The sequence below is a fragment of the Ailuropoda melanoleuca genome, chromosome 1 (assembly GCF_002007445.2).
Source record: "Ailuropoda melanoleuca isolate Jingjing chromosome 1, ASM200744v2, whole genome shotgun sequence".
In the NCBI taxonomy this organism is placed as follows: Eukaryota; Metazoa; Chordata; class Mammalia; order Carnivora; family Ursidae; genus Ailuropoda; species Ailuropoda melanoleuca.
The window spans coordinates 11562094-11633815 of NC_048218.1; the positions used below are offsets into that span (position 1 = coordinate 11562094).

General features: G+C 40.6%; 2 protein-coding genes, 1 long non-coding RNA gene and 1 pseudogene across 5 annotated transcripts in view; 3 read left to right on the forward strand and 1 right to left on the reverse strand.

Moving 5' to 3' along the window:
- Positions 1-3541: 3541 nt before the first annotated feature.
- LOC109489692 lies at positions 3542-5134 on the forward strand (annotated as a pseudogene).
- Positions 5135-12482: 7348 nt separating this feature from the next.
- C1H21orf62 (chromosome 1 C21orf62 homolog) lies at positions 12483-34828 on the forward strand. Of its 3 annotated transcripts, XR_002142760.2 has the most exons (3): positions 12483-12707; positions 27470-28588; positions 34733-34828. XR_002142760.2 is itself a non-coding variant. In XM_019800040.2 (2 exons), exon 2 carries the CDS (start codon positions 27535-27537, stop codon positions 28180-28182), a length of 648 nt encoding a protein of 215 aa, XP_019655599.1. In that variant the 5' UTR covers positions 12483-12707; positions 27470-27534; the 3' UTR covers positions 28183-30696. The 3 variants fall into 3 exon arrangements, 2 of the variants coding, with proteins under 2 accessions (XP_019655599.1, XP_019655600.1); XM_019800040.2 differs by lacking the exon at positions 34733-34828 and having other exon boundaries at positions 27470-30696; XM_019800041.2 differs by lacking the exons at positions 12483-12707; positions 34733-34828 and adding an exon at positions 27033-27172 and having other exon boundaries at positions 27470-30696.
- LOC117801491 lies at positions 17207-26452 on the reverse strand. Its single transcript, XR_004624066.1, has 4 exons — positions 25964-26452; positions 25084-25125; positions 19490-19610; positions 17207-17855 (listed from the first exon to the last, which is right to left on the reverse strand). It is a non-coding gene; the product is annotated as an uncharacterized LOC117801491 (long non-coding RNA).
- Positions 34829-46205: 11377 nt separating the features above from the next.
- Positions 46206-71722, forward strand: part of PAXBP1 (PAX3 and PAX7 binding protein 1) — a 32755-nt gene continuing 7238 nt past the window's right edge. The window contains exons 1-15 of the mRNA XM_002919580.4: positions 46206-46696; positions 48168-48296; positions 53116-53292; positions 54429-54650; positions 55420-55523; positions 56568-56785; positions 57326-57515; positions 61113-61236; positions 64595-64694; positions 64782-64897; positions 66681-66880; positions 67921-68065; positions 68758-68879; positions 70057-70133; positions 70517-70583. Of these exons, the coding sequence (XP_002919626.1) occupies positions 46351-46696; positions 48168-48296; positions 53116-53292; positions 54429-54650; positions 55420-55523; positions 56568-56785; positions 57326-57515; positions 61113-61236; positions 64595-64694; positions 64782-64897; positions 66681-66880; positions 67921-68065; positions 68758-68879; positions 70057-70133; positions 70517-70583 (2337 nt within the window). The 5' untranslated portion in view covers positions 46206-46350. The remainder of the gene's footprint in view (positions 46697-48167; positions 48297-53115; positions 53293-54428; positions 54651-55419; positions 55524-56567; positions 56786-57325; positions 57516-61112; positions 61237-64594; positions 64695-64781; positions 64898-66680; positions 66881-67920; positions 68066-68757; positions 68880-70056; positions 70134-70516; positions 70584-71722) is intronic.

A 71722-nucleotide genomic window follows, 5' to 3' on the forward strand; every position in this document is an offset into this window, starting at 1 on the left:
TGATCCAGTAATTCCACTTCTTAGGGATTTATCCAAAGAAAATGAAAACACCAACATGAGAAGATATCTGCACCCCCATGTTCATTTCAGCATTATTCACAATAGCCAAGATACGGAAACAACCTAAGTGTCCATTGATGGATGAATGGATAGAGAAGTCACAATATGTACTTCCAATGGAATACCATTCAGCCAGAGAAAAGAATAAAATCTTGCTACTTGCAATGACATGGATGGACCTTGAAGGCATTATGCTAAGTGAAATAAATCAGACGGAGAAAGACAAATATCATATGATCTCCCACTTAAGTGTGAGATCTAAAAAAGCAAAAACAGAACTGAGCTCATAGGTAGAACAAATTGGTAGTTGACTGAGGTGGGGAGTGCGGATGGGTGAAAGTGGTAAGGGGGATCAAAAGGTACAAACTTTTAGTTATAAAATAAATAAGTCACAGGGATGTAATGCACACCATGTGACTATAGTTCATAATACTGTTTTGCACATTTTAAAGTTTGTAAGAGTAAATCTTAAAAATTCTCATCATAAGAAAAAAAATTTGTTTGTATGGTCACGGATATTAACTACACTTATTGTGGAGATCATTTTGCAATATATACAAATATTGAATCATTATGTTGTGCACCTGAGACTAATATAACATTATATGTCTATTATACATCAATTTTAAAAAATGGATATTTATATTATATCACGCTGAAAATTAATGATAGATATATTAAAAACTCAAATGTGGAAAGCAAAACTTCACCAGCGGCAAAGAACTTGGACAAGTCACTTGCTGTTCTCTAGTTTCCACATCTGAAAAATCAGAATAATAATAGAAGAATTTGATGAAATCTTTTTCAGAACTCTCCCCCATTTTGTTTGTGGGTTTCTTTACCAGCAAAGAAGGAATCCAAACCAATCCAGTGGACAAGATGGAGAACTTGTCCACATTTGATTATAATCCCATGTGTTGCAACTCCTCCCCTGAAAGTTAAAAAAGTTAAAAACTGATCTAATGCAGAATGTTCCACCATGCACATCAGCCACCAGGGCTGATCCTGAGTTCAAAAGACAGCAGCAGCAAGGGGGCTGTAACCTTAGCAGTCACCATCTTGCCAAATATAGCCAATAGAATTTAAGTCACATGAAGTTCAGTTCAAAATAAATGTGTTTCTAATCTAAGTGTGTTTTCATAGATCCTCACTGATGCTGACATTCTTGGCTTGGGAGGCCACTTGGAGTTTTCTCTCTAAAGAAGGCAAGCCCTGAATAGGATTGAGGAGGCAGGTTGCCATAGAATTCTATGAACCAAGCTGCCACAGAGATTTAACTACTTTTGACAATCCTCTCTAAAAGAGAAAGTAGAGAATAGGAGTAGGAAGTTTAGAACATCTGTGTACAAACACAGCATTTTTTTAAAGAGTAATAACAGAACCTACCTCAAAGGGTGGAGAGGATTAATGTGTAATATGCATAAAGCATTTAAAAACACACCTGACACTTATTAAGTGCTTTATAGGTTTTTGTTGTTGTTATTGGTTGCTGTTGTTGAAGTAGCTACACCTGGTTACCAGAGACAAGTGCTCTCAATTTGGCAAATCTATGTCTAACAAAGTCCAGAAATTTTAGTAACTAAAGGGAAGGACAAAGCTATTCAATCCTGGAGGGTAACAAGAAAAAATAACAGAAAAACATAACAATGAAAGGACAAGAGTTCACGATCTACTCATCAAAAAACAAACAAATATAAATGAGTTGAATTGCTCTACCAACCATTTCATTTAATCATTTGTTCTGTGTATGTCCCCCCCTACCCATCACCAAACTGCCTCCACCAAACATAAGCTGCCTGGGTTGTGTTTTGCCTTCTTTCTCCCTGCTATGCTTCCACATTCTGAAATGCGCGTGCATCATGGGTGTCCAATAAAAATCAGTTGATCAAGGGACAGAATCTGCAACCTTGAAGCTGCAAATATGGCCCAGATGATGTGTTCTTTCTCTATTTGGAGGCACATTTTCTGGTCAAATGCCACAGAAATCAGAAACAGTGAAACAAAGATTCCTCAAAGGTCCAGCAGACTTTGCAGTAAGACTTTCTTTTACGCTCATCTTTTACAAGTATTTATGACTTCTTAGTTTTTAAAAAGTAGTTCTTTAATTCCAGAGTACTTTTACATTATTTACATTTTCCAAACATTGACAAACTGCAATGCACAGGATTACCATTCCCTTGCTAAAACCAGTAACATTATGTAGATACAACATTTTAACGTTTTTGACACAGTAAGGGTGTGGTTTTCTGTGCCAACTTTACTATTATGTCACCCTTTTCATTCTAACTGTATCAGCCAGTTGAAGACATTGGGAACATTGCCTGCTTTCGCAAGGTAGTATTTAAAATAACGAAGAATGGATTTTTTTAAAAATCCTGTGACTCCTGACCCTAAATTTCATTTCTGACTGTCCAACCAGCAACCCTGCCTTGTCATCTAAAATTAGTAGGATTCCAGGAGTTTGTAAAACCATTCTTTTGGACAAGTCACCCAAGTAGGAGTTTTTCTTTTTAAATTTTTTATACAAGTGGGAGTTTAATGACCTGCAATGTTCTGGGTTTGCTTTTTCCTCCCCAATAAACTTTAAGGGTTTGTAACAGGCAACCAAATCACAGATTTGAAAGCTACAAGTTAGGCAATGAGTCAGAATTAGGACAAGATTGAAGAAGGAGTGCATATAGCCTTTCTTGCCACTCTCTTGACTAGTTGGGCTTGCCTCCTACCAAGATGAGAAGTTGGGTCTTGTTTCTGCTTTCCTCGTATCAATGTCTGGTTTATAAATGAATTAATCTCTTATGGCTTCATGGATAGTGCCTCTAACAGACATTAGTTTTTTTTTTTAAAGATTTTATTTATTTATTTGACAGAGATAGAGACAGCCAGCGAGAGAGGGAACACAAGCAGGGGGAGTGGGAGAGGAAGAAGCAGGCTCATAGCGGAGGAGCCTGATGTGGGGCTCGATCCCATAACGCCGGGATCACGCCCTGAGCCAAAGGTAAACGCTTAACCGCTATGCCACCCAGGCGCCCCAAACAGACATTAATTTTTTTGTCAGTAGTTTGAAACTTCCAGTAGTAATAGGAGAAAGAAGTGTGAGCCACCCTCTAAAATAACAAAGAGAGTCTTTCAAGGTGTTAGTCAAGTACCTGGACTGCTGGGTTTAAGGTCTCAGTTTATGAGAATCAAGTGTCACCAGTAGGTGGAGTACTTGGCCAGAAATTCAGGGTGGGGAGGGGTGGCGGTGGTGTAGGTGGGGGGGAGGGGGAGGTTGGAGACGGAGAAGGTTGCCAGCTTGGCTATTAAGTGGTCCAAGCAGGTCACAGGATGCTTATGGTCCAGATAGTTTAGCAGATATCAGGAAAGTGGGTATTCAACCAGATGAGACACAAAACTAACTAGAAATGTGGGACATAGTGAAGGATGCCCCACTAAGCTGGGGCAGCCCTCCACAGTGAGTTCCATAGGCACCCTCTCTTAGACAATGGAGCTCCCATCTTTATCGCACACCCTCATAGCCTTCTGGGCCAGGGCCATCTCCATCTGGCTGGCTGACACCCCAGAACACACCATGGTGTGGAACTCTGGATTCCAGCCACCTGCCCTGCAGCAGGCAGCCAGCAGAGGCCCAGCTCAACTGAACACACAGGTTTGGTGAGGATTCAGGAAGTGGAGACCAGTGAGTCCTCTGATCACTGGTTCTCCATCTGGTACATAAACCTATGCATTCTGTTACATTGGTTGTTCATTTTTTAATTTTTTTAAAAGATTATTTATTTATTTATTTATTTGAGAGAGAGAGAGACAGCCAGCCAGTGAAAGAGGGAGCACAAGCAGGGGGAGTGGGAGAGGAAGCAGCAGGCTCCCAGCAGAGGAGCCTGATGTGGGGCTCCATCCCAGGACTCTGGGATCAGGCCCTGAGCCGAAGGCAGACGCTTAATGACTGAGCCACCCAGGCGCCTCAACATTGGTTGTTTAAATACCTGGGTCAGTTTGTCTCCCAAATAGCCTAAGAGGCCCCTCCCTCTTGGACATGTGTTTTGCCAGGTGGGCTCTTTGCACAAAAGTTAACAAGCTATGCATTTCCTTTTCCCTTCTTCCTGCTGCCACACATTAGTTGTACCCCACCCCACCAGCTTTATATACCAGTCCCCTAAGTCTTTGGGTAGCATGAGCCCGTTCCTCACAGCATGATCAGGTCCAAGTTCACTGAAAAAAAAATTGAGTTTCTGGTGCCTCAATGTTAGATTAGATCCTGAATGATGATGACCTTCTAAACGGCCAGTTACCCACTTCTGTGGCATCTCTAAATTATGCCTCTATAGCAACACCATAAAAGATGCCATTCCATTTTTATATTCCAATTCTGAGTCTGATTCCAGTAAGAGGAGGTGATACTGGCTTGGATGAATGAGCCTCTGCAGTTGGCCCTGACAAAGATTGGACAATTGTGCTTGGAGGCTGCTTATTGTCCATTTGTGAATGTGCTCTTCCCTAGTTATATTGCTTAGAAGAAATTAATTTCCAAGATAAGCTGGAACATGAATATACCCAGAATTTTAAAACATGACAAGTAGGTTTTAAGAGAATGAAGGTTGACAAAATAATTTTTGTGGACAAATCATTGAAAGGAAAGTCTCAAGTCTTCTCAAATTTGCCCAGTGGCTCACAAAATTTTTGATGCAAAGTGTAATGGCAAAGATCGTGACCCTACTGTGTTTGCTAGGCAAGGTCAAGGTATGGCAGGAGCGCCTTCCCTTGTTGCTACAGTTCTGAATAAACCAACCATGCAGCTCCTCAGAAGTCCATTTAGAATCATGGAACTCTTAATACAGGTTCTGGCTTGGAGGGAAAGAATCTTGGCTTACGTAATGGAAACGACAAAGCAGCCACATCAATGCAACATGTCAGTGTATTGAAACCACTGACAAGTTGGAAAAGCAAAGGAGTTCTACTTGAAAAACTAATGAACTGGATAGCTATCAAATCTCTCAAGCCCCAAAAATCAACCTGCAGACTGACAGAACAAACTTCACAACTAAAAGGAAGGAGTATAGCATCTCTGTACCACAGATGAAGCTTTGTGATTCCTAACGGAGGGGACCCATGGGAAGAACCCACATGATATAAACAGCCCAGGCCAGCAAAGTGGTAACAGCTGAATTCTTCACTCCAAATTCTGTGCTTAATTGCGAAATGCTTTGTGTTATTCTTAGAAGACATGCTGGTTTGTTTCCATCAGCAAAATGCACACTTAAAGTGCCCTTTGCAGAAATTTCATTTCTTCTCCAACAAGTTTGAGTTGGGATCATTATTCCTTACCTACAGTATTAACATCTAATGGGTTCCCCTTGGAAATGAGGAGGCTCATCTTGGGAACTCACCAGGGGGTTGCTGGTACACTGGTTTCGAGACAAGGTGTGTTACGGAGGACACTGAGGTGAAGACCCCATAAGGAAATGTAAAGACTTGATTCACTGAATTGAAGTAAGTTTCTGTGAAATACGATTACAGAACATTTTAATGAGGGTTACCATCAGTGATAAGGGGGGAAAAAAGGAAAGAAAGAAATCCAGACAGAATTTTTACTTTATTTGATCTCCCTGCCCTGTGTGAATAGCGTATATACTGATAGCTCATTCGAGAAAGGATTTAGGATAAGATTCGTATTTTTGGAATGTAGAAGGTTGATACTTTCCTTGCTGACTTCAATTCTTCTTTTAACAGTTTTATTGATATAACTCATATACTTTCTAAGAAACCCATTTAAAGTGAGAAATTCAATGTTTTTAGTACATCCATGGAGTTGTACAACCAGCCCCACTATCAATTTTAGAACTTTTTTATCACTCCCAAAAGGAACCCACACCCATTAGCAATCACCCCCAATTTCACTCAAGCCCCAGCCCTATGCAATCACTAATCTACTTTCCATCTGAATGGATTTGCCTGTTCTGGATAGTTCATATCAAGGCAATCATACCATATGCAGTTCTTTCAGACTGACTTCTTCCCCTGACATGTTTTCAAAGTTTATCCATGTTGCAACTTGTATTGGTACCTCATTCCTTTTTATTGCCAAATAATATTCTGCTGCAACAATATGCCACATTTCACTTATCCATTCATCCACTGATGGCCATAGGTTGTCTTCCCTTCTTGGGTCTTATGAATAATGCTGCTATGAACACTCGTGTACAAGTTTTCGTGTGAACACGTTTTCATTTCTCTCAGACATATATCTAGCAGTGTAGGCCAGCTCTGCATTTAACATTTCAAGGAACTGCCAGACTCTTTTCCAAAGTGGCTGCGTCATCAATACTTATCTTAAAAGTTTCTCAGTGTTCAGAGATTTAATCACTATTCAAGTAATTGTCCTATTTTTCTATGGCTTTATTTTTTAAATCCATTAATCCCACATGGACTTCACCCAGTTCATAGTGACAACTAAATTTGGATTTTCCTCTAAATTCTCAGCCAGGGATTCCAGAATCATTGCTATGTAATCTTTAATTTCCTCACGGATACTTATTTTCTTCTTTTACATGTCACACTTTTGTATTTAATAAGCTATAATTCTGCATTGTTTATGATGACCCATTGATCAATCTGTATATGTCCAAGTTAGTACCACACCATTTTTAGAACTCTAAATTTGTTTTAATAACTCATAAGGCTAATCTCTCCTTATCGCTTTTCATTTTTGGAATATTTTTTATTATCTCAGTTGAATCTTCAGAATACTTGCACTGACTCTTTTGAAAAAAATACATTGGGGATTTTAATCATTGTTGCATTATCTTTATAAATTAATTTGAGATGAGTTATTATTTTTAGAATATTTCATTCTCTTACCTTGAAATATGCTATTTCTGCAGAAGAAATTTCAAGACTTGCAGTACTTGGTGACTTGTTTGTTGTATGGACCAGATGAGATTGGGCGCGTTCAGGGTGGTATGGCCGTTGTTTTATGGACCAAAGGGGAGGGAGAATCAAAAATGCTTCTGGGGTTTGAGGTCTGAGGGACTAAGAAGGGATTAGTATGAGACACCCGAGTATGACTAAGGACTATAAAAAAGAAGAGGAAAGATTTTTTTTTCAATGCTGCTTTGGAGGACAGAAAAACAGTCAATGTCTCAACTTTACCAGGAGACAGATTTAGCCATATATCACAAACCACCTTACACAAAAGAGCTCTCCAGAAATGGAAAAAGCTGCTGTGTAAAGAGAGGTAAGACCTTCATTTCTGGAGGCATTCTGGCTGAGGATGGATTGCCAAGTATTAAAAAGATGGCCCTCCTGTGCTGAGTTGAGTTATGCGGTGTTGAGTTTGTTCTCCAAGTGGGGGTAACCCCAGGATAATTGAAACAAGGGATTGGAACTCATAAAGAAGAAATGTAAAAGAAGACCAGAAAGAAGGAATGAGCTTTAGGTACTGCTGAAAGGAAAGAGAAAGAAGAGCTATAGGGAGAGAAAGAGAGGGCGTAATTAATAAGTAAACGCCTGAGAAAAATCGCAGAATCACGGATGACAGCAGAGGATCAAGGAAGGGTTGGCCAATAGTCAAGAACCATGCAGAGTTAAAGCAGATTAAGGCTAGAAAGGTACTTCATAAAACCATTTAAGGGTCTCAAGACATCGCTTTGGTGTTTCAGGTATTCTATTTTATGGAGACAATTACATACAAGACAGGTCCTCAAAAAAGTGGGTTTTTTGAAACTCTCAGGATACATCCCTTAAAACTATCAAGATTTTACTTACTGCAGGAGGTGAGGATATCATTATAGAAGAAAACCCTCTCAGGAAAGGGCAAGGGCTGGTCTTTAGCTCAGAGGGGGAAGAATATTTTAGGATCTGGAAAGAAGAACAAAGGATGCATCTTAGCCTGATTTCCCCAGAGAGAAGAACATGAGAAAACTATGCATCTGCAAATATTTTGCTGGGGAATGAGGATCCCAAGAAGCAGCAGTGAAGGAGAGTGAAGCACTGGGAAGTTCTCTTACTGCGTTAATTGACCCCACAAGGCACCTGAGAGGCCACGGGACACACGTCTCACAACACACTGTGAGAAAGCAGGCAAGGTGTTCTATCGGCTTGCGTCCTCCCTTGGTCAGAGAATACTCTATGAGCCGTTCACTCCCCAGCACTTCCAGGTTGCATATATGAGGATGCCAAAGGTTGTCTGCCTTGTCCCAAGCCATAATGTAAGCAGAGAAGCCTTAGCCTAGAAGGCAAGAGGTGCTTTGCAGGTCGCCTTCATGTGCAGCGGGTTGGACACATGACAGCACTGCTTATTATCGTGGTGACCGGAGCAGAAAACAAGTATGGCTGAAAGAACGTAAAGTGGTCCATAACAGGTGCCTGCTCCGAGACGTTTGCAGCTGAAGACGACGTGTGTTTCTGTGAGCAGGGTGATGAGAAAATGCAGACCAGGTGCCTGTCTCCTCTCAAGAAAATAAGATGCAAGGACCCCTTACAAGAACGAGGGTGCTGAGGTCGGAATGGGTATTCGGTATAAGTAGAGGAGAGTCATCAAAGAAAGCCATTGGGCAAGAGCAGAGGGGAAGGAATGGCCAAATCGTGGCAGGGGTCCATTCGAAGTGAGCATTATGAACTTCTGGCTCTTTGCATTTTCTCCACAAGTGCTTGCACCCTACGAGCAGGAGCTGAGAAGGCAGACTGTGGGGGCAATCCAGGGCTGGGCTGGTATGGCGCATACAGCAAGGGCTGGGTGGGGAGTCATCAGCATAGTGGGGAGAGCAGTACAGAAGCAGTTGATCACAGAGTCAAGAGTGGGTGGAACAGATGAAGTGAAGCCCAGGCACTGCCCACACAGACGTTTCCAGGCGGGTGAAGCAGAGCAGGAGTGGGGGAGAGAAAAAACACAAAGGAAACAGTGACAACTTGAAGGTGGAACAGAGCCACATGCTGATGACAAGGGCAAAAGAACAATCAGAGCTACCAGGTGAGGACAAGAGCCTTGGTATCCTGCAGTGAACCGAGGAATGTTCGGGTTGGCACAGAAGGAGCTGGTATGGAAAGGGAAGACCCGAGATGCATCTTGAAGTTGCCCAGGATGGTGTAAATGCTAATAGAAGATACTGGTAATGATTTGGAGGCGGTTTGCAAGTGGTAATAGGGACTTCAGAAGATGATACTGGAGAAAGGCTGTTGGAAAGAGTGGCGTTTGAGGCTTTGCTTTAAAAGAGTTTAGGGAACCAACATGTTAATTAACAATCTAAGCAGTTGCTAAAGTTTGAAGACAAAACAAGATTTGCCTCAATGCAGACTTAAAACTGGCATTATTTCTGCAGGATAACTTGGAAAGGTGTGTAGAATTTCATTCTTAATGCAGTGAATATTATTTGAATGTGCTATTGGGAGCCTGCCTTGGTCTTGTAGAAAAGAAAAGAAAAGAAAAGAAAAGAAAAGAAAAGAAAAGAAAAGAAAAAAGAAAGAAAGAAAGAAAGAAAGAAAGAAAGAAAGAAAGAAAGAAAGAGGAAGGAGGGAGGGAGGGAGGGAAGGAAGGAAGGAAGGAAGGAAGGAAGGAAGGAAGGAAGGAAGAAAGGGAGAGAGAGGAAGGAAAGAAAGAAGGAAGGAAGGATGGGAGGGAGGGAGGAAAGAAAGGGAGAAAGAGAGGGAGGGAGGAAGAGAGAAAGAGGAAGAAGGGAAGGAAAGAAGGAAGCAAGGAAGGAAGGGAGGGAGGGAAGGTGGGAGGGGACAGGACAAAATTAAATTCAAGCCCACAGTGAACAAACACTTGTCCACGACCCTTGACTCCATGGCTGGACAAAGCAGGGAGCCTAAGGTGGGGTTTGGTTAGTCTTCCCAACACTCATTTTTGCTAATTCCCCTTAAATGGTGTGACCCAGGTAACACCATGAGCAAATGTTTTAGAAGTGAAGGTTTTAGAAAGACAGATATAAACCCTGTGGTAAATGTTTAACATGCTCCACACACAGACCCAATCATATTCATCAGCAGCTGTTTGCTTGACCTTCGGGTTTCCAGGGAGGAACCCCCCTCCCCATGCTCTGTGTCTTTGTGACGGTGTCCCCCACTCAGCAAGAGATCCTGGAAGGCATCGGTGTCCTCACAAAGAGTGATACTGACCACAGTCACCATTACCCATGGCTCCTTTGTGCACAGCTGATGCTCAATGCTTCATGTAGTTTCTCTTAGTCATAAAATACCTGTGAGCAGGTGATGGCATCTTTCTCCTGCAGACGGGGCAGTTCAGAGCTGCCGTGGGGATTCAGCAATGTCCTCAAGGCACCAGGCTGCTCCACGTTCCTGTGATCTCTGTGCTCATGCAGGAAGAAGCAGCAGGGGAGGCAGTATCAGCAAACCGCCCCTCACCTGGTATTGGCCAGAACTTGTCCCTGGTGTGTCATTCAGGGTTCAGGTTGGCTACAGACGCCAGAGGCCACTCTAGCAAGGAGTTTCTGAAGACATACAGACAGTTCTTGAGTCATGGGGAGGGCTGAACAGACTCTAGGCTGAACTCAGAAAGTCCCCTAGGGAATTGGGCTATGGAGAGAGCTGCTGCCTCTTCCACAGCCAGGAAGTTGCTGAAGTAAGAGGCCGCCTTCTCCAACCGGAAGCCAGGCCCGCAGACCTCAGCTCCAAGCCATGACACATCTACCAGGACCAGAGAGCAATTCACTCAGAAAGCCGCCCCCACAGCGCTAGCTCCCAGATGAGGCCAGTTCTGCTAAGGCCAGTGCCAGCAAGAGAGAAGCCCAGAACTCTCTTCTCATTCCCCACTGAACTCAATTCCTAAGCAAAGTCCCATGGTCCTCTTCTCCATGTGACTTAGTTCCAGATCAAGGAGAAGTGATCAATCAAACTCAAATCCTGTCTGGAGCCATAGCTGCCATGGTAGTTGAAGACTCTGGAAGTTGAGTATTTTAGCAGAGGCAGGCAAGAGAGAAAGGCACTGGAATAGAAAGTTCAGTGTGTGTAACTCCTGTATGAGCCACAGTTGCTCTGGAAAGCTGGGACAGCTGGTGTAGGCTTGGTCGGCTTTACTTCCTCCATCCTCAGGGTCCTGTCCAAATATATCATCTCACTGAATCCCTACCTAAACCTTTCAATAAAGTATCGCTATCCCATTTATAGGTTAGGAAACTGAGGCACATGAATTTTGAACAATAATGTTCAAGAAGGTAGTGGAATCAAGATTTGAACCAAAGTCCATGTTCTGCTATTCTTATATGGTAGAATGTATATGTTTGCTTTGCTAAACCTAAATGCTGGGAATAGTGGACTCTCTTTATTCGCAATTCCCTTGCTTCTGACTATGAGTCACTGGCTTTCAAAGAGCTGAATGGGCTTCGTACTCTCCCATCTCCAAACCTTTGCTCTAGCAACATTCTTAATTGCTTGAGTTGCTTGGTCCCATGGACCATCTAAGACACCAGATGACCTTGGTGTCAGGACTGAATGGGGTGAGAAAGGAGGAAGGCTTCATCCATCAGCTCACATCCTCCGTTGGCCAAAGACTCCATCCATGAGGGATTATTGCCCTTTTCCCTTTTATCTGACCACTCAAATCCTAGCCCAGATCCTTGAAGGATCTAGCCATCCTTGAAGGCCCAGATCAAATGCTACCCTCTACAAAGACATCTCCCATCTCTCTGCCAACATGTAGCTCCACCTTCCCTGTAACCCCCGTGTATTTTCTTTTACTTCCCTTCAAACATTTCTCATGATCAACTGATATAACCACCCCTTCCATATTATAGCTTCCTTGAAGACTAGAACTATGACATTTATGCCCGTTGTCCCTTAAAGCTCTTGGCACAGCACACGCATGTGGTAAGGGTTCACTAGATGAATAATAAATAAATGAATGAATTTTCCAATGAGGGACTCTCTTCTTTAAAATATTGGATAATCTAGATACAGGTAATTAGAAATCAACTGCTTTAGTTTCCCTTGTGTTTTTAATTAGTGATATGTTCCTCCATCACCACCAACCATCTGATTTCTCCAGTATTTACTGGCCCCTCATCATTTAAAGTATACAGAATGTTTTTTACATATATATTTGCTTTGTGGCTCTAGACATTTTAAAAAGTGAACAGGAAAAAAAAAAAGAGAGAGAGAGAGAGAACAGACATCTTTAGAGTTGAAATGAGTTCATTTTCTCAACCACAAGAGGCCAGTTTTTACCCTAGCTCAGGCATTTGCATACATAACAATCCATCAGGCCCAAAAGAATGGAAGAAATCACGAGGGCAAAAGCATCTAGGAATCTGCACGTTCTACCCTTAGCCCATTTGATTTCCCACTAAAGTAGAACTTCTTCCCTTACTGTCGGCCCTTCAGGGTCAGCATACAGCAGCACCCTGCCTGGTTTCTTCTGGAGACTTTCCACTGTTGAACCCCTGAAGAGTGGCCAGAGCTCACCCAGGCAGGTTCTGTCCTGCTGTGTGGTTAATGAAGCCGGTGGGCCGGCAGCTTCCTCCTGGTTGCCATGGGAACGACCGGAGCCACTGGCCCTCTGAAAATGGAAAAGAACAGCCAAGTGCAAGACCACGCATTCCATCCTGCCTTGCAGATTAAACCAGCTGTCAAGCCAGAGTGAAGAATCGGACAGAGATCTGCGGCGTGGAAAAGAGAGCCTCACGGAGGAACTCTAAGACGTAAGTACTTTCTCTGTTCTTTTTTGAAAAGCATGTCTAGCAGGACAGTTTTTCTTAGCTTCAGAATTTCTGCTGGCTGGCAGGCGAGTTCGGTGACCATGTGAAGAGCCGCGGTGGGCGCCTTTTCTTCTCGCAGAATTTACATTTCCTGAACATAATGTACACTTAACAGGTAGTGTTCACCATGAAACTATATATATATATATATATATGTGTGTGTATATGTATATATATATATATTATTTTTTAAGGCTTCCAGGCACATGAATTGCTCTGTACTGAGACTCTGCCTTTAAAAGGAAATGTTTTCAGTGCCTTCAGCAAAGAATGAAATGGTCTTCTCATTTAGTCTCTAAGCAGATAAACTCACATAGGCTAATATTATATAACACACATCTCTGTGGAACCTGGGCTTCTCGTTTCTATTTGAAATATTTGGCTCTACGTCCCTGTCCGTTGTCAATGCGAAGTCATAATCACATACAAGAGATGACCTCTTTGCCTTATCGTGATCCCAAACAGAGAAAACTGGGAACTCTCAAAACATCAGCTGATACTGTTCCTCTGCTCTGTTTTTATCTAACAGCATTACATTTATTGCTTTTTTACACACTGCTCAGTGGAAAACATGGAAAGATAAGAAGAAAGTATGTTTAGATGAGCGTTAACATGTGGCTTGGTTAACTTCTTTAAAAATGTGTCCTTTTATTTAAAAGTGAAAAAAATCTGATAAATACTGTAGTCAAGGGCAAGAGGATGGGGATTTCTTAGTTAAAACCGGTAGTCCTTACACAGTTCTGCATTACTTTTATTGTTTAATAAGCATGTTTTTGGACAGTTTTTTTTTTAAGCAGTAAGTGCATTGGTGTGAACTAGGGAGAGGAAATGTTTCAGAAGAGTTGTGCATAATATTCTGTCTTTAAAAACTACCAAAAATATCCAGCTTCATTTGTTTGAAAAATTTTTTAATGAAAACAGTGATCTTTGGGAAGTTTTTAACTTTTGTTTTTGGACCGAATAATGCAATATGTTTGACAGAAAAAAAATATTCTCATTAAAAATTTTTTTACAGAAATTGGGCATTTTCTGAAAATAACCAGTTCAATAAAGTATTTATGGAAAAGAGTGCTTTTCCACAGCTGACTTGGATTTCCCAATTTTCTCTTCCCTACTAATATTTGTATTGCTTAAAGCTGGTATCCAATCAACTTTTAAAATCCAGTATCCAGTAGATCGTGTCTCTGTGTCTGTGGGAGGAACAGACAAGACACATGGCTCCATGGGTGTACGATCAAGGGCACAGACATGGGTGAATGTGCCACACTGGGAGGTCTGAACACCAATGATCTGATTAGCTGAGCATAGACCAAGTCATTCAAGGGAAAGCTTGCGGGGCTTGACGTCATTGGTTAACTAATTCTTGCAAGGCCGAGTGTCAAGGAGAGAGGTGCAGTAGCTACGTATTTCAGTTAAATCTTCCCATTGGCCCGCTCTCTGAGATAGTCTGTGTTCCACATGCAGAAGCAGCTTTCAATTGATGTCCTTATTTTAAAATCTAATTTCTAAATGTTCTTTTTTTTAAGATTTTATTTATTTAACACACAGGGAGCATGCACGAGTGCATAAGCAGGGACCTCAGCAGTGGGACAGGGAGAAGCAGACTCCCCGCTGAGTAGGAAGACTGACAGGCGGCTCTGGGATCATGACCTGAGCTGAAGGCAGACACTTAACCGACTGAACCACCCAGGCGCACCTAAATGCTCATTTTATTTTTTTTTAATTTTATTTATTTATTTATGAGAGACAGAGAGAAAGGGGGGATGGCAGAGGGAGAGCAGCACCCCCCCCCAAGCAGAGCAGGGAGCCTGACACGGGGCTTGATCTCACGACCCTGGGATCATGACCTGAGCCAAATGCAGACGCTTAACCGACCAAGCCACCCAGAAGCCCCTAAATGTTCATTTTAAAAAGTGTTTCTGAAATATTTGTGTCTCCTGGAACTCGTTTCATTCATCTCGTTTCCTGTTTCTCTAGCATGAGGCTCCTATACACCCTTTATGTTAAAGAACACAGGGTCTAGTGATAGAATATGAGGCATTTGAGTAGAAACATGAGCCTGGACTGGAAAATAATACTGTAATTCCCACCATGACTCCCTAGATATTTGGCTGCCCGAGTTCAAATCTTAGCTGTGTCTTATAGGCTCTGTGGCCTTGGGCAAGCTATTTAACCTCTGTGTGTCTCCATCTTCTGATACTAAAAACGGGGTCATAATATTTACCTTTACTATGATTGCAAAGGTTAAATGATATAAAACATGTTAAAGTACTTTGAAGAGTACCTGGCACAAAATTAATCAATAAAACATAGGCATAGTTCCTAATTCCAGTCAACTTTCAACACCATGTATCTCCCACACTTCTTATTTGGAAGTACATTGTCTGTTATCAGTGTTTCTATATTTAGCTAGTTTACATCTGGGAACACAGGGCCGGGGAGCAGTAAGTGTCGATGAAATAAAATGTTGATACAATAACATGTCTTCTCTACCCAGCAGTCTGAACTCTCCTGGGAATCAAGAGTTGTGTATTTGGCAAATAGGTTTGAGGTGTCTTGGATATTCTATCAAGTTGAGCTATCAAGTAAGATGCTGGATATAGGAGCGTGAAGCTCAGGGAAGAGTTTGGGAGCTGGTTTGTCATCAGCATATAGACAACATTGAAGTTCATAGGTTGGCATGCCATCAGCAAAGGAGTGGGTGTCCACAGAGAAGAGAGCCAGGCACTGAGCCAGGGGCTGCCAACGATGACAAGGAAGAAGAGGGGACATGAGCCAAAGAGACAGAGAAAGAGTGGCCACTGAGGTCGCAAGGAAAAACTGGAGAATGTGGTGTCAGGGAAGAACAGAAAGTTTTTTGCTCAAGAAGGAGAACGTAGGCCACCAAGTCGCAGGCTGGTGAGAAGTCAAGCAAAATGAGACCAGCACATTAACCACTGGATTTGGGCGTGCTGGAGGGTGGGAGTCACTGGAAAGCTGATGAGAATGGTTTTCATGGGGTGATCCTAACAGAAGTCTGACTGGAATGGCTTACAGATCTAACACAGACATGTATGGGCTCTCTGCTTAGAATTCCTTGCTTTTCATCTCTTTTACGGTAGACTGGTGTAGCCCGGTAAGAGAAACAGGTTTGAGGTGGGCAGGAACGACCATCCACGCCCCTTGCTACTAAAGTTTCATGAAAGAGGTGGGATCTAAAGATGGTTTAAGAGATGAGGCCAGTTTCTCAGCAGCCAAGAAATAGAAAACACTCCTAGACATAGGGAGCAATGTAAGCCACGTAGGGGAGGTCTCTCTCTCTCTCTCTCTCTCACACACACACACACACACACACACACACACACACACACACACAAGCCTTTTCAGGACTTCTCCTAACAATATTTCCTGATGCCTCTCCCTTACAGTTTTAATTCATTTTCCATAAAAGTATCACTTTCCGTTTGCATCTCTAAGTTGCCTTCCCTCCAAGGCCATTAAGAAAGCCAGAATCTTCTTGTGGCCAGAAGGGCTAAAGAATTCATTTGGAGTCACACCTAGACACCGTATCATGGGTACGCAGTTTGGCCCAGATGATGTGATGCCCAGATGATCTGCTGGAGCTCTGCTGTTGCCACAAAAATAATCTTCAAGGAGTCAATGAGATCAGGAGCCATGGTTTAAACAACAACAACACTTATTTCAGGATAGCTTTAGTCTTAGAAAAATTGTGCAGATAGCACAGAGACTCCCACATGCCCCACACCCTGTCTCCCCTATTGTTACGTCTCACGTTAGTATGCTGAATACACTTGTTACAATTAATGAACTAATATCAGTACATTATTATCATTAACTAATGTCCACATTTTATTTGGTTTCCTTAGAATGTCCCATTTCTGTTCCAGGATCCCACATTACCCTTAGTCCTTGTTCCCAGGAGGCATTTAGAGACCCTTACAAATCTTTCAAGAAGACAGTAAGGTTTGGGGCACCTGTGTGGCTCAGTCAGTTGAGTGGCCGACTCTTGGTTTCTACTCTAGTTGTGATGTCAGGATTGTGGGATCAAGCCTCGAGTCCAGCTCTGCACTTGGCTCAGAGTCTGCTTGGGATTCTCTCTCCACTAAAATAAACCTTAAAAAAAAAAAAGAAAAAGAAAAGAAAAGAAAAGAAAAGAAAGAAAGAAAGCATCAAGGTTTAAATTGCTTTTGGGCCCAATATTTGTAACTAAAACCACTAAAGGAAAATTGAATGCTTACTTTTCTAACATAGAAACATTGGAATAGTTGAATACAGGTGAAAGGAAAAAGTTTAAGGCTTACATCGCAGGGAAATAGTTCAAGGTACTTTATGGGACTGTAATAACGTACAACACAAGCGGAAGATCTTACTCCTTTTTTATTGTTCTGGAAGCAGGTAATTAAAATATTAAAGGTTTGCAAGCTTTTTTTTTTTTTCTCTCTCATCTCTTAGCAAAGGGATTACTCTGACTCATTTTCCTTGGCAACCTCACACTCATGTAATACAGGCCCAGTAATTTGAGCAAAGCTGTTCCGGGCTAGTTTTACAAAACCGGACATTTAAATGTTCGGTTGTAGGGTAGTCTGCAGTGGGGGCTGTTCTAATCCCTCAACCGAGAGCAATTAGGGCAATGGCTTCTAATGCTCTCAAATATCTGTGAGATCAATATTTCCTAACTCTGCTCACTCTTCCTGGAAGGCCTGGGTGGGTGTGTGCAGAGAGGTGGAAGGACAGGGATCTGGGGTCCTGACTTGGGGCTCCTGGTCCCCTTTCCAGGTGAGCATGCTTTGCTTTGTGTCCCCACGAGAGTTACAGGGAAGTTCCAAGGCAACTGCAGACCTAGACGGCGCTCATTGGCAAAGCCACAGAGGTCGGGGGATGCCTCATGGGATTTTTGCCAGATGTCACTCAATGGCTTCCACGGGAATCCACAGGCAGAGCTTAGGATGTCGAGTTCATATTTCCCATCCTCTCACCCATACACAAAGTCTCAATACGTTTCCTTTGTCGTGGCTGGGCCAAACACCGAAATTCCTTCTAAAGAAGATGAATTTTGCTTGCCGATTTGGTGACATGATACACTCCACAATTCTAGGAGGTGAGAAGTAAAAGAGGAAGAGAAGGATCATGAATATGCATCTTTGACTTAGCTAATGTAGGGATTCACCTGGATAATATCAATATTTATGGAATGCCTCAAGCGCTGTGCTAAGGACTGGGGAAAACACAGTCAACAAAAAGACCAGGGTTTTGTCGCATCAGAAACCTGACTTAGCCAGTGTACCACCAGCAAGGGGTCCAGCATCCAGTTAGCAAATTAGTGGGTGAAATTAGTACCCAGTGGAGCTCAATGCTTTCTAAACACAAAAATGTCTGCTTTTCATTTGGTTCTAGTTGGTCCTTTGTCATCTTAGTCTAGAAGCTTCTGAGCACATTAGCTCATTTCCATTCTTAAATACATTTACTCTCAAAGCAGTCATCCATTTGTCATTGAAGAAATCCTGGCTTCACCAGCCAGTGGGCACAAATAAGGTTAAGTGAACATTAACGTCTTGTATTTTGCTGGTTTGTGCTTCCACCTACCTGATACAGGTCCTTGCCTCTTTCCTACCACAGTTTCTACATAATAGAGTCCCCAGGAATGTCTTACCTGTGCTCGGAAATTATCCTTTCACTCGATTGTCTCCAACCACCACTGAATGTTGGCTGTCCCTTGCCTTAGCCATGGGGCTCCCGTTGATTCACTGCCTAGAGAGCAGTGACCAGGGGCATCACCAGTCTGTCCTCCTGGAAGGGCCAAATGGGTCTCCCTGCCCCTCCTCCCTCATTGTACCAGAGCTGCCTGCGCTCAGTGCAGAAGTGGGGAGAATGACTCTGTCCCCAGCTCAGTGTCACACTTTGTCAGCCAGAGAGGGGCCACTTGTGCCCCACCTCTCAGAGTTCTTGAGAGCAGTCCAAGCAGCCTCTGCCTACAGCTCCCGAGGCATTAATTAGTCTGGGCTGAGAAGAGACAGGTGCCATCCTGTCCCTCCACTCATCCCTGCCCCAGGCCTTCACACATCTTCTTCACGCTTCCTTCTTTTTTCCTTGACAGTTCCACACATGCAAATAACCACTGGTTACAGGGCCCCCTCTGAATTCATGAGATGTGTCTAGATCCATCTGTTTAGGCTGGGCTGGGTCCAGTACAGCATGACTACTCCGGACAGTTTTGAGCTCTGGAGTTCAGAACACGAGTAATGGAGTTGAGGATCTAGTTACCCCAAGAGTTTATTTATGACCCAGGCTAGTGAGGGGAGTAAGACACAGCTAGCAAATACTGCAGGGCTGTGAACAGAGTCGCTAGTGCGTCTGGTCCAAAGGGTGGTTGGATGTGGGTGTCCTGTTGCTTCCTTCTAACCTCTTAGTTTCCTATCACTGCACAACACATTTCTACAAACGCGGTGGCTTAGAACAAAAGAAATCCATTCTCTTCCATTTCTGGAGGTCAGAGTCCAAGGGCAGGCTGACTGTGCTGAGGTCAAGGTGTTGACACAGCTTGTTCCTTCTGGAGGCCCCAGGGGGCAATCCGTTTCTTGTCTCTTCCTGCGCCTAGAGGCGGCCGGCATTCCTCAGCCTGTAGCCCTTTCGCTCTGATCCCTGCTTCTGTTGCCACATTGCCTTTTTCTTCTCTGTCTCCTCCTGCTTTCCTCTTAGAAAGACCCTTGCGATTACACGGGACTCACCCAGATAAGCCAGGATCTCCCCTTCTCAAGATCCTTAACATCATCGCATCTGCAGAGACCCTCTTGGTCTATAAGACAACATTTACAGGTTCTAGGGATTAGGACACGCACCTCCAGGCATCTAGCAGGGAAAAGAAGAGACCAGAAAGAAAGTGTTTTGATGATAGTCCATACCCTGATGCTCCTTTAAACATTTTACACATATTTCAATTAGAATGTGTAGAATTAGTAGAAATGGGAACTGGACACTTATTTCCATTTACCAGATTTGCTCACTAATAATATCAAGGCTTCCCGTTCCCCAGAATTACAGAAGAACACTTGCAAATCAGAGTTGTTTGTTACTGGAAAAATGGTGCAAAGAGGCATCTTTGTTTCAAATTCTGACATTCCAAAATATCACAGCTAATAAACAGTACTATAATACTATGTACATCACAGTATACTTACTAGTAGTAAAGTACTCATGAACAGCACAAATAGATTATATAGATTTCCACAAGCATCCTGTTGTACTCATTTTATATCCTAGTGTGGTAGGAATTATCATCCCCGTGCCATATTGAGAGAAATGGCTCAGAAAGTCATTTCTGAGTAGCCCACAATGTACAGTGAGTTGAACATGAACCATTCCAGAAATACTTTAAATTTCTAGATGTTCTCTTGAGACACGAATTGGAGGCTTGATGCTAATTTTGCCTAAATGTCATCTCATGGAGACATGAACTTTGGTTTCTTCATTTTCTGGATGAGGAAATAAATCGGATGATAGCAAACAGCTTAGCCCCTACTATATAAATCCAGCAAGATCCTGATCGCCTCAGAATCACAGCGAATTCCACTTTGTGCCTCTCACAGCGCACCGTGTCAAGCTCAATGACAGGGAAGTCATTGAGTCATCAACAGAGAGTGCACAAGGCGGTGTCTCCAGAGGCAGACACTCGGGAGGGCATGTGAAAATTCTGTGGCTCACACCAGGGATGGGGGTGTGCCATTGAGGAATGTGAAGAAGAGAGAAAAGACAACACTTATCACAGTTAAGTAAACATTGAGGAGAGACCCAAATCAACGTAACTTTCAACATTGTAAGCTTTGAAATATTAAACAACAAAGCTATCCCTCCTCTTTTAAATATCATCTTTCATAGTGTTTTATCTGTAACCTGACTCCCGCGGTGTGTTTGCGGGACAGAGCCAAAGAAAAGAAAAATGCCCAAGATCCTTCTTCTCAAAGAGCTTCTCAAGGTCCTTTGCCTAAAGGGTCCCTGTGAGCATCTCATCCACATAATGCAGGGTAGCTGGCACTTCCTCCTTGGCCTGCCTAGCAAGGGTGATGGCACAGCCACGGACGAGTGGGCACTGGACCTGCGAACAGGAGATCTCTCAGTTCTGGGGTCCTCGAGAGGAGTCCCCATCCCACACTTCTCCCCTACTTCTTATTTAATCCTCGCCTTCTCTCTAACAAGGGACACATAGGCATAAGGCTTAAAGTACAAATACCCTTGGGCAAGAATGGGTTTATTTAAATCCATTTGAAGGCTCACCCAAGTGCCATTAGAGCCCTATATGAGAGTGGGCTTTTAGCACCAGGCATCTGGATGAGCCCTGACCAAGGAATTAAGACGAAGGCACAGCAAGGGAACCCTGGGGACGGAAAAGCTACTGTACCTACTTCATAATCTTGCCTATCACTTGTCTTGAAAGCAGCTGGTCTCGCCACCAGCCTAATGAAACCACCAAGGGCCTCTTGACTTGGACAATGATCTCTGCCTTTCTGAGGGCAGTCAGGGACAGAGTGGGCGTCTTCAGGAGTGGAGTCCCAGGCAAGCCATGGTGGGATAAGAACAAAACCAAGTGCTTTTCCAGTGCTGCCCACTCGGGATCTCTTGCTTCCTACACCACCTGTTCCTCCCCAGGAGTTCAGGCAGGTGTCCTCATCCCTGTCTCCCAGATCCTCCTCTCTTGGTCCACTCCACCCACGCCCAGATTCCAGATACTGAAACAGCTTTATCTGGAGAGCCTGGAGCATGGAGGAGTCAGGAAATGGAGAGAGGTAAGCCTTCAAAGAAAATACAAAAGAAAAATTCCCTCCTACTTAGAACTCATGGTGCTCTCTCTGTCTCTACTTCAATTTCGTATCTGCCCAGTGCCTAACTGACCTTCCTGACACCCGGAACTAAACAGGTCTGCCCGGCTTACAAACCTTCCGTGCCTCCTTTTTGCCTTTTTCAGGGGTCTCCTAAGGAGTGTTTGCATCCAAGAGTGTGCACAAGCCAGGCCAGTGGGCAAGTGCTGAAGGTCCTCTGACTTTCATCCATCTCAAATTTTAAAAATTCTAGTGTGTTGCTTACAATGAAGATAATATATAAATATGGTATTTATAATTTTTTTTTATAAAGAAAAGGTTACATATATTGGGGAGGGGTTTTTTTGGTGTTTTTTTTTTTTTACAGTTTTTATTGATGGGACGAGGATCAGAGGGTTTGGAGACTAAACCCCTGAGCCTGGCTGGCAAGGTCCTGTCTACCCCTGCCCTGCCCATACTCCAGCCTCATGGGCCTCCAGATGCGCCAAACACTCTAATCTCTGAGATTTTGCTCAAGTGACCTTCTTCCTTCTTCTTCTTCTTTTTTTTTTTATTATGTTAGTCACCAAACAGTACATCATTAGTTTTCAAGTGACCTTCTATCTGCAGCCCCTTCCCTTCCCTCTTCCCATGCCTGGCCCTAACAGCACCCCCTTTGGGAGTCGTTCCTGGTCCTTCCACCCAACACTTGCTCTTTGTCTTTAATAAGCACTCACCAATCACCTGACCCTATAATTAGTTGCCTACTTGTTTGTTCCCAGAGTGCATGCTGAGTTCCTGGGGCAACCCTTTAGACCTCTGGGGTGAGCAAGGCCATCCTACTGCTCTCAGGGTTAGCAACACTTGGGACCTTCAGAGTGAGGCATGGCTCTCACTTTGTGGGATACACCCCAAATTCCAAATTGTCTCCTTTTCTGGAATTTCTCTCATTTTCACCCCCCCGGAATCTTCAAGGAGTTTGGCAGAAACACACTTTGAGAACTGAATTTGTGAGAGACAGCCCAGCCCAGCTCCCCAAGTCCTGGCTTCAAAGTGGGTTTCTTGGGGTGCCCGGACACTGGCTGTCTTCTGCCTTTCCTCCCGTGTCTGCATTCAGATTTGTCTTTCATACCATCTGCTTCTTGCCAGAGCATCTCCTTCGTTTCTGGTCTTATTTCCCCAGCTTCTTCAACTGAGTCTTTTCCCTAAGTGCCTTTCCACCTTTAAAATTTAAAAAAAAAAAATCCCTTCTAATTTCAAATTAAACTCACTTCTGAATTAAAAATTTGAAATCACTCTTAGTTTGTAATTGCTGTTAGAATTTGGGGAATACCACTATATTGTCACACAGTTATATTTTTTCTCTTTTGTGTTGAGACTACAGAGTTCAAAACATCATTAGTCAAGACATTTCAAATCTGTTTTGGGCAAATGGTCCAAATGGTATCCTCCCACCGACAGACACACTAGCCCTTACTAGTAATATCTTCTTATAAACAGAACTAGGGCAGTTTGAAACATTCCTTTTGGAGCCAAATATAAACATTATCTAAACGTTGGGTGTAATCCTAGATTGAGAAGGAATCTGTGTGGAATTTGTTTTGAAGTCACTGGTGTCTTTCTCTGCTCAATTCAGAAATCTTTGCTTTCATGCAGCTAATTGCTGGTATTAATTGCTGTCGAGATTCCTTTGGTGGCAATAGAAAACTAATAGTGGAACTGATTCTAAATGGTTGCTCTGGTTTATCAACATGTTCGGTGATTTAAAGGCTCAAAGATTTAATGATCATATGTGGTTTTCTTGCATATTGCCAGAGAAATTTGGGTGGATTGACACCACCTGACTGTCATGATTGCATAAAGCCACTTATTATGTCTTCCAACCTAGGCATGTCAGAAATCTCTAGTGCCTACCAATACCCATGCTGTCCTCTCCCCCCTTGCCACGGTGCTGGACTTCATTTCCAAGCAGCTTGCTGGGAGGGGGTGCCACGTGCCTGAGTTCTGGCCGATGAAATGTGAACAGAAAATTATGCAGAGGATCCAAAGACCCGGGAGATAATAGAGCAAGGGAGGTCCTGTATGACCACGTGGAGCAGAGCACACCGTCCCCACCCCCATGGCTCCTTAAAGGCACTATGTTGCAATGTAAGGGAGGAACCAAACTTTGCCCTAGCTTCACTATGTAATATTTCATTTGTGGGCAGATACCAGCACAACATAAGCATAATAGCACATCCGTCACATTGCCCCTGCCCCTTGCTAGGCCCCTGCCCATCATGGGGGTGGGGAGGGGGCTCATCTTAGGACATAGGAGGCAAATCCTAATGATAGAGCAGACAAAAAGCTGGGATGCTGAGAAAATGATGTGTCAGGGCAAGTCAGAAGGTTCCACCCTACCCTGTCCCACTACCATCCCCATAGCCCATCAATCTCTCCATCCTACTTTTGGGTTTTTCGAATTCTGAGCACCCTATGCTAATTACACAGATAACTTTTTCTCTTCTTTTTCTCACTCAAGAACTACGGCCTTCCTCAGATACTACCTCTTCCATGAAGCTTATCCTGATATCTTCCATTTCCAGGCAAAGTTAGGTGTAAACTTAACACCCTATACAAAATGTCATTATAGTGATTATCACATCATACTGTGATTATTGATTCAAGTGTCTCTTTCACTGGGGTAGAACCCCTTGAGGGAGCTCTTATTGACTTTATTCTCAGTTTCTGGGAAAGTGCCTAGCACATAGCAAGGATTCAACAAAGGTTTATTGAATGAATGAAAATAAGATAGTTTACCAAATGTCAGTGTACCCTTTTCACTGCTTGTTATAGAAATCGAATTCAGACTGGCTTGAGTAGGAAAAACAAAAACAAACCTGGTTCACATATTTCAAAAATCAAGGAAGGATGTCAGGCATGGCTTGATCCCACTGCTCAAAAAAAGGTTATTAGGAATATCTCTCCATTTCGTGTCTGTTCTTCTCTGTGTTGGCTTCATTGTCAGGCAAGCTCACCCCTTCTGGAGACAAGACGGTCACCAGTGGATCATGATTTCCCTTCTAACAAGATGAGCAACCCCCCAGAGGAAAAACAGTTTCCTTCCCCACGTTGGTCAGGGGCATAGCTAGGGGCATAGCTAGGGGCAGGGACAGTGTGATGTATCTGTGCCCATTCTCCTTAGGACAGGCTGGAATCTGCCCACGGACGAATAAATACAAAGCGAAATGAGGGTGGTTCACAATCCACGTTCAATAAATCTAAAGAAAGAAGTCCAGGGTAAAACCGAAGGAGAAAAATGTCCAACTAGCATCTTTTTGGAAACCCCATAAGCTTGTTACCAGGGATATTTCTCCCACCCTGTACCCATCATGAGACTTCATGCATCTGGCCTCCTTGTTGCAGGGAGGGGCCACCCTGAGGTCCAGACAGGGCCTTGACTGCAGGGGGCAGGGAGGTGGCTCACAAACCCCTTTTATGATCTCCAGCCCCACTCCTTTCGGGAAATCAATGTCCGTTTTCCTTCCTACCTCTTTTCTTCTTCCACGCATGCCTCTGAATGGTACCAGCATCTGGAAGAATGAAGAAGACACTTTTCTCACCAGGTTCCAGGCTGATGGATAGATCCTTTTCTGCCTCCCTTTTCCCCTCCAGGCTGGGATCAGAGCAAGCCAGTGTTGTTGATGACAGCTTTCTTAGTCCTGGGATGAAAGGTTACTGGGGCATGAAGACCTAGAAACCTCCAGTGGAATCTAGGACAACTGATCATCTAAAATTATCTTGTAATTAATAACTTAGTCACTGCTCCTTACTAAGTGGGGTAGTCGCCACCACATTTTAAAACCATTTAAAACTGTTAAATCTCGTGTTCAGGAAGAATTCTGGCTCTATGCATTTCTCAAAGCTCTTTCATTACAAAATGAACCAACGAATACATCCTTTCAGAAAATGCTGTGCCAACTTCAAAATAAACACAAAACTCTATAAAACACCTTATTCGTCCCCCAAATGGACTTTATCTCTCTGCTATGTTTCTATAACCATTGGTATGTTCAATAGGGCCTTCCTCAGTTCAGCTTTATTTGTCCTCCTCTTCTGCTTATAAGCCCTTGGAAGGCAAGGGTACACATCTTGTTCATCTTTGTTTCTTCTGCTTGGCCTTGGCACATGGCCCATGCTGAACCCTACCTGATTCCTGCCTTTGCTCCTGCCCCCCTCCCCCGGCTGCAGCCCCTTGGTCCTCACAGGTAGGCCTGGAAGAAGAATCAAGTCCCTTAGAACCCAAGTTCCAGAATCTCATTGTCTTCGGGCTATGTCCTCAGGGCTAGCAAAGTGCCTGCCACCTAGTGAATGCCCAGTAAACATTTGCTGAATGAATGAAGTTATGATGGCTGTGAACCAATGTCTCACCTTCTGTTCAAGTTGACTTGATTGAGCTTCAGGTTAGTCTCCCTGCACTCCAGCCGCCCACTGATGAACTTGGGCTCTCTGCCTGTCTACCTGACCCCAGCATTTTTACCTTTGCCTTCCTTGGTCTTCTCTTTGCCTTGCCTTGCCACCCGGTGGCCTCACCTTGCACCCTAAGTGGTGCATGTCAGCCTTGCTTCTTTCCTGCGGTCACCGTCCTCTTTGGACACACGTTCACCTCCTCAGACTAACGCATCTATCCCTGCCCAGCACTTCCTGTGGGGGTCCTGTCACTGGCCCTGCACTCTCCAAGTCAGAGGTCTTATTCCAAGTATTTTGCCATGGTGCTCTGTACATGCAGATGAACTGAACTGTCTCTTTGGTCAATTCAGATGAACTGAATGGTACCCTATATCTTCTGGTCCGTCATCAGCTAACCCGAGGGAAATGTAATTATTTTTGCAAGACTGAAACCTGGCACCCTACTTCATAACCTGTGTCTCAGTCCAAGCTCATCATAAAAGGAAACCATGCATCTACTATATGCCAGGTACTTGGGGCATTTTCCTCCAGATTGGACATTGGCATTGCTCCTTAAACTATGCATACACTCCGACCTTATTAAGATCATTGATCACTGCTGATATATTGCTTAGTTTTGGAGCCTTTCACTGAGCTATTTGATAAAATCTGTTTAGAACATTTGCTCTGGGGAAGGAGCAGATACGCGAGTTCATTGGGATAAACTGGTGTGTGATTAGCATTTTCACTGTGAACACACAAGCTCCTCTAATACATTTGTAGGAGGGCGGGAATGTATCAACGGACCTACAAACAGATTAATATGATGGGGGGTGTTTGTCTAGTTAGAAATTCAAGTTTCTCATTAACTAAATGTTTTGCTGGTATTCATGCTATGTTGTTTAACAGGTAGCGCCTGGGGAGCTGAATCCAACATGGAACTGTTTGTCTCCTGAATTCCAGGAAGTCAGACACTGAGGGGGAGGAGGGAATGTGCGTGTTTCAGGGGCTGCCAGGTACTCAGTACAAGGAAGACGGTGTTTGGAGAATGTGCACACTCACAGCACCACAGATCCCGGCCCACAGACAGCCGGGTGCGCCGGGTCTCATGTCAGGCTCCCCGTCGTGCTCGCTGTTGGTGTGTTAGTCTGTCAGCAGACATCCCAGGAGTCTTACGCCTCAGATGAGCAGGTGGGCTGCTGCCTCTCACGAGGCTCTGAGAAAAGATCATTTCTGCACTTGGGCTCCTATACATTGCCTGCCTTTGGTAGAACCACGAGGAAGAAAAGGTTACCATGGGTTCTTTCGGGGGCTCTTTTCTATCAGCTGCATACTTCTTGAGTTATCTCGACACCCAACATGGGGCTCAACCTCAGGAGCCCGAGATCAAGGGTCAAGGGCTCTACCGACTGAGCCGGCCAGGTGCCCCACAAGCTGTGTATTTTTAATGAGAGCCTGTGATAAGCAAGTTGCATCTTTCTGTTTCAGGTGAGTTCCGGTGAACGGGCTCACGACGGGGCCACACACACTTGGCAGCACGTGCTAAGACCAGAATGGTACCACCCTCTGGGCACAGGCTCCTCCTGGCCAGCGCGCTGGGCATCCTTGCGTTCCACTGCTTCTCAAGGGGGCAGAAGAACAGCACGCTGATTTTCATGAAGGAAAACACCATTCGGAACTGCAGCTGCTCTGCAGACGTCCAGGACTGTGACTACAGTTTGGCCAACTTGCTGTGCAGCTGCCAAACCATCCTGCCTTTGGCACTCGAGCAAACCAGCTACAGTGACCATCTGACCATCTGGTTCACGGATGCATGGGCGCTGGGCCTCCTGTTGAACTTCACGCTGGTGCGGGACCTGAAGCTTTCTCTGTGCGGTACCAGCACTCTCCCCACGGAGTACCTGGCCATCTGCGGTCTGAAGAGGCTTCGCGTCAACACGGAGGCCAGGCACCCGTCCCCAGAGCAGAGCTTACTCATCTACAGCGGCGGGGAAAGTGAACCCAGAGAGCAGCCCGTGTGGTTCCCCGGATGTATGTACGTCTCATTCTTAGATATGACACTTTTCAACAGGAAATCATCCTTAAAAGCATACAGTATTGAAAACGTTGCCAGCATTGCCAACAATTTTCCTTACTTCTCTTACTTTGAAACCTTCCCAATTTTAAGCAACAAAAGCTACGTCGTCACGTTCATTTACTAACATTGTAACGGATGCCAGCCACGGGAACTTTGGCAAACTATGGATAGCTTGAACAGGGAATCTGGGAATGAGGCCAGGGGGATCCTTACCTACAACTTCACCTGTCCGCCCAGCCCCAATTCGCCACAGAGCCACACACACACACCAGCCCTCTCTGCTCTGTTCTCTGTCCAACCATGGGAGCTGTTTCCAAAAACAAAAGGAAAAGAAAGAAACAAAAACTCAAAAAAACCAAAACCAACCAACCAAACAAAATGACCTGAGTCCAGAAGGTCTTCAGAGCAGCCAAAGGCTGGGTCTGTGCTCCTGGGAGTCTGTGGAGAAATGTCAGATCAGAAATGGAGAAAGCAGGGCACACCACGGACTGCTTAGCGGAACTCAGCACAGGAGACGACCCCCAGGAAAGGTATCTTCCTTCCAAATACTGCCTGCATTTTTTTTTCTGTTTCATTTTGTTACATTGACTGGAATTCCCCTAAGAAGAGGCTAGATTTCAGACGCTTCAGGACTGTGAGTTCCTCACAATGATTAGGTTCTCTTAGACTGATTTTTTCCAATATAGTTTCCAAATATCTCTTAGACTGATACTTGCTAAGAATATATGTGCTGAGAAAGGGGAGTTTCAACAGTGGAAGAGGTCGGGTTAGGGTGGGACCTTAGGACCAAATGAGAGCACTGGTGTTCGAGGCGTGTGATACAGGAATGAAAACCAGAGGACATAAAAACCAATGGCCTATATCTCAAAATTTTTGCTTAGAGCAAGGCCTAAACCCAGGGAGTTTCTCTCTTGTATCCCTTCTCTTTCATTGTTTCTTTCTTTGATTTCTTCTTTGTCCCCACCCTACCACTTCACCTTTCTCCTCCCATTTTCCTCATCCTCTCCCTCCCCTTCCTCCTTCTGCTCCAGAAATAAGAATTTGGATTAATACCATTAGAACTGCATTTAACGCCACCAGGGGCTAGCCTGGGAATCTAAGACTCATTTATAATGTTATTCTTATGGACAAAAATGCTCAAATGACTAAAAGATAATTAACAAAGGAACTTTCAGGGCTCAGTTCACTCAGATGTTTAATTCTGGAAAGTTAAGACACTTTGTATGACATGGTTGACACAAAATGGTCTTAGGTGTGATGACAAAAGGAACCAAGGCAACATATTAAAAAAAAAAAAAAAAGGAAACAGACTTCAGTGTACAAAGAAAAATTTTCCTCACAGACTCAATTTACCACTGAGATACAATGATGTAAAGAATCCATGGCAATTATGATACAAATGGCCAAACTGAGAGTGCAAGGAAATAGAAACATAATTGCATTTATAATGTCATAATGGTAAGAAAGAGTTTTATTATAAAGTAACAGGATGTCTTAAGGTTGATGATTTCAGATCACATTCACCACATTTTTCTCTTATTCTTAACATAGGGTAACTGAAGTAACCTGAAATTATCGACATTTGCTTAATTGGTGGGGGATTTGGCCATTCAGGCTAATTAGCACGAGTCCATAATGTCAGTGTTTAAATTAGGCCAAAACTAAGACCAAAGTATGAATTTTAATAGAATAATGCAATGACCTCATTACTGACATTGTATTTGAGAGGTAAGCTTAAAGTGAGAGAAAAAGACAAGGAAAAAAAAGGATTTGGAAAAGGGAAGGCAAGAAACATATAAGTGAAAGGACGAATAATAAATACATTTACTGTCATTAGTTACTGAAAATGTAAAAAACTGAATTTTAATGGATTTTTATTAATAAAGTATAAAATTAAATGATTCAGAAATTATGAGCATCTTAATATGCATTATCTTCCATTTGGTGGCTTTGAATAGTTTCAAAGCCCTTTCACAGATGTTGTAAGTGATTCTTGTAAGAAATAATTGTAGATCAATGGGACTTAAATCAATAGAAGAGGAAAGTTAATTTAGTAATAAATCAAGCTTGCCTGATTTATTTCTGGCCTGAAACTGTGGTTCAGGTTGCACTGACAGAGGATAAATAAGGAACAGAGAAAAATCCACAGCACATACATGGGGAGAAATGGCACTTGGTGTTCAATGGATGGTGAGGGTTGGGGGGACAGCAGAGACCAGTGGGGATAGCGGAAAACTGAGAGTATATGCCCCACCTGAAGGGTCCACAGCAGCTCAGCACTAGCTGAGTGTCACTGTGGGAGAGTACAATGGGGCCAGATCCCATCCTTTGAGAAAATTAGGAATTCCAGGTTTTTGGGTGAAAACTCACAATTTATAAATGTTGGCACACAATTTTGCCTTTTTGTTTGTCTGTTGCCTTCAGTAACACTGTGTGGTCAAACATCAGTGGTCCCCTTAAGCTTGGGGCTAGCCATTTGTCACCTCTGAACAGTGATGTGCTGGTAAAAGTTTAACCACCAGCTCCCCAAAAAAACATACATATATATGTTCATTATAAATTTTGCTGATATTAAGGATGTATATCACACAATTTACAAAATGATAATAAAATATACTTTATTCTTTATTATAAATTCTATGTACGTAATCAATTCCCAAAGAATGCTTTAGGTGATTTTTGGCAAATTCTTATATCCAAAGCTAACCTAGGGTTGTGATCGATGTGTGAATGTAGTTCTGGCATGAATATTGGCTGATATTTTTATTTACATCAGGAGTAAGAGGGAAAGTAACAAAGATTTTTGTGGGAATGTCATTTGCTAGTCAATGATGTAAGCAAATTCTTTGCTGAATCAAATAATATCTTTCAAATACTGGAGGAATGTTTCCTTAACTTGGAGGACTATTCAGAATATTAAGGCTATTGAAATGATACACTTAAGTTTAATCTGCATTGTTAACATTTTCTCCAGCACACTCAAGAAAACAACAAATCAAACCCTGGTATGTACTGTTTTCCAATGTTAGTGGTGTAAATACTGACATCATAACCAATTTCAAACTACCAAGAGAAGCCACTGAACGGAGTTGAGCAAAGATGCACAGTAGGACGTGATTAGATTAGATAGCATTTCTGCCCATAGATGCAACAAGCACAAATAATCTCAAGAGCATAAATAATAGTAAAATACAGTAGAATAATGAAGAAGTGGTGAGTTTTGAGGATTATTTTTGTTTTTTTTAATATGCTCTCACCAGGGGGTGGGGGGAGGGACAGAGGGAGAGGCAGAGAGAGAATCTTAAGCAGACTCCCTGCTGGGCAGGGAGCCCACAACTGGGCTTGATCTCAGGACCCTGAGATCATGACCTGAGCTGAAATCCAGAGTTGGACTCCCAACGGACTGAGCCACCCAGGCACCCCCACTTGCAATACTGATGCTGCCTCATTGCCTCATTTTTCAGAGCTACAGGTGGGAATTTTAGGAAATGTGCCTTCCACTCCCATGCAGTAGCTTGCCCTTCAACATCTAGAGTCAGGATCTTAAAAGCCCTTAGATGGGAGATTGGGGGTGGGGGAGTGAGGAATCTAAATCCTTATGAGAAAAAAAAGTTAGGGAACCTATGAAGGGCTCCTGAAAGGAAGGAAGAACAAAAGAATCCAGAAAAGCTATTAACGGCATTTTTTAAAATTTAAATTCGATTAGACAACACACAGTACATCATTAGTTTTGATATAATGTTCAATGATTCATCAGTTGTGCATAACACCCAGTGCTCACCACATCACATGCCCTCCTTAATGCCCATCACCCAGTTACCCCATTCCCCCATCCCACCTCCCTTTCTACAACCCTCAGTTTGTTTCCCAGATATTAACAGCATTTTACACACCTTAAATTAAAAATGGGAGTTGGGCAATCAATTTCCATTTCCCAGAGTTGCTCACTAATAACTTCAGGCTCTTTTTCTCCAGAATCTACAGGAGGACATTTGTAAATCTAATCTGATTTGTTACATGAAAAATGACATGAAAACAAAAAGTTGTTTTATGCTGAGCCCTTTTTCTGTTCACATTTTTAATACATTTTAAATTTAGCAGAGTCCGTAGTCACAACTCACAACTCAGAATGACACAAGTGTCATCAGGCTACCTGATGTAGCCTCCAGGAAAGCATGGCGGGGGGTGTTGGCTCTGCAGAGAGCACAGTGAATCACAAGGCCTCACCAATTTAAATGATACAGGCACATCACCACACGCACGAATAAATAAAGTGGTAAGAACAGCTCAAAAACTGATCCCCCATTTTAAAAAATCAGCACAGGTTAAGAATAAAATCACAAGTCCATGGGAAAAGAAATTTAATAAATGGTGTGCAGATGGAAAAAAAGATTAAAAGGATACACACTAAAATATTAATGGTGCTGTATCTGGGTGATGATATTAAAAGTGATTTTCATTTTCTCCTTCCTGAGTATCTTGATTTCCTAAACTTTTTTGAATAAACATACAATCACTTTTGCAATAGGGAAAACCCAGTAACAGTATTTTTATATAAACAAATGCTGGAACAAGTGCTTAGGACTTAAAGCTACAGCCTGACCTCCTAACCAACATTGTAATGTTAAGTTGGAAAATAGTAAAATGAAACTACAAACAACTCTAAAATATGGGAAAGAAAAAGATTAACAACCTATTTAAAAACAGGGAAGTAAATAAACAGGCAATTCACATGAGATGACACTCAAATAGCCAATAACTAAATTAAAAATTACCTCTACTAAGAGAACTAAGAACAATGCAATGGGACACTGATTTTTCATCTATTCAACTGGCAAAAAAAGCTACTTAATTCCAAGTTTTGTCTCACTTATAGGTAAATAGATATGCTCATATAATGTTGGTGGGATAATAAACTGGCACAGCCACTTTTAAGTACAATTTAGGAATGTGTCTTAAAACACATACAAGCTAGAAGCCAATTCTACTTTGGATCTACCATAAGCACCTTCCCCCACAAATCCACACATGCCAACTAGTAGAAATTCATCTAGCCATTCACCTAGAAAAAATGCACTTTTTACAAATCACATTATACTTCAATAAAGAGTTTTAAAAAGAAAAGAATGAATAATATAACTAATAATCATGGGATTGTCATCCAGAATTGACGAATGGAAACATTTTGTCACGTTTATTTAAAAAATTTTTAAGCACATGTTTATTTTAAACTTTTTTAAGCAAAAGATATAAAACAATATTAGTTTTAAGAACTGCAAATAAATTATGAATTTTACTTAGTAGGCTTGTTGTTGTTGGTAGTACTGGCACAATTCTGAAACTATTTTGTGTGTATTTTTTTAAAAGATTTTATTTTTTTGAGAGAAAGAGAAAGAGAGAGATGGCACACCTGAGCAGGGGGGAGAGGCTGAGGGAGAGGGAGAAGCAGACTCCCCACTGAGCAGGGAGCTTGATCCCAGGACCTGGAGATCATGACCTGAGCCGAAGACAGGCACTTAACCGACTGAGCCACTCAGGTGCCCGTTTTGTGTGTATTATAGGGTTATGCAAAAGAGCCAATATATCGAAGGTTTTGGGGGACCCAGAGTTCTAACAGTAGGAAATATGAACTAAGGGGAGGAAAAGCAGCATCCAGGGTTTGGAACTAAAGGTATCACAAACTCATGATTTTTAAGACTCACATTACTTAGCTTTATCCACTGAGAGGCCCAAGAAGCAGTGACACCCTTGTGTGGCAAAGAACACACCAATACCTAAATTTTGGTTTCTCAAAACCATTCCCCATTAAGACAAACAAACAAATGACAAGAACAACAAAATAGGTCCTTGATGAAATGGCTGATTTCGGGGGATCAGGACAGCAAAAGTATAAGATGAGCCTGGAATATCTTATTGTGACAGAAAGTAAGAAAAGTTCAATAAGTTGATGGGAACATATCCAAAAAAATACAGGAGCCAGACTATAGGATTCCACCGGCCATAAGAGGGACTATCTGAGCATCAGCATGGTCAATTACAGGAATGGTTTACAGCATATTGATTTGAAAAGATTCCGTGAGTCTGTACTATCACAAGAAAGAATACACTGAGAAGGCACAACATTACCTATGTAGTATTCTTGTTAAATATGTTAAGCCTACATCTAATTCAAATCCAAATTAAGGCACATTCTGCAAAAATAAGAATGGGAAAAAAGCCTCAAAAAGCTGGAATGAACTTTAAAAATATCAATGTCATGAAAACTAGATTAAAAAAAAAAAGCAGGGGCGCCTGGGTGGCACAGCGGTTAAGCGTCTGCCTTCGGCTCAGGGTGTGATCTCGGCGATCTGGAATCGAGCCCCACATCAGGCTCCTCCGCTGTGACCCTGCTTCTTCCTCTCCCACTCCCCCTGCTTGTGTTCCCTCTCTCACTGGCTGTCTCTATCTCTGTCGAATAAATAAAATAAAATCTTTTAAAAAAAAAGCAAGCAAGAGATTGATAGTGCTGTTCTAGAATAAAGGAGACTAACTAGCTATGATAACTGAATTTAATACACAATATTTACTGGATCCCGGAATGGGGAAAAACAACAGCTATAAAAGGCAGGAGAAAACAGATGTCCTGGCTCAAGAAGATCTGCATCACGTTTTCCCCTTCTTTTTGTTCTATTCAGGCCCTCCACGGATTTGATGATGCCCACCCACACTGGGAAGGGTGATCTTATCTCTACGGGAGACACCCTCACAGACACACCCAGAAATAATGTTTTACCAGCAATCTGGGCATCCCTTAGCCTCGTCAAGCTGACACATAAAATTAACCATCACAGACAGAGAAGAAAAAATGTGTAGAATAAACATCTCGTTTATCCAGTGAAGACAAATTTCTTCCCCTTAATGATGGGAAAGGTCTAGTATAATGAAAAGGGTTGGTCCTCCCAGGGAATGTTTCATTTTGGGGGATCAACATTGGTCTCTGCTGTTGACAGGTTGGGCACTAAACAGATCAGTTCTGGTGAGAGGCAGTACATGTTGATGAATCCATACAAAACCTTCATCCTTGACCCCATGGCTACTCTGTTCAAAAGGCCACTGTGTAAGCACTGGAGTAGCTAGAGAAAGAGGTAGACTGGTATCCATAGAATGAGTCATCTGATCCACCTGAATATTGAGAGCATCCTTTTTGATGGGGAGACTTTGCAGTATTTACATAAACACAAGAATCTCTCTACTTGTGCTCATTCTGAGTCTATTCATATCACTCAGCCCCACATCACCTTGTCTAATTCCTTCCGAGTTCCTGACCGTTCACCCCAGCCTTTCTTACTCTGGCCTTTTCAAGAGAATTAAACCATATAGAAAGTGATCTGAGTGACTATTTTCTTAATTCTCCTAAGATGGAACATACCTAGATGCATACAAGATAAGTTAATTCTAGATGCATAAAAGATAAGCTAACTTATTACATAAAATGGATGCCTTTAGGACATCAAGGCTAATTTTCTTGAGGAACCCCACCTGAAAAGTGGAAATCAAGCCAAACCCTTAGTGACTATATAATGAGTCCCAAGAGATCTGTTCTTCCAGCCAAGCTTTTCTCCGGCAAAGCAGGCACCCAGATGAACTGGAAGGATTTCCCTTCCTGGCTTCCTTCATGTTCACTCCTGACTGGGGCTATAATGCTACAAAGCCCACTGTAGGCGGTGCCAGCACACCCTGCAGAACCATATGTAAACAGGCTTGAATTTTTTCTTCCTTAATCAATTGGTCTTTGGGACTGCCTCAAGAGACCATAGGTATGCTTCAACGGACAGGTAGCAATGCATCAAGAGTACAAGAGGCAAAGCACAGGTGTCTTCAAGGCCTGCTAGAATCCAAGCACTTATGTACTACTTCCGTTAAATTTTAGAGGGCTGTTTTGAATGCCCAACTTTATATTTTAGTAGATCAGACAACTTTAGTTCATCAGGGCAGCTAGACCACATGGTCACTTGGTATCCCATGGTTAGGCATTCAAGTGTCTATTTGGGCTTTAGGGCAAGCCAGGAGTAATTTCTCAAAGGAGACTACTTCTTTGCCATTTAGCTGAATTCAACTTCAATTCACTTCACTCAATTCAACTGCCTGATCCATATTGGCCACAGGCCTAAGGTCATCCTTATCATGATAATAATTAAAGCCATAGGATTTAATTTAATCATCTAACAAGAGAGTTAAAAAAAAAAAACAAAGCATTTGAATACTTAGTGATTACTTACAGGAGATTCCCTAAAGGGCTGGCAAGGTTAGTGAAAAAGGAAATAACATGAGCCTGGGGTGTTTTTGAAACAGTGGTATTCTGTTAAATGTTTAATAACTAGCTCTACAGGAAAAAGAGATCTGATCTGAGGCATTTGCTGATTTCCATGGTGTAAAATACTCCTACCTTGGCCAATTTCAAGCTACAATGTGACATCATCGGACATGAAGTTGAGAAGAGACTGTATAATCAGCCCTTGTAAGCCCACAAGCTCCAGCACACCACTGAGAGGACAGTGTTTCAAGCAGGAGAGTGGAGTCAGTTGGTTTGAAGGCTGTTGATAGGCCAAATAAGATGAACACAGAAGCATCCTCTGGATTTGCAAGAAGTAAGTCATTTGATGGCCTTGGAAGAGGAGTGTTAGCAGAGTCATGGAGACAGAAGTCAGACTGGAGAGGTTTGAGGAATGAATGGGAGATGAGGACGTGCTGGCAGTGAGTAGAGACACATGTATGAAGTTCGGCTGTGAAGGAGACTAGGGAAAAGGAGCTGGAGCCAGATGTCCAAGCAAGTTCTAGGTTGGAACTTACTAAAGTAGGTGTGTGTGCTGATGGGAACCAGAAGATGGAGGGGATAGCCAATGGAGTGAAGTCCTTAAAGACAGAGAATACAGTGTGCATCTTGTTAGATTAATCTTAGATAGGAAGAAGGATTCTTTTTTGATTTACATGAGCATGAGTGACGAGCTGAACTTTTCAGCAAAGAGTTATGTAGTTATTAGTTGGGGACACATGCAGGGCTTTGAGAAAAGATGACACACCAGTCTCATGGTATGGGAGAGGAAACTTACCAAGGACACAGATTAAAGATACTGGATAAATGAATGTATTGATATCCCTCACGCGCTGAAGGCTCTTTCATTTCCTTTGTCATGGTTTCATTGGGTAATGGGAGAAAAGACTGATAACTTTGTGATCACTCCCACAACTTTAATGCAAATTCTATTTACCTCTTTAATATCTTTCCTGCTTCTTTTTGCTTACTGGTTTGTTAAGAGCCATGAGGCTCTTCTTAAGTCAGCTAGAAAGTACATTTTCTGTAGAATTTCGTATGTATTATTGCTGGGTTCCATATAACATCTTCTCATAATTAATTTGGCTCTTCCTTATCTCTGATTATATCTAAAGTTGTAGGGTATGTGTATTTAGTATTGCTTTTTAAAATCAGGCTTGGGTTTTTCTTTATAATTTCTTTATAATTCCTACATTTTGGTTTTTATTGTTTTCTAATTTATTGATTACAGTTTTCTCTTTGAATATTCCTACTCCCCACATTCTTTGTTTTGCTAGGGTTTTGTTTTACCATTTCTGAGGTTGGATAATTTATTCCTATCACAACTGTTGTAATTACAAATGGTTTGAAGTTATACACTATTCTCTGAGTACACCTTTACAACAGTGTACCATATATTTTTATATGCAACTATCAGAATTTTTATTAATTTTTCAAGTTTTTAGATAACATATCATATTTTAGCTCTTCTTTGATTCAGAGATTCAGGTGGCTGCTCATTAATTCCTATGTAGTCAAGGCTTTTTAAAGAATTTAAATTAGGAAGGGTTGCTCGCCTTTTGAATTTGGTTTGTCATGTAACTTTTTCTCTGGTTGGAGAAGTGCCCTGTAAAATTGCTATCCTGAAGAATTTGTTCAGGTTGTCTTTTTTTTTTTAATTGTAGCCAGGTTAATGATTGCTATATATAAATGTTTTATAGATGAAACAGATGATTAAATAGTCTCTGAAGAGTACATAATTCTAACAGTTTATCTACACACTTGAGTTCACTGATTATATTATTAAAATCTCATATACCTTTACATATGACTTGGCTACTTCATTGTCTGACTCAGACAGAAAGGCATATTACAACAATGTATTACAAAGAAAAATCTTTCCAGTGTCCATTTGAAGTCTGCAGTCCTTTTAAGACAGAACCAGGAATGTTAGCTAGTCAGGAACAGATGCAGAAAGGTCTGCCTCAACTATGGCTCGAGTTTTGCTGGGTGAGTATAACAAAGGAAGAGGGGGGAGAAGAGTTGAAGTTGTGGCAAGGGGGTGACTATAATCTTGCCCTAGAAAATTCAACCTGGAAAAGAAGGGAAACAAAGGCAGGAGGAAGAGAATGGGCAGCGAACAGTGATAGGTTCATTGGACTGGAGGCAGAGTAGGCAGACTGGAAGGACAGTTCTTGGAAGACACACAGTAACTCCCCAGTGACTTGGAGAAAGTCCAAGGTGCAATCATGGTAGCAAGCCAAAGTAGAGTGGTAGATATGATTATTAAAGGTGAGAGGAGTAGAGAACTAATTCTGAGTAGATTATGCACTGGAATGATGAAGCCACTAAGAATGAATGAATGAATGTTCATAAAACAATTCTGGAAGGAAATGCATCAAAAATTTTCTGGAAGAAAATGCATCAAAAATTAAGTATTAAGACCATAAATATTTATTTTCTTTCTTTTATTCTGTATTTCCTGAATTTCTAAATAGACAGGTAGTACTTTTATAATCAGAGAAAGGTTATTTGTAAAAGACCACTTAATTGAGGTGCTTGGGTGGCACAGTTGGTTAGGCATCTGACTCCTGGTTTCAGTTTGGGTCATGATCTCAGGGTCTTGAGATCCAGCCCAGCATCAGGCTCTGTGCTCAGTACGGAGTCTGCTTGGGACTTTCTCTCCCTCCCCCTCTGCCCCTCCCCACAGCTCTCTATCTTTCTAAATAAATAAATAAATAAATAAATCTTTAAAATAAAATAAAATAAAACAAAAGTCCACTTAATTTTCAAGGAATTGGAAGCTTGACTTGGTTCTTCTCTAATGTAACTGTACTACAAGGTTAGTGTGTTTCTTACACACCTTGCTGCCCTCTAGTAATGCTCAATACCACAGAAGAAGGAAACCTTGTCTTTTATACCTAGAAGATATACTTATAACTCTGTTGTTTTTAATAATGTATCTTTTCATTTTTTCCTCAAGTAGGACAGACAGTAATGTATGAATGGTATTGAGTTAACACAAATGAGTTCTTTCAGAGAGGCTGCATTGCTATTTTTTGCTTTTGTGTTGGTAATATAGTTCTTAGATGCATTCATAAAGTGTCTACTATGAATGTAATATAAATATCATATCTGTACTATGACTGTAAATTACACTCTTTCACAGAGTAACACTAGAAATGCAAATAAAATATGGGGGTGCCTGGTTGGCTCAGTCAGGGGAGCATGGGATTCTTGATCTTGGGGTGGTGAGTCATGCTCCATATTAGGTGTAGAGATTACTTTAAAAAAGTAAATGTGAAATACTGTACCAGATAAAATTATTTCAACTGCTCTTCATTTTACATGAAATATTTTAAGAAGAATTTACTTAAGGAGTCATCCTGGAGCTAGTAATTGTAATCATCTTGAAGGAAAATGTTCTGCCTCAATCCTATAATTCCTACATATTTACTGATGATAAAGATATTTAAATGGTCATTGGCACAGGGGAAGAAATGAATCAAATTAAAATTTCTATCATTTTATATTTGTGCTTCTTAAGATGTAGTATCCTATTGATTTCTTCATAATATTAACTGTAATTAGTAATTAATTGTTATGTATTTGTTATTATGTCTCCAGCACCTGACTACAGGTCTGGAAGGAGAAAGAACACATCTGCCTTATTCCTTCTGGTTTCCTATTGCCTCACACAATGCCTAGAACATAGTAGATGCTCAATAAGTTTTGCTGAATAAATGGATAATAATAGAATTACCTGGTCTAAATAGCAGATGTATTTTTAAAATACCAAATAAGCCCAATATTTCCATGCAAGGAAATAAAACATCGTTTACTTTTATCATGACACTCTAAATTTGGATGAAAAGAAATTTCACTTTCTTTTTGTTGAAGAAACTGTCATCTCAGAAAATGAAGGAATAGCTATTACAGTGGAACTGCCAAAACATTCTTAAAAGTTGAGTGTCTCTCTACCAAAAATTCTAATGTGGTAAAAAAAAATTATTAAAAGACTGAATCTTTTAAAACTGGACTCCATCAATAATAATGATTTGATAGAAAAGACTAAACTATATTTCAATAGAGTTTGAGAAAGAATTTAGAAATTTTCTAACATTTTTAATAGGATTGTTCACATGCTCTAGATGGAGGTACTTGTTTCTCTGTACTTGTAATAACTACAGACTTGCAAGACAAAGAGCTTTCCTCACTTTTGCTTGTGACTTAAATGTCAATGAACATACCTGTATGGATATCTTAACACTAGTAAAAAAGAAAGAAAGAAAACTCATCTTTAAAAATCTATAGTAAAGAGTTATTAAGCTGTTAAACTTTTTTTTAAAAAAGCACAATCCCTATCAAAATACCATCAGCATTTTTCACAGAGTTAGAACATACAATTCTAAAATTTGTATGAAACCAGAAGAGACCCTGAGTAGGCGAAGTAACATTGAAAAATAAAAGCAAAGCTGGAGGCATCACAATTCTGGACTTCAAGCTGTATTACAAAGCTGTAATCATCAAGACGGTATGGTACTGGCACAAAAACAGACACATAGATCAATGGAACAGAACAGAGAACCCAGAATGGACCCTGAACTCTATGGTCAACTAATCTTTGACAAAGCAGGGAGGAATATCCAATGTAATAAAGAAGACAGTCTCTTCAACAAATGGTGTTGGGAAAATTAGCCACATGCAGAAGAATGAAACTGGACCACTTTCTTACACCATACACAAAAATAAATTCAAAATGTATGAAAGACCTAAATGTGAATCCATCAAAATCCTAGAGGAGAAACAGGCAGCAACCTCTGACCTCAGCCATAGCAACTTCTTACTGGACATGTCTTCGGAGGCAAGGGAAATAAAAGCAAAAATGAACTATTGGGACTTCATCAAGACAAAAAGCTTCTGCACAGCAAAGGAAACAATCAACAAAACTAAAAGGGAACCTACAGAATGGGAGAAGATATTTGCAAATGACATAATGGATAAAGGGCTAGTATCTAAAATCTATAAAAAACTTATCAAACTCAACAATAAAAAAACAAAAAATCCAATCAAGAAATGGGCAGAAGACATGAACAGACATTTCTCTAAAGAAGACATACAAATGGCTAACAGACATGAAAAAATGTTCAATATCACTCATCATCAGGGAAATACAAATGAAAACCACAATGAGATACCACCTCACACCAGTCAGAATGATTAAAATGAACAACTCAGGAAATGACAGATGTTGGTGAGGATGTAGAGAAAGGGGAACCCTCTTACACTGTTGGTGGGAATGCAAGCTGATGTAGCCACTCTGGAAAACAGTATGGAGGTTCCTCAGAAAGTTAAAAATAGAGCTACCCTACACCCAGCAATTGCACTACTGGGTATTTACCCCAAAGATACAAACATAGTGATTCGAAGGGGACACATGTACCCCAGTGTTTATAGCAGCAATGTGCACAATAGTCAAAGTATGGAAAGAGCTCCGATGTCCATCAACTGATGAATGGATAAGAAGGTATGGTATATGTATACAATGGAATATTACTCAGCCATCAAAAAGAATGAAATGTTGCCATTTGCAAAAGTGTGAATGGAACTACAGGGTATTATGCTAAGTGAAATAAGTCAGTCAAAGACAAATACCATATGAGTTCATTCATACGTGGAATTTAAGAAATGAAACTGATGAACATAGGGGAAGGGAAGGAAAAATAAAATAAGAAGAAAACAGAGAGGGAGGCAAACCTTAGTCTAAGAGACTCTTAACTATAGGAAACAAAACTGAGGGTTGCTGGAGGGGAGGTGGGTGGGGGGATAACTGGGTGATGGGCACTAAGGAGGGCACTTGATGTAACAAGCACTGGGTATTATATGCAACTGATGAATCACTAAATTCTACCCTTGAAACTAATACTACACTATATGTGACCCAACTTGAATTTAAATAATCTTGAAAGAAAAAAAACCAAAATTGTATAAATTGCACAGATAAAATTAACATTACTACAAAATTAAAATAACTATTGGTTATTTTGTTAGAATTTTTTGGTCCTAATGTTCTTTTCTTCTAACTAATGGAAACAAACGTTACGTATTTTAAGCAAACACACGCAAACAATAAACATCCTCAACAGCAACAAAATCAAAAAGAAATTTACTCAGAGGATTCTGGGGGCATTTCAGGGAGCCCACAGACAGGAGTGCAGTCCTGCTTCAAGAAGCATTGAGAACAAGACCCAGGAAAGGCACAAGAAGCCCACATGCTATTTTGCCTTCTGCTTTTTAGCACATCTGCTTCATTCTTCTCTTCTGTTACACAGACTAGTTTTCTCAGCTTTTGAATTGACATGGTAATTTATGGCTTCCCTTGGGCTTTTGAGTTCATTGCAATTCCAGCCATGAGCAGGGACTCATTGTCTTAGTTTCAAGTGAAAAATCTTGGGAGAATCTGATTGGCTCACGTTGGATCAGGTGCCCATCTTTCCCTGGTCAGGACTGTGTAATCAGGCTTCCAGCCATCACTGGGTGGGGAGTGCCTTTCTCCCTACTGGAGGCAGTTCCCAAAGGTCAAGGGGGAACTATCTATTACTGCTTTAAGAACTCATCTACCCAGGAAATTACAACAAATGTATTGCAATCTTGTTTTGAGAATAAAGGGATGTAAGCTGTAGAAAATCTAATTTATATCAACATAGGATGAAATACTTATCACTAATTAAATAAACAAATAATGTGCAGTACCATTCAGTCAACAAATATTTATTACCTATTGTGTATGAGGTGCTATTATAGCTGCTGCGAAGATAGTGGTGAACAAAACATAAAATCTCTTCTCCCGTGAAGCTTACATTTTACTATAAGTTAAGGCAGAACAGCATTCAGCAAGGCAAGCTCTAAAGATATTTAAATAATTAAATTATTTTTCCAGAATAGAATTATAGAGTTACAGTTTTAGAAAGAAAAGAAAAATTCCTAGATCAGGGATTCCTAGGCTATGAGATTCCACCCGCCAAATAAAATTTTTAGGACAACCCCTTCGGGTCTCCTCCCTCCTTGGGAGTTTTGTACTATCACTTTGCTATTGCTCAATAAACCCTGCTTAAAAAAATAAAATAAAATAAAATTTTCAGATAAAATTAAAAATTTAGGAGGATTCATGGCTTTTACTTTTTAGTTTGCCAAATAATTATGCAAAAACAAAACACACTATCCTATGCCATCATCATTGTTTCATAGAAGGAGATTTTAGTATCTTAACATGGAAAGAGAAAGACAATCTCAGAATAAAGGAACATTTTTTCCCCCAAGAAAGGACATCTGGCTACTCTACGCAGACAGACTGTTCTCACTCTTCTCATTTGGCAGCTGACTAGGGAAAACTTTTCACAGGTCCGTAGACTTGCATTTCGTAACCATTGTTCTAAACTATGGAGTCTAATACTGAGTCAGCAAACAAAACCAAACTGGTTTGCCTATTTTATCCGACTTTATGGGTCAATTAAACCATGCAAAGTCACAATTCGGTGGGGAAAAAAAAAACCAATCAGAATTATTGCCTGGAAAAATGACTTTTTAAGAAGAACTGAACTAACTTATTGATTCAAACAAAATGACTGATATTAACAGTTTTATGTAAGCTGTCTCTGTTTTCCCTGAATACTAATGATCTTCCAATATGAAATGGTGATGACATACTATATGCAATACAGAAATTAGTCTGTTTAATACTCAAAGCACAGAAGCATTTTATAAAATCATCAGTTTGGATAATATACTGGCTGACAGGCAACCAAAGCAGCTACTCACGTTTGGGAATTTAATTTCCACAAGATCTATAACCTCTAATAAAAAGACCTTTGGCTTGCTTGTGCAGCAAAAATAACTTTAGTGTTTAACCTTGCCCTTTAACTATCTGAATAGGTAGACTGTCAAAGTTATAAAGACATTCGTTGCCTACTACTATCTTGGCTCATGTTAAAATGACAATTGTCCTCCCTTCTATCCATATACAGTCACCATTTTTACAGTGGAAGATCTTTTTGAAATTTTAAGCCAAGATATTAACACATTCTGCTCTGGGCCTTATGTTTGTTACCTCTAACCCTAATCATATTACTGCAAAATCTGTCTCTTGGCTCAGGTGTCTGGAGGCTGATCAGGCACAATTTGAATCTTCTGTGATGGGAACTGGAGTTCAATTTCACCAATGAAACAGTCTGTTGGAATCAGAACTTAAATAGATGCTGAGCAGCCAAAATATAAGAACTTAGAGTAATGAGAGCAGAATGGGAGTGAGATATTACTAATTTTTCCAATTAACTGGAAGAAAACGTTACAGAGGATGTTCTTTGCCTAGATCATCTTTTCAGTTTCCAGAAGTGGGTCCTGGCTGGGCAGATCTCAAATCCAAACAAAGAAAACCAGAGAAAATAAGGCAGATGTGTATGACATAGAAATTCTTGGTGGGCTTGGGATTTTCTGTTTCAACTTGGAACTTAATTCTTAAGTGCAATTTTGACAGGGCAGTGTAGTAAAGAAGGTACTCTTATACTTGCTGATAAGAGTACAAATTAACACAGATTCTATAAAGAGCGATTTAGAATTAGCAAAATTACAAATGCACACGTTGGTATCTAGTGATTCCAATTCTGTTTCATTCTCCAGATGTGACCAAAGGTTTTCATTGTGGCATTGAATATTATAGCAAGATAGGAAATAACCTTAATATCAATTTTTATGGGGCTGGTTTGATAATTACAGTACATTCCAACAATAGATCGGTATGCATCTGGGAAAAAGGAAAGCCAACACTTTACGTACGGACACAAACCAAACTCCAATTTATGTTAAACTAAAAACACAGTTTACGTACTGTGTAAAAAAGATAATTCATAAAGATACACTATGCGCTTTCATGTTCAGAGTATCTCAGGGGGATCATGAGAATTTTAACTGCTGCCGAAATGAAAAGTTTCCGGTGATGGGTGCGCTCTTTTCATTGTAAGAATGCCCTTTGTAACCTTTTGAATTTTGAGACATGGAAACGAATTCACATATACACGCACACGTGAAGGAAAAGGCCTCAAGTCTGGTGATACGATGGACAAGCCTGTGAGTTCAATCTCACAGTCCAGTAGCCCGATGGGGCTTTGCCAGTTAAGACTGCCTCTTTGACGCAAGGCTGAAATGTGTCACAACCATCCCCACTCGTGCAAGCCGATTTTCCTTCCGTTTCTGAAATTAAGTATGTTTCAGAACTGCTCGCAAACTTGGCATTCTTTCTAAAACGCTAAAACACTTTTGCTTTCGGGGTAACAGGGAAAGGGGCTAAAATACCAGGCCAGGTAACAATTTATGATAAATGAAATTCAATGCTTTCGAAAGTACTTTGTAGCTACAAAGCTGTAGAAATACGAAGTGTGACTCAACAGAGTTAGTAATAATTACCATATCACAACTCAACTTACAGTTTGGGGAGACTATCCACCCTAGGACCCTACTTTTGCCTCACGATACTTGGTTTCTCTTTCTGGCTCCTTCCCTCCTCTTACCCTCTCCTCCTCCTCCTCCTCCCTTTGCCCCTCCCGGAGCTTGGCGGGAGGTTTCCTCTCGTGACTGACTACTCTGCCTAAGTGCGGAAGACGCACTGCAGCACCGTCGGCTGCGGGACGACCAAGCTTACTCTGTCCTCTCGTCTCTATGATCCCATTTGTGACCCGTCGGATAGCACCAGAGTCCCAGAGTTCCGTGCCAACAGTCCTCCACGCCGACAGAGGACAGCGCAAAAAGCTGACGTTCTCGCGAGAGGCGCGGATATCTCTCTCCACGTAGTGAGGGTGCGAGCGCATGCGCGCTCGGTGGTGCGCGGTAGACGGAGGGAAGACGGGACCCGGCTGAAGCCCCGGAGTGCGCGCGTGCGTTATCGCGAGCTTGCCGCTGCCGGGGCCGTCGTGTGGGAGCGGGTGTGAGACCGCCGTGCGAGTCGCGGGAATGTTCCGAAAGGCCCGGCGAGTGAACGTGCGCAAGCGGAATGACTCGGAGGAGGAGGAGCGAGAGCGCGATGAGGAGCAGGAGCCGCCACCGTTGCTGCCGCCGCCGGGCACCGGCGAAGAACCGGGCTCTGGCGGCGGCGGCGACAGGGCCCCTGGGGGGGAGTCGCTGCAGGGCCCGGGGCTTCCGCCGCCTTCCGCGCTGACCTCGGGCTCCGGGGCTGAGGCCGGGGGCTGCTTCCCAGGCGGCGCAGAGCCCGGCAATGGGCTGAAGCCGCGCAAGAGGCCGCGAGAGAACAAAGAGGTGCCCCGGGCCAGCCTGCTCAGCTTCCAGGACGAGGAGGAAGGTAACTGCCGCGCTTTGGACCTCAGACCCCAGCATCCCTACCCTGGGCCCCCACTTTTAGTCCCCGCATTCCCTGGACGCCCAGCCCCCGCAGCCCGGAACGGAGCCCCTTCGCGCCCGACCTGCTGCACATCTTTCCCCGCCTCCGGTCTTCTGCTCCCGGCGGAGGACGCGTTCCCGCGCCGCCACCAGCCTTTTCTTAACAACCGCCGCCTCCTCACCGTCCTCCTGTGCATTTCCTGTTCTGAGGGGCAGGAGCTCAGATCCGTCATTCTGAGTTTATCAAGTGGAAGTTCAGTGTCCCTTGTCCTGCTTTTTTCCTGCCGGGTGTGTTTCAGGGTGAACTTGGATTGGGTTCCCTCTTTGCTCCTGGCACGGTCTCTCAGTCCGCTGCAGGTCACCGTGCCCACGCCTCTTGGGGGATCTGTCCAGACATCCTTGACCAGGAAGGCTGGGTTTGTAAAGAGGAATCCTAAATCTGGAAACAGAATCCCGGAGTTGAAGCTCTGGTTCTGAGTGACCTTGGGCCTGTCCCCAGCAAACGCTGAAGCTCAGTTTCCCCATGAAAATAAGTAGGGGTACAGATATACTCTGCGAGGCTTTTCTCGAATTGATTTTTGGACAATGGAGAGAGACGGTGTAATAGTAATTGAAGGCATTTTATCCAATCCGGTGTGAGAGGCCAAGCAGCGGGGGATTTAGATTTCTGATCATTTATGAGCCTTAAATCTAAGTTCCCGACCAGTTGCGTGTGTGCTTATGTAACCCAGTTAAGTGCAAGTTATGAAAAAAGAGACTTTTGGGTATCTCACTTGCATATTGATGCAAGATGCTCTCATCCTTCCAGGAAGGTGGGCAGGTTTTTTTTTTGGCCTTTCTGTTATTTCTTATTTTGTTTGAGACGACCACAGCCAGATTTTTTTTTTTTTAATGATGATGCAGAAACTGTTTGGTAAAGTGTTTGCATTTGACTTTAAAATTTTCAAATCAAAGACAGTGGATACATACCAAAACTTATTTTTGAAAAGTGCTTTGTTCTTAGCTTGGTCTTGAAATAATATATGTCAGTTTGTGATGGTTGTAGATTTACTCAGACTTGACAGCTCTCTTACGCAGCATCTTTTGACTTTGGATATTTTTTTCTGATAATAAAGTAATTTAATTAAGTGCTTTTTCAGTGATTTTTATTTCCTCCTGAGGAAGACAATAGGACATAAGAAAATTTTGTGTAGTCGCAAGTGTTAAGCCTTTTAAAAAGTCTCAAATTTGCATTATGCGAGGTTAATTTATGAAGTTGACTTCAGCTTCCAGAGTCTATGACAGATTTGGAATAACTTCAAATTATGTAATGCTTGGGGTGTATGAGTATCTATTTGGATGAATGCAAAAAGCACCTAAGACCATGTGAAAGTTAGAAGGGAAGATATTGTCTGAAATGGTTGCTACAGACTTCGTTTAATTTCTTTTTTAAGAAAATGAAGAAGTTTTCAAAGTGAAGAAATCAAGTTACAGCAAAAAGATAGTAAAATTACTTAAGAAGGAATATAAAGAAGATCTTGAAAAATCGAAGATTAAAACAGAACTCAACTCATCAGCAGACAGTAAGTAGCAAACTAATAGGATTCTTTAGAAACAAAATGAAAGCTCTTTCTCACAGGGATTGATTGAATGGATTTGCTGTATATATAATGAACTTGTTCAGTTGACTCTGTTGTCAAAGGTCCAAATTGAATATTGATACAGTTCTGTTATTTAATTCTAACAGTTGCACAGTAAATGCATTTTTTTTTTTAAATTTGTCAGAGAGAGAGAGAGGGTGAGCACAGCAGGGGGAGCAGCAGGCAGAGGGAGAGGCAGAGGGAGCCCAATGGGGGACTTGATCCCACCTGAGCTGAAGGCAGACGCTTAACCGACTGAGCCACCCAGGCATCCCAGTAAATGCATTTTTTAAAAAGACAGAATCCTTGCCACTGTAATGTTTCTGCTGTAGCACCTGAATCCTCCCCCAGTTTTCCTGCTAGTGTTCAGACTGCTGTTAATCAGACAGAGGAAGTTTCCCACTTAAGCCCGAGACATGGGTTTATTCCTGTTTGAGATAGCACTGTGTAAATTCCTGTACTTGTATTTTATAGAGACAGGTGTTCAGTTTCTTTGGTGATATTTCCACAGTTGATTTACTTCTTGCAGAACTTTTAGGAACACCTAGTTTTAATGTTTGTTAATAATACATTCTCATTCGGCAGTCCTATCAGATACATGGGTGAAGACTCCTCAGTGTGAGGCCCCTGCCTACACTGTACAGACAGCTCTCAACACCCTTTCATAACTGAAGCTTAACAATTTTAAGAAGTTACTTGACTTGGAGGAAAGTGGATCCATTATAATATGCTGTGGTCTGAGTTATTCTCATGCAAATGCCTTAGGGAAATCTTTTTGTTCTGTGGAATTAAGGATAGAATTGTTATTTCAGGGGTTCTCAGCCACAGGCTTAATGTGAAAAAGTATGTCATTATATCTCAAATTTACAGTCTAATTTTGGAGACAGCATGACTTAAATGTATAATTGGACCCAGTGTTTGGCAAAATGTCCAATGAGTGGTTTAAGGGGGAAACGCTTTTTTTTTTTTTTTTAGAGGCAGAAGGAATGCTTCATAGATAAAGTGGAATATGAAGCTGGATTTTTGATAATTTAAATTCCAAAAGATGGGAGAGAGAAGATGGGGGTGTATTATCAAAGATTAAAGTGACTAAGGCAAAGCAAGTACATCTGTCAGGTCACAGTGGATGGTTTATAGAGGAAGTAGAGGTTTAGGGTGAAAGGTCCATTGTTGACAGATTGTGAAGGATTTTTAGTTGGATACTAAGGGGTTTAGAGTTGCTGTGTTGGGTGGCTTGCTAAGATGGTGACATGATAAATGCCTTTTGAAACCTTAACCTGGTATTAGCATGCAGAATGGATTGGCACAAGGAGAGATTGGAGGCCTAAGACAGTTTAAAATCAAGGGCCAGCTTTGATCCATTAATAGTGAGTTTAAAATGGTCTTAGTTGAATGAGACTGAGGCTTTTCCCGAGTCAGTGGGAAATTGTGGATAAGTTATAAATGTTCGCTGTGGGTGTGGGAGAAGAAATGGAAAGAAAGAATTATTTGAAAAACATTCCAAGGGAAAAATTGGTAGGCTTGATATATGCTTTAGCTATTGGATTTAAAAGAAACAGTCAGATTTGAACTTTTGTGACTTGGTGACTGAGAGAACAATTCTGTATTATATACAGAAATAGGGAAGGCAGGTGGAAGAGTATTTTTAGGGGAACCAGTTATTTTGGAGCCTAGGAAACTGCTTTTTTCCCCCAAATCTTTTGAGAACAACTGTGTGCAATGTGAGAGTGCAAGAAAGGTCAGGAGAAGTGAGAAAGGACCATTTAGAAATTGAAGCAAGTCTGGGATTTATGAGGTCTTCTGTGACCTGTCTTCCCGCTTTCACATAACTGATATTGCACTTGCCAGGTAATTTAGTGACTGTTCTCCCTAAAGGTAGGGCCTCTGTATTATAGATTGTCATCTTTACCCCTGAAATGATGGCACTGTGGAGCTTTTTCATTAACCAGCTGACATTCCCGAACTCTTCCCGCCTCCTTAGATAAGCAGAGGTGCATTAATCTGAAAATTAAGGTATTTTTGAGTTAGAAAGCCCATTTTTTGTGGTATTCCTAAAATAATGAGTTTGCTTTTAAATTTGAATGTGAGTGGAAATAGCCAGTGAACAGTTGGAGATGTAGATTTAGGTATGGTGCTTATTGAGGTGTTTATTAAAACCAGAAGTAAATGGAATTGATGAGGGAGCAGCAAGAAGGAAAAGTTCCTGAGGACCAAAGACTTCTACCTTTACTAAGTGTACACATAGAGAAGAGGATTTACTAAATAAAATTGTAAAGGCCAAAGAAGAGAGAGGAAAAATTTTAAGATGACAGTGCTCATTTGTATGATAAAGTACCAGAAGGGTCAGGAAAAGAAAGGATCAAGGAGAGGCCATTGGCAGGGTTGCTGTTGTTTTCTTTCTGGAGGAGGATGTCTGGAAGAAGAGACAAGTTCACTAGCCAAGCTCTGTCTGTTTGGATGAAGGAGCATCTTTTGCTAAATTGCTCACTGATACTGTATGATTTCATTGTAGCTGCAGCCATTGGGTTAGTTGGTATGGGAGCTTAGACTAAGAGAAATCAAAAGTCCATTTGCCCAGGTTGAGGCACAAGTTGGTGATGAAGTAGGAGGCATCAGGTCCACACTGCTTTCCAGAAGTTTGTCAGAGAAGTAGAGAACAGTAACTAGAGGGACCGTTGGGATCAAGAAGTTTTTCCAATAAGGGGAAACCTGTGTTTGTAAGCAGAAGAAAGCCAAGGGAGAGCCTGATCAAGTTCAAGTTAAAGAGAATGTTCATGAGAACAAGTTTCCTGATGTGGTGGTAGAAGAAATTGAGGGTACAAAAGGAGCCTAGAGAAAGGTTATTTAGTATCTCTTTTTACAAAGACATCTGGAAGGATAATATATGTCCACTAACAAAAATTCAGCTGTTACCATGTTGTGCGCTTGTATGTGTTCAGTCATAAAATGTATTTGCTCAGTCTTTTAAAATCTGCAGAAATCATTATCTGAACATATCTGACCTTTCAAAGTTCTATTAAAAGCCATTGATTTAGCGTGGGTTTAGAGTAGAAGGAAATGGGTAGTTTTTGACTCTCATCTAACCGTATCCATCTGATGAGGTGAATTTTTAAATCTCAGTAGCGTCAGAATGCACTTCAAAAGGAAGGCTGTGGCTAATGAGGTAGGACGTAGATGAGAAAACAAAAGAGCCTAAGATATAATGACCTAAATCTTAGTAAAGTTAAAAGTGCGTGTGTGGGGGGTGGTATCATCCCTGGGATTCCTACTGAGGGTAATGGAATATGGTTTGAGAAGAATAATCTTTGAAACACTTTTCGGGAGGGGAACATGCTGGGGAAACTGAAGAATATCATATTTAGAATAAAGTTTAACTATTTCAGTATATTCATTGTGCCTGTTGTATGCCAGGTTCAGTGCTGAAGGTGAAAAACACTTTGATTTTCTCATTTTTTGCCTGGGACTGATGGTGCCATAGGATTATTTAGTTAGAAGGAATGGAAAGCTCTGTAAAGATACAGTGGTGCCCCCTGGAACGCAGTGGCAGGAAAGCGGTGTTGCAACTAACTGGTCTTACGAAGGGCCTCAGAATTAGGGAGCTCTCTCTCTGTCCATATGGCAGAATATGGCACTCTACAGCTTCCTTCCGCGTTTACATGTGGTGGTGTTTAGTGCCACCTGGTCTCTGACTTGTCTTGCTGTCTCAGTTCCAGATTCCCGGGAAGAGAATCAGGTTGTCTCTGCTTTGGTCACAAATCCACTCTTGAGGGGCGCCTGGGTGGCTCAGTCATTAAGCTTCTGCCTTCGGCTCAGGGCGTGATCCTGGCGTTCTGGGATCGAGCCCCACATCAGGCTCCTCTGCTGGGAGCCTGCTTCATACTCTCCCACTCCCCCTGCTTGTGTTCCCTCTCTCGCTGGCTGTCTCTCTTTCTGTCAAATAAATAAATAAAATCTTTAAAAAACAAAACAAAACAAAAACAAATCCACTCTTGAACATTCAGTCATGGCATTGGGGTCAGAGTTGCATTGTATAAATGTGACTTTTGGGTTTTACCCCTTTAGGTACTAGATGACAAATGGTTATGAACCAAGAAGGTAATCCTGAAATATTCATTACAGAGAGGTTTATATGGTCCATAAACATTGATCGTGATAGAAAACTGCCTCACAGGGGCTTAGAGTTTAATGAAATGCTGATATAAAATGAAATAATGCTTCAAAGAGGTATGAACAATTACCAGTGGGAGTTTAGAGGAAGAAGCAGTTAATTTTGATAAATTTAGTAAGATTTTGATAAAATGAACTGAAAGTGGAATTGAGCAGAGCCTCCAGTGCACCCCTGTGACTCCTATATTACTCTTACTTCCCAATTAATGCCTATTGTATTTCATTTTCATACGTTCGTGGTTTGAGTTTCTTACAAACAATTAAAATAGTTCAAACTTGAACAAATTGAGCCTATAAATGAATAAAAAGATGCCTACCTAATTTATGCATTCTATTTTATTTTATTTTATTTTTTTTAAAGATTTTATTTATTTATTTGACAGAGAGAGAGACAGCTAGCAAGAGAGGGAACACAAGCAGGGGGAGTGGGAGAGGAAAAAGCAGGCTTATAGCAGAGGAGCCTGATGTGGGGCTCGATCCCATAACACCGGGATCACGCCCTGAGCCGAAGGCAGACGCTTGACCACTGTGCCACCCAGGCGCCCCTATGCATTCTATTTTAAACATATTTTCATAACTTTTTTCAAAAATATAGACGAACCACTTTTGGACAAAGCAGGACATGTTAAGGACACCAGTCAAGAAGATGGGGTTATCATCAGTGAACATGGTGAAGATGAAATGGATATGGAAAGTGAGAAGGAGGAAGAAAAGCCAAAAGCTGGTGGAGCCTTTTCAAATGCGTTATCTTCTTTGAACGTTCTCCGTCCAGGTGTGTACTTGAAAATACTCCTCAGAAATGAAGAAAGCCCTCAAGGAGAAGGGCCGTGTGGAAAGATGGTGAAGGAAGGAGTTAGCTAAATGGTGTTTCTTATGACATCCCTGCTTGAAGCCAAGGTGTTTCCTTGTGCAATTAAAGTGAGAGAACTAGAAACTTCCCAGTTTTCCAAGATCATTCTCAAAGAGGCACTTTTTTATCAGAGCAAATGTGAGACTTCAAGTAAATGGATAAATGGTACTAGTCTTTTTTTTTTTTTAATGTATTTCAGATTAAGACTTTAACATTTTTAGAAATGCTACTAAAAGCAAAAGTAGTTATTAGTTTTATGCCCCACACTGTCTTCCTTTTTACTTTTCTATAGGAAATAGTTTGCAAATCTATTCACTGGGTAATCAGTTTTTCCAGTAAATAAAGGCTTAGAAAAAGTGTCTAACAGGGGACGAACAGTTTAATAAATTAAGGTACATTTACATGATGGGATGTTCCAAAGGTATTAAAATAACATAGACAAGTAGAAAGGCATTAATTTTTACTGTAGGCGAAAGGTCAATTCGATTATGTAGTAGGTTATGCTTTATCTGTTCAGTGAATATCGTTAAGCCATTAAAAATTGTATTTATGCCAAACAACAACATGGAAAAAATTTACTGTGCTTTAAGGCAAAATTAGGTACAGGATGATATATTCAGTGTGCTTACAGGTGAACTGAAAGCTGTTTGCAACAGAAACATGCTATAATGGTTTTTTAAGGTGTGTTTGTGGGCACCTTTTTTATTGTTTCCTTTCTAGTTCGGTAATATGACTTGATTACTTTTGTTTATTTCTTAAAAATGAAAAAAAATTACAATTAAAGTTGCTATGGTGGATTTCCCCCCCCTTTCTCATATGTAGTGCCATATATATTTTTAGCCTCCTTAGCGACTTTTAGTTTCCATTTAAGCTAAATTAAAAATAAATCAGTTGGACTATAGGCACAGTTTGGGAAGGGGGCACCAACAGCTGACATTAGACCATCACTACGACAAGGCTCTCTTGGTGAGAATATTTTACCCTTCATATTTTTAAGAAACTAGAAATTTTATACCCTAATATCTCCATCTTTTCTAATCCTTACCATATGCTTCCAGGAGAAATTCCAGATGCTGCTTTTATACATGCTGCAAGGAAAAAGCGTCAAATGGCCCGAGAATTAGGAGATTTCACTCCTCATGATAGTGAGCCTGGTAAAGGCCGCCTTGTTAGAGAAGATGAGAATGATGCCAGCGATGACGAAGATGATGATGAGAAACGCCGCATAGTTTTTTCTGTGAAAGAAAAGTCACAAAGACAAAAAATTGCTGAGGAAATAGGTAATTTGATTTAATAGGATAGTAAGCCTGTTGTATTGCTATTAAATATGATTTGCTATTAAATATAGACAAATGAAAAGGACCCACATTTACTTAACTATGTTTAATGTTTGAGGACTGTTTTTGCTTGGGTACAACTGTCTTTTTTTTTTTTTTTTAAGATTTTATTTATTTATATGACAGAGAGAGAGACAGCCAGCGAGAGAGGGAACACAAGCAGGGGGAGTGGGAGAAGCAGGCTCCCAGTGGAGGAGCCTGATGTGGGGCTCGATCCCAGGACTGTGGGATCACGCCCTGAGCCGAAGGCAGACACTTAAAGACTGAGCCACCCAGGCGCCCTGGGTACAACTGTCTTATTGGAATTGTTTTAGATCTATGGCACAACTGTGATGGCTAATGTTTACTGAGCACTTCCTGAGTAGACAGTATTGTGTTAAGCACTTTACATACATAAACTTATATAATCAGCTTAACAGTCTTCGGAGGCCTTTAGGTTTTGTTCTTTCCTTTGTTGATTTGATGTCAAGCTCACAGATTAGGAAACCTTCCTAAGGTTTTAACGATTACGTAATACTGCCTTTTGCTTCAAGGGATACCGCGGCTAAGACAAACAAGGTCAGGAGTATCAAAAGAGAGGAGATCATGATTGACATTTTTAGTAAGACTGAATTAATACCAGTAGTTTTCCTTAATTTTTGTGAAGTGTCAGAATAGCATCTCTTCCTTCTGCTTTTCTCGTCTTTAATTTTCTTTGCTGCTATGACTGCAGGCATCGAGGGGAGTGATGATGATGCTTTAGTAACTGGAGAACAAGATGAAGAGCTCAGCCGATGGGAACAGGAGCAGATAAGAAAAGGAATTAATATCCCTCAGGTAAGAACTGATGGATTTCACTTCAAAAATGGAAGAGTAAATGAAAACCTTTTTTGCCTATTTTGTTGAGTTAAAAACGTATTGCACATTGAATTGAATCTTTGTCATTCATTTAACGTAATTAAGAAAATACATAAAGTTACATATCCAATAAGCTTTTAAAAGAAACTATGTTTTCTTCTGGTTTTTACAGTCAGAATGATGGGAAAATTTCTGGTTTCCTAGATCAGTGTTTCTCAGAGTGGTTCTTCAAATCAGCAGCAACAGCAGCAGCTTCTGGGAGTTTGTTAGAAGTGCAAATTCTCACACTCTTGAGATCTAGTGAATGAGAAACCCGGGGCGGGGGTGCGTGGGGGCAGCCACCACTCCCAGGTCATCCTGATGCACACTGAACTTGAGAACCACTGTTAAAAAAAATAAAGTAAAATTTTTCTTTTCTGTAGAGCTTGTTTCTGACTTTAGAAATTATTTTGTGGAAGATGGATTTCTCTGTGATATGAAAACTTACTGTAGATGAAAAGTCTATTCCTCAATAGTTACAACAATTTGCTTTATAGAATTAAGTAGAACAATGGAAGTGTTGCATAAATGTAAAACTGTTTTTGTTCCTGGTGTTTTGACACAGAATTTTGCACACATTTGGGTTATGTTAAGAAAATAGGGTATTTAGATGGCAGTCTCTAGTCTCCGCTTATCTATTTATTCTCTACTTATAACAAGTCATTTGTTCTCCTCCATTGATAACATGGTGGCCTTGGATTATTTTTTATGTCCCTTCCAGCTCTAAACTTCTTTGATGTTATGTTTTCCTGGAAATTAATAGAAATGAATCTGGTAATCCTGTCAGAGTTAGAATGTTCATCCAGCCCTACCTTTACTTGATTCTGAAGAACTCTGCAATTATTTATTTTAATTGACATAGTATTTGGAAAATGGTGTAATTTTTGCTGTTTGTTTTTGCTTTTTTTTTCTTTTTTAAACCTAAAGGCGTGATATTTATAGTTTTAACTGTTAGTTTTCATATATATCCCATTTCTTTTCTAGGTTCAAGCAAGTCAGCCCACTGAAGTGAATATGTACTACCAGAACACTTACCAGACGATGCCTTATGGTTCATCCTATGGCATTCCTTATAGTTATACTGCCTATGGATCATCTGATGCCAAATCTCAAAAAACAGATAATACAGTCCCTTTCAAAACTCCCAGTAATGAGATGACTCCCGTTACTATTGATTTGGTAAAGAAACAGCTTAAAGACAGGTAGGGCAGATCAACTTCTTAAAGACCTGTCCTCTAGCTTTCTGTTCCCTCAGGCAACATGTAGTCTGGGGTAGCAGATACAGAACATCGGCAAAGAAGATTCACTGGCCCATCTTCAAAAGCTAAACAGAAGATGACTTCATACTTTGTTCTGCTACCTTCTTGGATTACTTCTCTGGAAGCCTCGAAAAGTTATAAAAAATGCCACTCCATGATCTTGTTGAAGACAGTTCTGAGTTTGTACCTCTTGGACTCTGAAAAAGTGTAGTCAAGATATGGGGGGAAAAGCAAAAGATTTTGATTAGCCCGCCAAATAACTTTATATGAAGTCTGTAAACTGCCTTTTTTTTCTTTTTCTTTTCTTTTTTCCTTTTTTTTTTTTTTTGAGAAAAAAAAGCAGTACAGATGAAAAGATGCCACTCCAAGTATTTTTATATTCTAATAGTGGAACTAAATTGCATTACTATAATATTGCAAGAGTCCTGACAGCATAGACTTTTGGATGTAAATGTGTTATATTTATCCTTTTGTGTTCTTAAGGTTGGACTCCATGAAAGAACTGCACAAAACAAATCGACAGCAGCATGAGAAACATCTGCAAAGCCGAGTGGACTCTACCAGGGCTATTGAAAGATTAGAAGGGTCTTCTGGGGGTATTGGTGAACGGTATAAATTTTTGCAAGAAATGCGAGGGTATGTCCAAGACTTGCTTGAGTGTTTCAGTGAAAAGGTAAGAATGCAAAAATATTAATCTCTTTGACTAAGGCAAAATTAGGGAGGTCTAGACGGCCTTGTGTAGATCAATTCTGTATTTCTCAGAAAATATCCGCTGAATTCAGCTCTAGAAGTGATGAAAAACCACGCTTCATTTTCTTCACTTCATTAGCGACATTCTGTCTTGGGGGCGGCATAGTGCCTTTTTGCAAACAAATAAGATAAAGCGTATTTAAATAAGACTTTGGCAAGTTGTGCTTAATATAGTGGTAGATTATTGGCCTGTCCTGAAATATTAGAATATAAGGGACTCATCTGGTGGAATATTCTTTTTTATGGTCTAGGTCTAAGCTTATCTTGAAACTGTTTCTACAGATAATGCCAAATAGGCATAAAGTTGCAAATTTTTATTAGTTTTTTTTTTTTTTTATTCTCTAGATAAAGTTGGTCACACCATTGCTGCTGATAGTTTTCGTCTAAATAAGCCTATGCTTCAACCATTTCAGGAACTGTAATATTGGTCATAATTTCTTTGAAGGCCTCAATTCTTCCAAGTTCCTTTTTTTGTTTTTTTTGTATGCTAGGCACTTGGGATGGTTCTTTGCATTCTATTGTACTATTTGCATTTTTCAAATTAGCTGCACATAGGATCCCCTTCTCAAATGACCTCTTAATTGATTTTTCTATTTTAAGATAAATGTATTTGGTGCATTGGTTTATAAGCATTTGTGGACTTTGTGGCCTTATGTTTAAAAAATATATATATTTGAATCTCCTGTCTCTAAACTTCCAAGTGATACAAATTAGAAGGCAACATTTTTCCCTTTTTCTTGGCTGTGTGGATTAGCATAGAATCTCTAAGCATAGTATGTTTGAAGGAGTATTTTATCATCTCTGCTGATTACTTCAATACCCTCAACCAAAGACTCACAAAAGAACACTGCTAGACTGTCTTCCTCCTGGGTCTTAATGGTTCTAGCCAGCCTGTGGTCAGGTGCAGGCTGAGACAGCATTCACCAGGTCTTATCTGTAGGGTTTATCACGTTCTTGTCTTATCACCTGATTCTGGAGAAGCAACTGTACTTTGAGCTATGATATCCCTTGTGGCAGATCACTGGCTTAGGGTGACAAGCACAAGGGTGGGAAAGAAACCTAGGTTTGACTCTGCAGGGGGCTAAAGTCAAGGTGGGAAGTAGACATAGGTGTCAGAGCTGGTGGTTGTGTCCTTCCTATTAATAAAGCCTTTTTGAGCCCAGTGGACATGGTGGGAGCTGGTCTAATAACCTTTGTGACTGGAGAAAGGATCTTTGTCTTAAACCCTACTTTGTGAGTGAGGTGTGTCCCTGTCGAGTTTTTTCCTTGAAGTATCTGAGCCTTTGCTTTAGAACTTAGTAATTTTACATACTTGTAACTATAAGCTTAACTTTTAAAAATTGACAGTAATTTGATCAACTAGATTATATCATTCTTGAATTTAAGAGACTACTAAGACGTCTAGTTCATATGGTTTTCAATCGCTGTTTTAAAAACAAGTAGTATACTTTATTGATCTCAATTACCATGTTCCTAGAGAAATCACTTCAAATGTGCTAATGTGGTTTCACAGAGTCACGTACAGAGGTAGATTTTGACATTTTCATATGCATTGAGTTTTATTGAGAGACTGCTTCTAAGTTAATAGTGTCATATATTGTTGCCTTGAAAATACTTAGGAATAATTGGATACATTTGAATATTCATTTTATACTATAAAAATTTGTTTCAGGGTAAGGCCATAGAAAGATAAACATTTCTTTGTTTTTTTTCTTTTTTGTTACAAAAGTTTAAGTAGTGTTGAATTTAGATTTTTTAATTATTTAAAGATCATTTTAACTTTCCATTGTTTTGTTTCCCTTCTTGTGTTCTTCGCCTTAAATTTGGTCTTGAAATAAAATAGTCAAGAACAGTTTTGAGTTTGGAGAGGGTAAAGAAATTGTCATGGTGCATACTCTTGAGACAAATCAGTATTGTTAAACATGAAAGAGAGCGAAAAATGTGTTTGAAGGTTTTTATTCTCAGAATTTTCTCAGCTTTGTTGAAAGGCATTCCGATTACCTGAACAGAAAAATTACATTATCAGAATTTTAACTATAAATTGAATAATTAAATTCTGTCTGATGCAGCCTTCGGTGTGTAGCTTGTACAGTAGAGGAATGTTAACAGTCTCCAGGAGTGAAAGAATGCACCTTAGGTACATAGGTACATTCGTCTTTCATCCTGTGTGGTGTGAAAGAAAAAATAAGGGGGTGGGGAAGTGTAAGTCACAGTAATTCAGCACTAAATGCTTTAAAAAAAAAGTCACTCATTGTAAATTTTAAAGATAGAGCCTGTGGACTCAGCTGTCTAAGATAATCAGTGCAGATTTGGGGACATTGTTGCCCATGATGTGGCATATTAGAGATTAAAATAACTCCATCAGTTTGATCTTTCTGTGAACATTTGCTGCTTTTTCAACGGAATCATGCAATGTATAAAATTGCTTTTATTACAGACATCTTTGAATTCCACCTGCCTTTTTTTATTTTCCATTTGCAGTCTGTTCAGTTCAGGAAGCTGCTATAACACTTGGTGCCAGTGTTCCCAAACTCTAAATATTGTGTTTTCCATTTGCACTAACCATCAGGAAACTAGAATTTCTGGTTTCCTCAGGTATGTGTAGTGGTTGTGTTAGTGTTTTGTGAAAGTTTCATAGCATTTGGTTATAATATAAGATATTGATAAAGAGAAAGTTTTCTGGTTTTTTTTTTCTTTTTAAGTTAGGTTTCATTCTATAAGCTTTTGTACTCTATATGAACTGAGTGAATGCTTAGCTGTGGATATTAACCTGGAAAAATTCCTTGACTTTGTAAACTGATAATTGATGTGATGAATTTTATTACTTTATTACACAATATGGAAAAATTTAAACATTTACTAGCTTTGAGTTTGAGATATTGATATTAGATTAGTGAAAGCTAGAAATTGTATTTGCCTTACTAATGTAAATGAATGCAGTTCACATCTAAGAATGTGTAATAAAGCTGCAATGTAGTGTGACCTTACTGCATTACCGTAAGATACTTGGTACCTACGAGTGGCAGAGCAGCTTGAGTGTCCGGAATTGGGCTGTTAGCAGACTCCCGTTCTTACCTGCTCATGGAGCCCTTGCGTTTTTTGGGTACTGCACAGCAAGAATGGTTTATTTTAAGCTACAAAAAATCTGAGGTAGATCATGCAGCTGGAAAACTAAAAATGGACTTTAAAAGACTTGCAAGTACTTTATTTTGAGAGAAAAGCACTACAGCTTTTGACATTTCTTTACTTGCTCTCTTTACTAATATTGAAGCGTTAAGTTTCCTAACCAAACTTTTACTCCAATAACTAGGCACTGGACATTATAGCCCTCTATACGGATTAAAAGAAGAGATGTTTCCTAAACATCGTAAAACTGAATTGCTATTTGTGTCCCATTGGGAGTTCATGATGATTCTGTCCTTAGAGGGTACTTTATCAGAAATCCGGAAATAGTATGGAACCCTCAACTAAGTAAGCAACTGAGGAGTTTGGTGTTACGGAGTGTGTTGTATTTTTACAGGTGCCACTGATTAATGAACTTGAATCAGCAATACATCAGCTGTACAAACAGCGAGCTTCCCGCCTTGTCCAAAGACGACAAGATGATATTAAAGATGAATCTTCGGAGTTTTCAAGCCATTCAAGTCAGTCCATCTTGAAGGTTTTTATTATTCATTAAACAACCTTGTTTACTTAGTGCAGCCTAATTGAAAATTAGAGAGCTTANGCTTTGCTTTTTTTTTTTTTTTTTTTTTTTAAAGAAACACATTTCCTTGCTCTTGTGTCAGGTAGTTCTAAAACTTTCAACAGCATGTCCTTGGATTGTGTTTAAGAAAACATAGCTTCGCAAGGAGCTCAAAACATGCACTGATACTCTATCAATCTTACTCTTCTTCGGACATACTTTTTCATTCTTTAGAGTATAGAGAAGATATTATCAGTATTTTATCTTAAAACCACGATCTTTGGGCCCCAGTTGATCTTTCTACCCCATTTTCATCCCGTTCATAACACCAGTACAAATGCTCTTGTTGATCACAGTGAGAGATTCTGAACTTGGGGACTGGAAAATACTGAAAGGGGGTTTTAATGACATAACAAACAATACGACTCCAAGATTAGGGCATTTTTGAGCTTCACATCTCAGAGAAAGGCATAATTTTTTTATTCTCTGTTTGCCTTTTATACTGGGTTTTTTAAATAAGCCAGTTGCCTCCAGTTCTTGAAATTTTAATGTAAAAGTTTAGAAATTCAGTTTATATTCCTTTAATTATGAGATGTATTTTGGAAAACCAAAATTAATTGGAAACCTCTCATTAAATAGCACAGCTGAGATTCTGTAACCAGAAGTTTTAAACCTTTTAATTCCGTTTTTCCATTGTGCTCCATATTCTTGGGTGCTCTGCTGGGAATGTTCCCAGCATGGATTTCTCGTGGCTTCTTTTGTCATCTCTTTGTTCCCTATGTCAGCAGGTCTAAATGAAGTGTGCATGAGAATTACCTGTGATACTAATTGAAAAGGCAGGTTTTCTGGTCCTGTCTTCAGAGATTTTTGCTAGGTCTTGGATAATGACCAGTATCTTCTTGTTAAACAACCACCCCAGGTGATCCAAGTGCAAAGGGCCCTAATGATATTCTTTCTGAAAACAGTGCTTTGTCATACAGGGTGTCCCCTAAATTAGATGTTGGATCCCTGAGAGGGCATCCTGTGTGCGGGATGGGTTTTGGACCATTGTAAAGAGGTGGTAATATGGCCCTCAGAGCTGAGTGAGACTCAGATGTGAGCCATATGAATGGCTTTGACCTATTTTTGCCACACAAACTTAAATTGGTTTATTGCCGTATTGGGCACCTAGATGACTAATGCAGGCCTTCCAGATCACTTTCGATTCAGGCAGAACCAGATTTCTGGGGCAGATTACAGGTAACCTTTGAAGGGAAGTCATTCCTTTTTAAGTTAAATGCTTTGTATGAGCTGTGCATCTCATCAGATAGCATTTCCTGCCTATTATCAGTTCTTTATAATTTGAAGCTATTTGCTTATATGATATTAGAAGTAAAGTTTGAATGATGTATGTTAATTAGATTGAGATTTGGAAAAAAATGGAAAAGTAATGAGAAAGTAAAAAATACTGCCTTGGAGAGGACTATTCATTGTCAAAGGTTTGAGGAAAATTACATGGGACATTAAAGTATCACTTCCATTTCTGATCTTTTTTTAAAGAAACAAAAAACCTTGAGATTCATCTGTTGAGATTTGTGAACACTTAACACGATTACTGCATGTAGTTTAGCGAAGTGAAGGAGGCTATCCCTTGAGTCTTCTACTCTCTCATATGTCCCTTAATATACTATAGAATCTTATGAACATAGTGACATTTTAAGTATTTGTTGTAGCAATGAATATTCTTTAAAACATTTCTTTAATGAAGGATACCTCTTAAAGAGACAGGAATCATTTCTATAACTTGGGACTTCAGCTGATTCACCCGTGGTGTGTGAACTCAGTTGAGGTACAACAGGGGCATCTTTCTTTTTTACCTTGCTCATCTTTCTTTATAATTGCTGAACTCTGGAACATCCTTCCTGATGTCAGAGTGATTTTGAAGTATGAATGAACAACTCAAAGTCAGCTTTTAAAAATAGTTGGGCCTACGATAGTTAGGATACACAGTAGAGGGCTGATTTTGGGTTTTTTTTTTCCTGTTGCTGCTATTGGCGGCACCTCTCTGATATCAGGGGAAGAAATATGCAAAAGCCTTAAATTGATGTCTTTCATTTTATGTTTGATTTTCCCACATCCTGTCCCTCAGGTGGTTTGCTTCTGTTATGATCCCTGTCTTACAGAATATCTTCATAAAATATAGAAATGAGGGAAGTATTGCAGACAGATGTTACCCCTGCTCCTCCTCCTACCTTAGACAAGAGATCAGAGGACTATTCTCTGGAGAAAGAGAATGGGTCCAGAGAAAAGACCCTTAGATGCGAACATCTGGGATCCCCCAACAGAAGACTTTGCCCCAGAGATTGTATGGAGAGGCCTCTGTTAGACATCTCCCACCTTTGTCCACAGAACTGCCAGTCTCGTTCTTTTATATGAGGTGGTTACTGATCCTAGAGCAGCACATGCAGTAGAACCAAAGGGACTGAGGAAACAAAGACAATGCAGGCAGCAGAAGGATATACAAAATAGGCTTGATACCCTTCAGAAGGTAATAGGAGGTGCCCTACATGTGACAGAAGTAGAGGATGCTATAGAAAGGGAATATTCTCAGAATAAGAGCCATCTCAGAATTTAAAAATACGGTAACTGAAATATAAATTTAAAGAGGAAGGTTGGAAGCTAAGGCTAGAAAATTGCCCTAGAAAGTTAAAAGTAGAGACGGGAAATAGGAAGCAAAAAAAGAAGGGAATTGTACTTTGAAAGAGTTTGAGAAAGCATAGGTTGGTCCTCTTAGATTTGGTTTTCATTCTATATGTTGATTCTGTCCTTGTTTTAGAAATAGTAATGAGAATAAATTTCTATATAGCAAAATTAGAATAAATAGAATCAATTATTAAACTCCCGAAACAAAGCTGTTTTCTCATCCTTCCTACCCATGTTTCTTTTCTGTCATATCATTCAACGTGTGATGCTTAACTTCTTCCTTAAAAAGTGATCTATTATTTTTCCCTTTGCACAGGTAATTTTAATTTATTTTGTCATCATGATAGCATCAACTAGTTAGTTCTTTCACAAGTAGATGTAAAAATAGTGATTAATCCCAGTTGTTTTTGTGTAGGGTTATTGAACTCTCCATTTATTTTTCTACTCCTTTTCATGGGAACACAGAATAATACTGAGATTTGCTCTAAACTAGAAAACTATCTGGTTTACCAGTTACCGCAGAATCCTGTCATTGAGATTAGCAAACAGTCTATCATTATGGGTTATTCTGTGCAAACTCTTTCCTCAAGATTGTTGAAGGAAGGCTTTTAATTTTAACCATCGTTGTTTTGCAGATAAAGCTCTGATGGCACCAAATCTCGATTCCTTTGGGCGAGATCGGGCACTGTATCAAGAGCATGCAAAACGTAGGATTGCAGAACGGGAGGCCAGAAGGTAATTCTAAAAATGCTTGCCATTGCTTTGTTTGCAAAGGGAGGAATCTCTTTTATCTGGTTTGGGAACATGATGTTTGTTATTCAGGACTCGTCGGAGACAAGCCAGAGAGCAAACCGGTAAGATGGCAGATCACCTTGAAGGCCTTTCCAGTGACGATGAAGAAACTTCTACAGATATTACAAATTTCAATCTGGAAAAAGGTTAGACGTTTATTTGGAAATGAGATTCATTGACACTTTGGTTTATACTTGGATGTGGTTTTTACCATGAGATGGTGTGAAGTTTTGTGGCGTATGAATTAGAATCAGCCACTTTTTTCTTAATTGTAAAAACTTGCACCCATTTTTATTAACTAAATATAATGATGAATTCTCAAAAGTAGTGGTGACACCTCATCATGGGCTTTATTTAGTACTTGCATAATCAATGATGTTACTCTTCAGAATTAGAATTTTAAGTGACAAAAAAAAAATGTGTCAGATCCCAACGATAGCCCTAATCCAGCCTGTCCTAGGAAGGTAAGAACTTGGCCATGGGACACTCAGCCCTGAAGTAAACTGATTTGCGGAGTCCTGAATAATGTCAACCAAGAGGAATAGTTAATACCGCTATGCGCCAGGCATTTCTAGAAGAGTCTTCAGAAATCTTCATTTCTCACCAGTGGTTGTGGTTCTTTGGAATTATATCGGCTGCAAGCCATTTGGAATTTAGTTGGAGAAGTCTGTTTTTCTCCCACCTTTTTATAGTGAATATTTTTAAACAGAAATTCAAAGAACAGCACAGTGATCACCCATGTACTTGTCATCCAGATTCAGCGGTTGTTGCTGTCATTTAACCACATTTGCCTTAATTTTTTGAGGGATGTGTGAGTGTGTGTGTGTGTGTGTTGTTGAACCATTTGAAAGGAGCCTGTAGACACCATGGTACTTGAAACACTTGAGCATGTTAACTATAAGTTCTTTATATTGTGTCTGTTTAGTAGCAGTTCCCCCAAAATAAAACTCTTGGGACTGTTTTTGTGGATTATTCTGTATTTTCCAAACTAGGATCCACACAAGATTTCCTGCCCCGCTTTTGATTGTTACATTTTTCCCCCTAGAATTAATGAATGTCCAAGGGTACCTTGCACATATACACACCCCCATTGTTTGTTTAAGACGTTAAGTTTTTGAAGAGACCAGGCCACTTACCTTGCAGAACTTCCTACATTTTAAATTTGTCTGCTTCCTCATAGTATTAATTTGTTTTTCTATTCACTGTATTTCCATGTAAGCTGGGATTTAGATCTGAAGACTTGATTAGATTCAGGTTAAGCTTTTGTTTTGGCAAGAATATTTCATATAAGATGCTGCTGCTTATTGCATAATGTCAGATGGTGAATGTTAGATTGTCGCCGCTACTTGTGATGCTAAGATTGATCTTGAGAAGTAAGTTGTCACAGCTAGGTCTCTCCATTATAAAGATCCCGTTTCCGAGGTCATTGGTGGCATCAAATAACCTTCCACTTAAAGATCCTGGAATCCATTGGCGATACTTGTCTGTGTCTGTTCTTGCCGTCACCAGCAGACTTTGAAAGAAGTGATGCAATTGTTCATTGATCATGATGCACATCTGATATTTATACAGTGACTGTGGACGGAAGAGCTGTTACTTCATGCAGTTACTCATGGTTAATATACCAGAGTAACTGAAATTTGAGCTGACTTGTTGGGGGACAGGTGGAATTTAAACTCTGGGAACCAGAAATGGTATGTGTTGGAGCCGTGCAGATGAATACTGCCTGTGCTCTGCTTTGCATAATAGACGTTTGAAACTTAAACTTACCTCTCTTTGTGCTTTAAGTTGTAATTAATGATTTCTCTGTTAATGAGCCTATCTGATTGATACTGAAGCTACACTGAAAATACTGAATTGTGTTTTTTCTACTACATACTAAATTACGGTTCTCTGTGGGGTTTTTGTTGTTTTTATTGCTGTCTTTAGATCGCATTTCAAAGGAGTCCAGCAAGGTTTTTGAAGATGTCCTTGAAAGTTTCTATTCAATCGACTGTATTAAATCCCAATTTGAGGCATGGCGTTCAAAATACTATCTGTCCTACAAGGATGCTTACATTGGCCTTTGTTTGCCAAAGCTGTTCAACCCCCTTATACGGCTGCAGCTTCTCACTTGGACTCCTCTTGAGGTGAGTGGCTTGTGTCACTAGTACAGAGCAATATAACATGGTGCCTGGGTAATTTTAATCTCAAAGCTAGAGGTGTTAGCTTAAGCAAAATATTTTTCAAGGGAGGTAGGGCACAGGGCTACAATAGAAACTGTATGAGGTCATGATCTTTTATACTCCCTTCTCAAGAAAGCCATTTGTTACTTTCAAGGTATATACAGTGCTTTTCTCAGTCAACTAAAATTGCATGTGACACTGGGATATGAATGTGAATGAGTAATAAGACCTTGGTCCTTTGATCCTAGAAAAACTTAGAACTTCACTTATCTCAGTGAGGCAGATGTGAAATGAGGACCTGAACTGAGTTGAGGGTAATGGAAATTGGGAGAATAAGACAAATTGATAACTTTAGGAGGTGGAATTAATAGGACCTGATGGCCTTGGTTTATAAGGGTCCTATATATGTTCAGTGGTCATGTTCAACAGTTTTGGAGGTTACCTACACATGGATGGAGCCATGGGCACGAGTTAGATTGGCTGGGTTGAATGTGTAAACCGTAAAGAGAAGAGGGCTGAGGTCGGAGCCCTGGAAACAACTGAAAAAACGGAACCATTTGTCCCCCAACTCCCAGTTGTTCTTGGCCAGACTTTGTGGAGTTTCACCCTGTGCATGTACACATTAGAGGTCAGGGGGACTTGTGTGCATTTTGGAGTTCTTTTTGTGGGTCACTCCCTCCTCTGCCCCACGGCTTCCAGCTATCTCAGGCTCCCTGAACTCCAGTGCTTGTCTCCACAACTGAGCAAGACTGCTCTGCATGCAATCCCCAGCCCTGCTCTGCGCTTCCACCAGGGCTCACTTCATTTGATTCTCTGCCTTTTGGGGTCCATAGTCCTGTTCTACCTTTGTCCAGTGTCTGGAAATGGATGTTTCATATATCTTGTCCAGTCTTCAGTTGTTTACCACTGAAGGTTAAATCCTGTTCCTATTACTCTTAACCATGGCTGGAGGCAGAAATAGCAAGTATTTTAGATGTTTCACTTTTAATATTTCTTTTTTCCAGGCAAAATGTCGTGACTTTGAGAATATGCTGTGGTTTGAATCCTTGCTATTTTATGGTTGTGAAGAGCGAGAGCAAGAGAAAGATGATGTAGATGTTGCACTATTGCCTACCATTGTGGAAAAGGTGATTCTTCCTAAACTAACAGGTAGAGATTTCTGAATTTGAACATTTAATTAAACGCTTGGGTTTTCAAATCTACTTCTACGAGTTTTTACCCAGAGCGCGTATTTCCTCATAGAAGTTATATTACAGATGATAAAGTAACCACCAGGCCCAGAGATGGCTAAAGGAGGGACATCTCTTAGCCTAAGACTTGAAGACCACCTTGGGGTGGGCCTGGAGTTGGAGGCAGTAATTAATCCATAGATGAATTTTAGAGACTCTTAAACACTACCTGAAGCAAAACTGAATACCTTGGCAGGGGGATATGCATTTTCCTGGGGAGCAATTTCATTACTTCCATCAATTTCTCAAAAAAGATTAGGGATCATTGGTATGGGAACCTATTTAAAATATTAAAAACGTTTCAAGTTTAGTTAGGAAAACTTGCTGGGACAAGATGGTGGGACATCTCCTAGGATATAGAAATCCTCCCTTCCCTGCCAATCTTTATTATCACCCAGCAGCAGAAAATAGAATGAATCTATGCCCTCCCCACATTTGCCTCATCCTCAATGTTTCCAGAGTTAAGAGGACAAAGAAGAGTGGAGCTTATACTCTAGAGAGAGAAAAAGTAAATCAGGATTGGCATTTATAAGTTGAGGGCTGCTTGACACAGATTTAAGCCAGCTGCAATTTACTTCTGTATCTCAGCACATCCTACTTTTCTCTTACTAGTAATAGCTGAAAATATGTGGGACCCTTTTTCTACAACACAGACTTCAAGAATGGTTGGAATTACACTAAAATTAATAAATGGATATCCTTCAGTTGTGAATGCAGAAAACAAAAATACCCAGGTAATTTAATTATTTATTATCTGTGAAAGGTCCCCCCCCACCCCTTTCAAAAATGAACAAGAGTTGGGACATCTGGGTGGCTGATTTGGTTAAGTGACTGCCTTCAGCTCAGGTCATGATCTCCTGGTCCTGGGATTGAGCCCTGCGTCCAGTTCCCTGCTTGGTGGGGAGTAGGCTTCTCCCTCTCCCTCTGCCTCTCCCCAGTGCTCGGGCGCACATACGCGCACTCCCTCTGTCAAATAAATAAAATCTTTAAAAAAAAAAAGAATGAACGAGAGTTGAAGGAGTGAGTGGTTATGTTCCGAAGGTTGCCAGAAAATCTGATTCCCTCAGGCCATCTGGTCCTTTATTGCCTGAAATGTGTAAGATTTGAGATCATCATTTTTAATGTTAAAATCTCTCTGGCAAGGTGGTATCATTACTCCAGGTAGCCTCTCATCCTTGTCACCTCCCCACTTCCCAGTAATCAAACATCCCTTTTAAGAACTGGGTTTTTTTAGGAAAAAGAAAAATGTAAAACTACTAGAATGGGTAACCATTATGATTTAAATGCTAAAGCATTTGAACATCATATAAAACAACTAGTTTTCAAACTTCAGATTGTTGTCATCCCTCTGGGCATTCTTAAGTAAGCAATTTAGACACAGAAAAGGTGCTCTTTTTTTTTTTTTTTAAGATTTTATTTATATATTTGAGCGAAAGAGAGCATGAGTGGAGGATGTAGAGGGAGGGAGAAGCAGGCTCCCCACAGAGCGAGGAGCCTGATGGGGGACTCAATTCCAGGACTCTGAGATCATGACCTGAGCCGAAGGCAGAGGCTTCACTGACTGAGCCACCCAGGCATCCCGGAAAAGGTGCCCTCCATCATCATTTTCACTGACCTCATTTTGAGAAGAACCAGAATATGTATCTGATTTTAAGTCTTAGTAATAGGTAGTAGCCTGAAGGGTTTACAGATTTAAGTGGCTTCATTGCCTGGTAGTTGAGGGCTGAACTAAGAGTAGTGAGTATTAAAAGACCTTAAATGCCTTCAGCAAGGAATGTAAAAAATTGGAGAAGACTGTTGACTTGAAGTTGAATACTCAAGTGATTTAGAATATGGCTTGTTTTTCTTTCTTAAAATTTAACTTTTATTATAACCCTTACTAAAATGTATGATCTGTTTTTAATTCTTTAGGTATACCTAAAAGCACTCTTATTAAGAATGCGGAGAACTTTAGATGATGATGTTTTCATGCCCTTATATCCCAAAAAGTAAGTAACTTTTCAGAATGTTAAAGATGATAATATTATCCATTACCTTCCAGAGAAGCTTCTTAAGTTCTAGAAAAACTAAAGGTAGCTCAAAATACAAACTTCACCTATTTAGTGTAAACCTGTAGCCCGTAGGGACTAGCTCAGTGGGGAAGTGGTTCCCTTAAGCAGAATAAAGCAAATAATGCTTTTTGTACTTCCTTTGTATCTCACAGTACATTTCCATTTTCTTTTAAAACCTGTCTTCTGGAATATAATTATTTGACAATTTGAAAAATTACTTAATTCTTTTGTTCACCTATTTTACCTGTAGAAATCTTTTCCAGGAATCAGATGGCACTTAACATATAAAATGTTTGCTCATGTTTCTCTTTTTTTCTTAGTGTCTTGGAAAATAAAAATTCTGGGCCTTATTTGTTTTTTCAACGACAGTTTTGGTCTTCAGTTAAGGTATGTGTCTAGGCTTTTTAAAAGACTTCAGATTTTATTTGGCTCATATATTCTGGAAGGTATTTTACTATTTGATCAAGTAAATCTATAGGCTTAGATTGATGTCTGTATACAAACTCCATCTTACAAACTATTTTTATTCCAAAAGTTATTCAGGTTTGATGTTTCCACACGAGAAAATGTATTCTGAGTTCCAAAGCAAGGTTCAAGCTAGCCAGCAGAATGCCTTGCTAAGCCACTGTTCTTTATTCAGCAAGTAGAGTACCAGTTACTTTTCTAAGTTGGGGAATATAGCACTGAATATGATACAAGTGGAGCCTTCATGGAGTTTATAATCCAGCACAGTTGATAGCAAACAAGTATTATTATCTCAGTTGTGGTGAATCCTGAAAGGAGAAATTCAAGGTAGTATGGGAGCATATGACAAAGGCACAGAGACCTTGACTGGTGAGTCACAGAAGATCCCCAACTGCCCCGAGAAAGTGATATTTATATCATTAGACCAGAAGAATAAGTAGGAGCTGGCACTGAGGTGAGGAAGAGCAGCATACATTACAAAAACCGAGAAGTCCAGGATGGCTGGAGTTAGGGAGGAGATGAGCTTCCCAGATGATATAGGAGCTGTAATTTACATATAAACGTGTGTTCACTACCCAGATCAAGGTGCATAACACTTCTACCATCTCCCCCAATTCCCCATGTCCTTCTGTAGTCAAGCACACCCCTGCACCATGGCCACCCCTTTTTCTTGTAGTTTTCTTTGTAAGGATGCCTTATGAATGGAATCATTTACAGTCTGGCTTCATTCACTTAATGTAACGCATTTGAGATTTATCAGTGTTGTCATGTGTTACTGGTAGTTAATTTCTTTTATTGCTAAGTAGTATTCCTTTGTAAGGTGGATGATGCCGCAAGTTGCTGTATTTTTTTTTAATCCATTCCCCAATTGAGGAATATTGGATTGTTTCCAGTTTGGAGTGATTATGAATTAAAGCTGCTTTAACCATTTGCATACAGGCCTTTTCTGGGTATGTAAGTTTACGTTTCACTTGGGTAAATACCTACGCAAAACTGGTTTTCATATCAACAATATACTAATGTTATTCAGTTATCCCTCATTTTCACCACAAATCACGCTT

Excerpts from the sequence above, each read along its gene's own strand:
- C1H21orf62 (XM_019800040.2), top strand. The coding sequence starts at position 27,535 with ATGGTACCACCCTCTGGGCACAGGCTCCTCCTGGCCAGCGCGCTGGGC.